This window comes from Ipomoea triloba, chromosome 9 (assembly GCF_003576645.1).
Source record: "Ipomoea triloba cultivar NCNSP0323 chromosome 9, ASM357664v1".
Lineage (NCBI taxonomy): Eukaryota > Viridiplantae > Streptophyta > Magnoliopsida > Solanales > Convolvulaceae > Ipomoea > Ipomoea triloba.
Window position 1 is genome coordinate 10,696,088 of NC_044924.1, and position 71,381 is coordinate 10,767,468.

Here is a 71,381-nt window from a genome sequence, read left to right on the forward strand (position 1 = left end):
ATATTGCATAGGTAAGTAAGCAGGGTTGAGTTCACTGATTCTTTTAAGTTTCCCTGTTTTTGACTCCACCAGAATATCGCGGAAACCCATGTCTGGATCTAGGTCACCAACTATCAATGCCGCAACCTCAGATACTGTAGGCAAATTATAGGTCCTAGCATCCTTGCTCCGCTTGCCTAGCAGTCTCATTTTGACCTCAGTTCTTGGGTTATTTTGAATCTCAGACCTAGCCATTCTAAATGACTTAACCAGCACATTGTTGTCATCCAGTGCTTTTTTTATGTCGTTTACCACGTCTAGGTGTAAAGAAGATGTACCGCTTTCATGCCTACATACAAAGAAAATGGAATTAAATGATCTGATTTGATACAATAACAAAATAAGATGATTAGCAAAGAATATGTGCGTACCTTATTGAATCAACCCGATTGTTAATCTCATTCTCGGTGTCGTGAATGTACAATTGGGCAAATTTAGGTTGAGCACCATCCATGGGAAGCAAACTACCGATCAAATGGAAGTTCTGGCCGTTTATATGGTAGACTGGTGGACCACCACCATTGTTCACTGTCCTGTCTACTTTCCCACCCATTGAAGTGAAACAGAACATATTGTTGTAAGACCTGATATTTTGCAAGAACTGGTTTCTCTTCGGACCATCCGTGAAAAATAGATCATATAATTCTTTCGGTGGTTTTGTGGGAGGTGGTAGTTTTATCTTTCCATGTCCACAACACAATGAATACTTAGTAATACCGTTAAGAACTGACTTGTTCAACCGTTCCTCGTACCAAAACAGTGCCCCACAATGTAAGCATGAATCACAAGCATCACCAAAGTCGGCATAATCAACTATAATAAAAATAAAAAAATTTAAGTTCTAACCCATAAAAAATAATATATTTGTAGCTACCATATATTATCAATGTAGCTACCATATATTAAAAAAAATGGGGTGAAAAATTACCAGGTTGAGCATCTGTGACAGTATCTTCCTGTTCGCTACATTCATTGAAGTCGTTGTGGAGGTTACGGAAATCAGAAGGAGACCGATTGTTTGCATTCATTAATCGACTACTTGGTTTTTTGATTAAGTTAGTGATACATTCAGTATAACCTGAACATAGTAACCACATGTTTAGGGAAACAATTTAAGTGTGGCAAAAAAATGTCTATACTAAAACTATATTTGACTAAGAAAAAAAAACTGTTAAGATTAATATATTATAAACCAATACCGGTATGTGTTGTAGAAGGACCAACTTCAGCGTCTATATGTGGTTCGTTATTAGCAACATTTTCTACAAAAATTGAATACAAAAATATTATAAACCATCGGCCAAGTAACCAACTTTTTGAAACTATGAAATGTATAAGTAAGTTTTTATAAAAACTACATACCATTAGTCAAGACACTATTTGGAGTACGGAGACTTGGTTGGAGTACACGTCGTACTCTTTGATGAGTGTGAGTACCAGTAAGGGATTCCATTGTTAAATCTGTAGACATAAGATCCCAACAGTTAAAAAAAGAAGTTTACTAACTATTAACAACATATTTATTAGTTTTAAGCAAAATTTGTAATTAATAATGTAATGAAACAATTCAAATAAAAACATTTTGTCAGTTTAATTAAAAATTAAATAAAGTTTAGGTTCTAATATAGTTCTAAATTAAAAGTTACCATTGATACATATTTTTTAAAAAAAAAATACGTACCATTAGTGAAGACAGTATTTGGAGTACGGAGACTTGGTTTGAGTGAACGTCCTACTGTTTGATGAGTGTGACCACCAGTAAGGGATTCCATTCTTAAATCTGTAGCCATAAGGTCATAACAATGAGAAGAAGAACTTTACGAAATATTAACAACATATTTATAAGTTTGACCAAAGATTTGTCATTAATAATTTAATGAAACAATTATAAGAAATATAATTTGTAACAGTATCTGAAAATCATAGAGAAGATTGTTATTTGATTGACTATACCTGTAGCCTGGTTTGCTGTTGGGGTGCTCGAGATTGCAGATAAGGGTGTGCGATTACTGACGTTACGAACACTAACTTCTTTTGAACATACTAATAATACATTACATAAGTGTTATTCTTTTTACAATGTAATAGTTATGTAAAAAGAAAATGAAGTGAGTACTAACCATTAGTTAATACGCTCAAAGGCGTAGATAAGGATGCTTGAAAAAATCCACAAAAAGGTCTAGAAGTCTTATAAGATGATAACTGGCTTTGTTGTGTTGGATTGCTATTGTCATGACCCAACGAATTTTCATTTTCTACAAACACAAAAAAGAAAAGAATAATGTTTTTCCATAATGATTGTTTAATGTTAGAGAGTACTAATAACAATAAATTTAAAATGTCTAGAACAATAACTATAATCTATAACAACTATTATCTCTATAATCTAAAATAATAATATCTATAATCTATAATCTATATTCTATAATAATAATAATAATAATAATAATAATAATAATAATGTAATAGTTCTGTAAAAAGAAAATGAAGTGAGTACTAACCATTAGTTAATACGCTCAAAGGCGTAGATAAGGATGCTTGAAAAACTCCACAAAAAGGTCTAGGAGTCTTATAAGATGACAACTGGCTTTGTAGTGTTGGATTGCTATTGTCATGACCCAACGAATTTTCATTTTCTACACACACAAAAAAGAAAAGAATAATGTTTTTCCATAATGATTGTATAATGTTAGAGAGTACTCATAACAATAACTATAATATATAACAACTAAAATCTCTATAATCTAAAATAATAATATCTATAATCTATAATCTATATTCTATAATAATAATAATAATAATAATAATAATAATAATAATAATAATAATAATAATAATAATAATAATAATAATAATAATAAAATATATAAGGAAAGGTTCTGTTCGTTGTTGGCCGAAGGGTTTCGCTGCAGTTTCCCCTTTCTGCGATTTCTATCTTCGAGCTCAGAAATAGGGAAACTCTACTACTCGATTTCTTCTTCTCTTTAGCTATGTTTGTGATCAAAGAGTGTAGTTGGGTTAGCCTGCAATTTCTATGAAACTGCAGCAATTCTAGGATTTACATGTTTGTTAACCTAGAAAGTGGGAATCAGAAGTTTCTGTGGACGCCGGTGATGGAATCCGGCGCGGTTGGTTTCCGACGTATGCTAATCGGAGATTGTTGGTATGTTTTTGTTATCTTAAATGTTTATTTGTTAATTTTACGATTAGATTACCGATTAGTACATTACATTTACGAAATCTGTTCTTTGCTAAACATTCTTAGAAAAGCTAGTTGTATTAGTAATCTTAAACCTAGATTTGGTCGAATTCCTGAGCAATCTCAAATAGCTTAGTAGTAAAGTAAACAGTAGGAGTCTTTGTTAGTAACTCTAGGGTTTATTTGGGATTGCATGGTGATGAAAACCTAAAAATGGTCTGGTTCTAGTCTATCTATGAATTTATAAACTGCAAGAACAGACCTACAATAGTTGTGTATCTAAACTGCAAGAACAGACCTACAGAATTTCTAAAATGAATTTCTAAACTGCTGTGTATGTATTTAACTGTATTTTTCTTCTACATCCTACAATGCTCTATTGATTTATATACTTGCTATAGTAATTTGTGCTACTCTGTACAGATATTCCACATAAGCTGCAATACTCTGACATGAAATTGCAGATAAGCTGCAATACAGTTCTTGTACTCTAGCATTCTTGGTTCATGTAATGAGTACGAAAAAAGATAAGTTTTTTTATTCCTAGTTTTGCATACTGTTCATCAGCTTAGTATTTATTTATTGGTACTAATTAGTAAGCCTTTTTACAGATATTACAGATTAGAGATTGCCAGAGTACAAAAGAATATGCAGAGTACAAAAGAATATGCAGCAAAGATAAGATAACAAACTTTAGTCCTACAGTCTAGCACATACATGTACATACTTAGTAAATTGAAAGTGAAAATACATACCTTTGTTGTCTGCTTGTTGCTTGCGTTTAGATCCTATGACTGTAGATTTTGTCAACCTCTTCATCCCTGAATTGTGTTTGTTTAGACAGTATGTTGTAATGTGATTGTGATTGTAACTTACATTGAGGTATTTATAAATTGAAATGAATCTGGGCATCCATTAATCATGTAACCATTAAATGATTTTGCCATGGGAAGGCCAATAGTTGAAATCATTATGACTAAATACTTGTGTGCTATTTAATGTCAGTTTTCTTAATAATTGGGACAGTTGTGTGTGCTGCAGTTTAAATATAACTTAAAAGTTTGTAATAATGAATCATGATTTCATAAAATAGAATTAAAATATGAGCACATGATATTTCAATGATACATTGGTGTTTTCACAGATACTATAGGTTGTATATACATTTGTTTAAAAAAATTGTTTTAAGTTCATTCTTGTAAACTTAATAGATTTTGATAAAGTTATATTTTACATTTGTACAGGTTCTCAAAAATGGAAATTGAGAAGAAGAAGACATACATGTAACAGCAGACAGGCAACGATGCGAATGACTTAAGGTAAGTTTTTTTGGTTTTTAAACTGTTAATATACACAGTGGAATGTGTACATGTGTTTAGCTGGTTGTTATAACTATTTATCTAGTGAGTTGTTGTAGATTACTTAGTTCTATAATTGCCCTTACTGAATATTAAAGCAAAAGAATGGTTTTTTTTTTATAAAAACATGAAATTACTGTATATTAAAGAAAAAGAACTTCCTTTTTTTTTTATAAAAAACATGAAATAATTAAGTACAGAAGCATGTTACATGTAAAAAACAAAAAAAAAAAAAACAAAAGATTAATGGGCTTTCTAACCCTGCAAATTGCACAGTATACTTTCTAAAAAGAGTAGAACACTATATTTAGGTCTGTTCTTGCAGTTTGTCTAGTTTGCACTTGGTTTTTCAACTACATAATTGCTTAATCCAAACTGCTTTGTCAAACTGCTTTGTCTGCTTGCATAATCCAAGTTGCTTCCAACTGCTTTGTCTGCTTGCTTAATCTAATTTGCTTCGAACTGATTTTTTTGCTTGTTGCTGCCATATTAGTAGTTGTAGGTGGTTCATTTCTGCTAAACTTAGACCTGCAAAAGTTTACAAACATCAATAACAAAATAGGAGCAGAATAACTTAATAATAGATTAGTAGATGTAAGTTAAAGAACTGACATGAAAAGTTACAACCCAATCAAACCAATGTCTACCATCACAACTTTAGAACAAAATGTCTGGAAATGTCACCACAAAACAAATTTAGAACCAATGTCTACCATCACAAGCTACAACCCATCACAGTTCAGATCTCAGTGTTCTGTGAGTTTTGGTCAATTGCTAATTCACTATCTTTTTCAACCTTGATAAGCACAGTGTGTGTCTTCTTCTTTGAAACCTGGGTGGATGAGAACTCGTCCAAAAGCCTCCTTTTAACTGCTTCACTATCATTGGCACCACCTTTAGACACTTGAGTTAATGAATTTGGAAGAGGATTTTCAGCCTCTTCATCAGAAAAAAAGCCCTAACACATAATAAATAGCAAGAGTTAGGACCTAAAAAACTATTACCAAAATGTGAACTTTCTGAAGTGAAGATTTGGAAAACTAATTACCTCATCAGAATCAAAGTCATCATCCAATTGCTCAACGGAATTAGTTGGCTTCTGATTAGTAACCTTCAACATTCCAGGACAATACTCGTTCACCACTACAATGTCGTCTTTGATTTGCATGACTGGAAAAGCAAGGTTGCGTTTCTCTAACCGATCCCTCTCAACATTTATCTTGAATAGCATTCCTCTACCAACCAATGATACAATCTCTTTAGGAATTTTGGTTGGAACCTGAATTTTAAGCCAAATTTAGTGTCTAAGTTGCTGAGTTAGGTTACAGATTACAAAGGAAATAATAAGATGGTTACCTTTGGCTGCATAGCCTTAAGCTCTTCAGCTGTGATGCCCCCCAATAGCTCAAGTGCCTCACGATCCCAAAGTAAGAATGGTGCACTACCTTTGGCATCATAGACTCTAAGTTTTATCTTATATCTTAACTTAGGTTTATCACAGTGAGTTCCACACTTACCACAGACATACATCCCACCCTTTAGATCAACCTTTTTATTATACCTACCAGAAATGCAAGAGAGATAATACCAGTCTATGAAATTACAATCTAGCTCCAGAATAATACATGGCACCCAATATTCCCCAGTCTGCAGATGAATGCAATTATTGTGTTAAAAAAGTTTTCAATTAAACTTTAAAAAAAAATAAAATAATATACCAATAGAGAGTGTAAAGTGTTGTACCTCACTTCTTTCATACAGTTCAGAAATGGTACTAAATACCATATTAGAACTGCTTTGATCACCCAAAGTGTAAGTTGAACCACTAAGGCTGGAATTTGAGGTGATGATCTTCAAAGGAGTTGGTTGATTACATAGTCTAAAGAAAAGCATGTTGACAATTAAAAAAAGAAACATTGGTGATTTTATAGACAGTAAAGCATTACAGTAAAAAAAAAATAGTGTAACTATTAAGATAGAAAATTACCTGTCTCTGAAATCAGTACACTCATCACATTCATGGTTAAACAACAGTTGGGTTGCATCATAGGAGCTACAAATTTTGACTTCTCCACCTGCAATTTAACTCAGTTTATATTTTCAGGTACTACAATTATTTGTGAAATGAAATGGCTACAGATTTGAATAAGCACACAGAAAAGTGAAAAGAAATGTATCAGAGAGAAGGTAATTCAATCTACTTACTATTTTCTGGCACTTTAACCCTACACATTTGAATAAGCACAATGACTGGTTCTTTTAAGTCATATTGGCAAAAGGGCATGGCCTTTTTCACATGCTGATCCCATACAGTACATTTCAGTTGAATGCCCCTGAAAATGCAAGTCATATAATATGAGTTGAGTGCAGTAGGTATAGTAAATGTTGTATTTTGTAACTGTAGACTTACTTTAAATCCTCGATTACAAAATCAATGAGTTTAGAAGGCCTCCCATTGATAATCTTATCCAATGGTGAGAAGATATGCATCACACGACCAATGACATCTGCCATTAAACAAACTCTAGTGAATAAGATGCATTAACCGTAGAGTAATCTGTCTATTTAAGTAGAAAAAAGTGTTGAAAAGAGTATAACATACCAATCAGAACCTTTGGATCAATTCCTTCTAGACTCTTGATTGAGTCAAAAGGCTGCAACCGAAACATTTTTCTAGGAAAATCTAAACCTTTGTATTGTTTGACCAGGGTTTTATGATAGTACTGCAACATGAACGCACTACTACAGGTCCTATAGGTATAGATAGGACTGATTACCAGGAAATTTTTTAGGCAATACACATGACCTTCTATGAATGAGTTAGCAGCAGAAACATTGTTCCCAGGAATATTCAGATGCACATAGGAACCCTATAACAGCAAAAAATAGTATTTTACAGTGATTAGAACTTACTGGTATTTACAGTGATTAGAACTTACTGCTAGTTAAGGAAGTTTAACAAAAAGTAATACAAACTGCTTTAGGTTCTAATATAGTTACCTCTTCATCATGGAATACACATTCCCTCGATCTCACTTTGTCACTGTATCTGCTCTGTACAATATCGTAGGTACGTATGAGGCGCAATCTCATGGCAGCAGTAGTCTTCCTATCATCAATATCACGCGCAAGGATGTACATTGGAGCCATATCTTGTGGTGACAAAGTTTTTCTCCCAGAAATGAGTGCGTTTGTTTGATGTATTCGAATGGTTCCATTCATTGTAGTCCTAGAAGATGTATATATATTTGTAGTAATGTCGATGAACCGGTATTATATCTCTGTCGATAGCTGCGAAAAGGTATTGTGAATCGAGGAGTCCAGTCGCATTCGAAATGCGAAACGACGTGTATATAATTATTGCAAAACCAATTAACCGGCCGTAATTAATTAACCTAATCTAAACGACACAGTTTGTAAACCTAAATATTGAAACGACGGCGTATTTACTGGGCGGAAAAACGAAATGTATTTTATTTTCCAGAAATGTGTGGCTTTTATATATATATAGATAATAATAATAATAATAATAATTATATAAAAAAGGACAATGTGAAGAACAACACAATTGTAGTGTAAAAATATTATTTATTTTTTTTATAACAATATTTTTTTTTGTGTTTTTATAAAAGAGTAAGCCATAAATCAATTTAATTTCATTTCAATTCTATTTTTTACTTTTTTCTATTTATCTTAATATGTTATAGGAATAACACAGTAGTAGAAATTAAATTTGTTAATTATTTCTCTTAAGAAAAAAGTATTATTTATGTACTTTTCAATTTTTTTGTTTATAAAATACAAATATTCAAATTTTGAATAGGAAAAAAAATGGCTCTACTAAGATTTTGATATATATATATATATATATAAATAATTTTTAAAAAATCATTACAAATATGAACAGAATCATTTATTTTATATTTACCAAATCATAAAATAATTATAAATTTGTTGAATTTATTATGGTGTATAAATTAAAATCAAATATTCATTGATAATCATTCTAAATATGAGCAAAATCAAAATATATATTATTCTTTTAACAAAAATATTACATCACAGAAGTATAAATACAAAATTGTTGTCTTTCAACTATGTTTTAAGCTATATTATTCCATACTCTTTTCAAACTACACATTTAGGCTATAATACTCATGAAGCAGTTGCTGGAACCAACCTCCATAAAACAGTCACGGCTAAGTCCCACAAATCGTACAGACGGTAATATATTCCTTTATTAAATTAATAATTAAGTTTTTTTTTGGTTAGCCAATGATTGGAAATTCAGATACTTATCACATTAGGAATTCTTTAATTTTTTTTAATAAACACAATGCATGGGAATTGATAAACTTTTAAGCTTATGAATTAGGAATACTATGTGAATTTTATTATTGACTATTGTAAATAGTGTAGGGATTTGTTTTGCCGTTTAGGTAGGGATTTGTGGTTTGGGAAATTTATCTTTTATATAATAATAATAATAATAATAATAATAATAATAATAATAATTATTATTATTATTATAATAAGATGTGGGAAGAGTCTGCGTGATTTTGCACAAATGCCACTTTCAGACATTGAGTGGGCATCCAGTTCAATAAATCGAATGGTGCAAGATGAGTTGAGATATGACATAATAGAAATGCATGAAGAGCATACAAAATTGATTTTCAATCTAACAACAGAACAACATGTTGTTTATAGCACAATAATCAGTGCTATAGACGCAAATTTAGGTGGCATTTTCTTCGTTTAAGGTTATGGAGGGACTGGAAAGACATTTGTCTGGAGAACATTGTCAGCAGCATTAAGGTCAAAAGGAGATATAGTACTGAACGTTGCTTCAAGTGGTATAGCTTCGTTACTACTACCTGGTGGCAGAACTGCTCATTCAAGGTTTGCAATACCACTAAATCCAAATGAGGATTCTACATGTAACATCAATCAAGGTAGCGAATTAGCTGAACTCATTGTTAAATGCAAACTTATAATTTGGGATGAAGCGCCAATGATGCACAAACATTGCTTTGAAGCTTTGGATAGAAGTTTGCGTGATATATTGCGTTTCAATAACCCACAAGGGCTAGACGTACCTTTTGGAGGAAAAACAGTTGTGTTTGGTGGAGACTTCAGACAAATTTTACCAGTTATACCAAAAGGAACTAGGCAAGATATTGTGCATGCAACAATAAATGCATCTTACGTATGGAGGTATTGTAAAGTCCTACGCTTGACAAAGAATATGAGACTCCAAAACTCATCCTCAAATAATGATTATGCACAACTGAAACATTTTTCTGAATGGATTGCAAAAATAGGAGATGGCAAAATTGAGGGGCAAACAGATGAATGTGAATACATAGAGATACCTGGACAAATACTCTTACAGTATTCTACAGATCCCATTAAAGCAATTGTGGAAAGCACGTATCCATCATTCTCAAGTATAATTGATGATCCATCTTACTTACAAAAAAAGGCTATATTGACACCAACACTTGACGTGGTACATTCTATAAATGAATATATAAGTTCTTTAAACACGTCTGATGGAATTACATATTTGAGTTGTGATAGTACTTGCAAATCTGATTCTAATGTTGATATGTTAGCTGATGTTCACACTCCAGAATTTTTAAATGGAATCAACTGTTCAGGTGTACCCAATCATGCATTGACATTGAAAGTTGGCACTCCAGTTATGCTATTAAGAAATATTGACCACTCAATTGGTTTATGTAATGGCACAAGAATGGTAATTACTAAACTTGGAAATCATGTTCTAGAAGCAAGGATATTGTCTGGAAGCAGTGCAGGTGAGAAAGTACTCATACCAAGTATGTCACTTACTCCATCAGACTTGAGGTTGCCGTTTAAATTTCAAAGAAGACAATTTCCATTAATTGTCTCATATGCAATGACAATTAATAAGAGTCAAGGACAATCGCTTTCTCATGTAGGCCTATTCTTGAAAAAACCTGTCTTTAGTCATGGACAATTATATGTTGCAGTTTCTAGGGTCACTACTCCAGAAGGGCTGAAAATATTGATTTGTGACAGTGAAAGCACCAGAAAAACTTCAACAGCAAACATTGTATACAAGGAAGTTTTTCAGAATTTGTAAATATTCGACTTCATTCTAAAATAATATTTTAACTTTATAATTGTTATTAAATTTATTATCTTCTTTACTTTCAAAACAAAATTTACTGCAGTAGTAATTAAAGTCATTATGTTTTAATTTCGAGATTTTTTTAATTCCAGACTATTGTATACTATTTTTTTTAAACTTTTCAAACATATTTATTATACAAAAAAAAAATATGGGATCAAAACTATTTTAAATCAAGTAATCTAAAAAAACATTAAAATACAGTTTGATTCCAAGAATCTTTAAACATCTTAATGATTTTTAAAATTATTTACACTTTTTCCCATATTTATTTAGATAGTAATGAAATTAAATATCGAGAAATATATTATTCATACTTTTACACTTATCTTATCATTGAACAAATATACACTAAAAATATGATAATTATTTATTGTTTATAATTTAACCTCTAATTTTATTATTTAAATATCTAATACAAAAATTTCATCCGTGCATCGCACGGGTAAAATACTAGTATTATTAAAACTCAAAGTGTTATATTTGTTCAAGTTCGTTGAAAATGATATATTTGAGTGCTCAAATATACTCGTTAGAATTTATTGTATCATGCGAAATTGACACTTTGAAGTTCCTAGTGCCATCAGGAGGATGAAGTGGATTGGGTTTGAGGAGAGTGCAAGTTTCACACGTCTTGAATTTCATGTTTTTATTATGGATTAGAGTGAGAATTTTTTTCATAAATAAAAATTCCCTTCTCCAAATTACAACGATTATATTATTTAATAGCATTAACAATTTAGAGAGGAAAATAAAACATAAGAAAGGTTAAACATAAATAAAAAAAAAAGCATAAAACAAAATTAATATTGCATTTGATTACAACAACAATTTTTTAAAATTTCTTTTAAAATATTATCGACATTTGAATTAGTACATCAAAACTAAATTGTTGATTTAGCTGCCAGCTAAACAATATTATCTTTAAACAGTCAGAGTAAAATTAGAATAATATATTGGAGTGACTGTGGTAATAGTTAGTCCCGACACATTAAAAAAGAGAAAACAAAAAAGAAGACAGAGAACAGATCAAAATTAAATTTAAGTAGAGGAGTGATAGGGTAATTTATATCATGGACCAAGGTTTACATAACATTATAAATCCTGTATCAAAATGATGAGGTATAAAATTTATACTTGTAAGATACAAAATTTTATAATACAAAGACAAAAAATATTACGACACAAGACACATACACGTTATATATTTACTTATTTTCCAAATATGATTTATGTACATAATTTGTGTTCATAGGCACATAATTTCACAATATAAGACACAAAAATACATAACATAAGACACAATTACTAATTTGTTTCAGATACAAAATTTATATTCTTAATATACAAAATTTCGTAACACAAGATACAAAAATTCATAACATAAGATACATACACATGCACAGAGTCATATGCAATGTGAACCCTGGTCTATGATACAAGGATGGGAGTGATAGAATATAAAGTAAAAGTGATTTTAATTAAAAAATTATGCACTATATGCTTACGATTTTTGCACACGCAATAGTTAGATTTTGCGTTTAAGTTTTCCATTCTAACATATAGAACGAATAATATAATACGAGTTTATAATGTTCTCACTAGTAAATTAATTGTAGTAGACCTTTTAATTTTAATTTCACTCAAATCTATTATGGTCCAATTTGTATGGACACAATCATATAAGGCTCATATCTATTTTCTAGTCAGCTCTGTCACATTCTCAATTCTAACATCCATATTGTTATTGGGTCTGCATGTATGATTCATTGATTATGTATGCTAAATAAAATAGAAAATAATAATCTTGCAATCTATGTTTGTAATAACTATTATTGTTTAGGAATTAGGAGGTTAATGTCCAACCTAATCCACTAAAATTGTGATATTCGATGAAATGAATGATTTGAATGTTAAATATATAGGAGATATAGGCACTTTTTGATAAATGACTGTTAGCTGATTGGGTTAGAAGGTATAATTAATTGATAATATTAGCTGATTGTAAAAAAATGTTTGGTAAATTAGTTATTAGCTGATAGCTGTTTGGTATAATTTCTTTTTTCAAAAGGTTAATTGGAAATGTTGCTTTGAGTAGTCTTTTGAAATTTAGTATTTTAGAGTTACAAAAAGCTTATTAATCAAACATTTATATTGATTTTTTAACCAAATCAAACAACTAAGGGTGCGTTTGGTTCGCACATGGGAATCGGAATCGGAATGGGTATCAAATACTTGGTAATGGTAATGGGTTTTGGTTAAAGTATTTAACATGTTTGGTAATTGGGTGGAATGGGAATGATTATTAATAGTGAGGAAGAAAGGAGGAAGGGAGATGAAACCCTTATGTAATAAGGGTATGGGTTTTGTCATTAATGGGGTATTCCAAACCCATAGTAGCATTCACAAAACCTATCAACCAAACACAAACAATCACTTTCATACCCATTCCTTATGCCTAAACCCACCAACCAAACACACCCTAATAAAATAGGCTAAAATTGGCTGATACGCTAATTATTTACCAAACATGACCATAGCAACTGAATAGGTAAAATTATAGCAATACTAAAGTATAATATTAATTCTACTACATTTTTATTTAAGAGTATACATGTATGTGACGTGATAAGCCATTAATTAATGGTAACGACAAAAGAAAAATGCATCATATTGGACCATGATTTTCACCTTATAAGAATCGAAAATAAGTTGCAGTATGTATAATGTATTATTTGCGCTATACATTTTCTTGGGCTGCACTATGAAGTTCCATTATGTAGATTATCTTAGCGTAGGCAAGTTAGAGAATAGAGGCCCAAAAATAAGCATAATCAGTCCAATAACAATTTCATACGTGTTTTTTTTTTTAAATAATATTCCTTAACCAAAATAGATGAAATTATTATTTTCCCTAACTATTAGAAGGAAGGCCCCCTGAGTCTTCTAGAGAGAAGAAGGCCCTCCGATCCCTTGTGCATGCGTGTAATGGCCTTTATATAGGCATAGTTTTTTCATCACTTGTAATTTAGTGGGTTTATAAATACCCCACCAACCAATTTTAAGTGGAATAATGATTAAATGACCTACTAAATAGGTAGGGCGGTATACCTAAGTTATACTCCCTCCGTCCCATTTTGGTTGTCTGGTTCGTTTAACGAGGCTTGACTGAAGTTATTTTTAATCCAATTTTTCATAATATTAAGTTTAGTATTAATATATAAAATTTATATATTTAGAAACTACATCAAAAGTACTATTAAACACAAAAAATTAAATTTAAAAGTAATAAAAAATTACTAAAGAAAATAAGCAATGAAGAAAGAGTTGGTTTGACCAATGAATAGTAAATAGGACATGTAAAATGGGACGGAGGGAGTATTCACTATCAATAATTTTACCTTATTTAGTTGATGAGAATTTTTTTTTTGAACACTACTAACTCTATTATAATGCAGTATCTGTTCAAGAGTCCAATCATACGTATTGAAGCACAAGAGTCAGTATTGACTCCACTGAGGCTCGAACCCACCACCTTCCGTATAAAGGGAAGGGTTTGATGACACACTGGACCACAAGGTCCTTGGCTAGTTGATGAGAATTTATTCCAATGCAAAGTGAATTTCTTAAATTTAAGGAAAATTAATTCTTAGGTCTCATAAGGTATTTTATTTTCAACACTTTTTGAAAAAAAGAAAAGAAAAAAGAAGGTAAAACATGAATTCCATATTATATATTTTCACATATCTTTATTATGTAGATGACATTTGAGTCTTTATATTATTAATTTATTCTCAATAACTTATTTATTTTTCATCAACCAAATAATTGAGTCAATATTCTAAATAAAAATAATTTCGTTTTAAAGCCTTGTAAGGAAAATCTCATTATTTGGCATTTTGGGGTATCACATATGTGAGAAAGAAAGAGAATTAGAGGTGTGAATTGAGTTAAAAACTTAAGTAGTGAATGCACAAAGGTTGAATGGATTAGGTATAAAGTGAAGAAGGGGAAAAGTTTGGGAGACAAAGTGCAGCAAGACATAATTAAACTATATGGTCACAAGGTGCAAAGAATGGGAATGGGGTAAAGAATGAGGTAACAAAAGAGAAGGGACATAACATCCGAGGTGGTAAAGTGCAAATGTGAGGAAAGTGAGATGGACAGGATAAACTTGGGGGATTGTTTGGAAAATAATGAAAAAATAGGAGAAAATGAATGAAGGATGTAGGGGCACCTTTTCTGGCCCATGTTTTCGCTGACGCCCCTAGCGTTCGGTTGTTTGACCACTATGATCTGTTTGACTTGGCTAAATAACCAATATGAGTGTGATTAATTAACTTTTTGTAACAATTTATTGCTTCAAAACGCTAAAATTCATAAAGCTGCTCAAAGCAGCATTTTTCGATAAGTTTTTGAGAAAGTCATTTTACATGTAATCAACTATCAGCTAATAACTAATTTACCAAACATCTTTCTACAATAAACTAATGCTATCAACTAGTCAAACTCACTAACTTAATCAGCTAACACCTATTTACCAAACACAGTAAGTTTTAATTAATATTATACAATAATTTCTCTGCATTTAGAGTGGTTCTAGTTTATTAAAAACCCATCAAATCAAATCTTGAATCATATATAGTTTGATGCAAGACACTAGATTCTTTGAAGCAAATGGTATCGGACAAGCAAAGTCACCCACCTTAGCTATCGTTATTGTTAGTGGTGACATGGACCAATTATGTGTGGGTTGGACAAGGAGAGTGACACTCCAAGAGGAAAATCATACAAAGGCATTGTGTATAAAAGTAATACTAATGTTTAGGTGTGAAATACACCAATAAACAAGGATATTAATTTTATTTTTTTTTTTAAAACGAACTCATTAACAACTTAAAGTGGCAAGACCTTGTGGTCCAGTGACATCAAACCCTTCCCTTTATACGGGAGGTGGTGGATTCGAGCCTCAGTGGAGTCAATACTGACTTTTGTGCTTCAATAGGTTGAGAAAGTAGTTATGAACAGATACTGCATTGTAATAGAGTTAGTAGTAGGCTTTTGAATTTTAGCATTTTGGAGTTACAGAAAGCTTATTAACCAAAACCAAAATTGGCTGATAGGCAGATTATTTACCAAACAGGTCCATTATGTTTCAATTTTTTAAATGACACACCATATTAAAGAGTAATTTCTTTTCTCAAAAAGCTAACTAAAAGGCTGTTTTGAGTAGCTTTTTGAATTTTAGCATTTTGGAGTTACAGAAAACTTATTAACCAAAGCCAAAATTGGCTGATAGGCTGATTATTTACCAAACAGGGACATTATGTTTCAATTTTTTAAATGACACACCATATTAAAGAGTTTTGGACTAATTTTTTTTTTCGAAATAAGACTGGATCCGAATTAGTTTCATAGTGGGATTATAGGATGTTACATGTATATCGTATATAAAATGATAAGTACGAATGCCATAATTTAATGATTGATATATATATATATATATATATATATATATATATATATATATATAGTTAATATCTTGTATGATCAATGATTAATGGTGATCAACCCATGACATAAACTCCGTTGAATTTTACAAGATCCAAACGAAGGATAGCAACATGATCCCAGTTTGGATCTCAATCAAACCAAGGATTCGATTGGTGATGAGAGAAGGCAAGCTGCCAAGCAGACAACATAAAAAAAGTCAAAGTTTTCGCTGCCTTTTACAATCGCATGCTTGCAACTTGTGAATAAATTGCATTGTTTTCCCACTCATTTGGCAGCTTCTAAAGAAGAGATGACAGGCAAAGATTTAAGGATAACGTTGGACTTTAATGTATTATGATAAGTGATGGAGGATTCGATAAACTCTTTATGGGTTGCTGCTGGATATGTTACACCGCCCTAATCCCGCAGCTGGTCCAGTTTCAGCAATTATTGTAACGGGACGTACTTTAATTGGTTGAAGTGTACTCTCGATTGAGACGATTTCAGATTTGATTTTAAGTAATATAGTTGAAAATTCAATATAATACCGCGTTATTTGTAATCTGATTTAGTTCGTTAACAAATTAATAATTAATTGAAAGAGCTTTACTACACAAACTTATAAGTCATAACAACATGACACATGAATTGATGTGCCATGTCGACCTAACCTAGTCCCACAACCACAAGGCCCTAACATTAATGTATGTTGTGTCGACATAGTCCATATTAATGGTTTACCCGATTTGATCCTAATTTATTAAATTTGTAAATTAATAATAAGAAAAATGCATATTTTGTTCTTTAATTTGTTCGTTGATGATTAAACTTTTAATGAAGAAAGCTATCATCAATTCAAGTAAAATTTTAATAGAATTTAATAATTTTGTTCTTCTCAAAATTAAAATTGCAACATTTTAAAAGAGTTATGGGTATATTATAACGATAAAATTAAAAGTTATGGACTAAAATAGCTAGCAAGAAATAATTGATGAGCTAAAATTGATCCCTTTCATTAATAATATTATAAAGTAAAATACTCCATATTATTTATTAAGTTATTAGTTATTATTTATGAATTATTAATGCATTTCTTATTAGTTTAATTTAGTTATTACGTAGTACTTATTATTTTATTAAGTTATTATTTATTAATTATTACTTATTAGATCATTAGAATATTAGTTAATACATTATAATATTAATAGTTTAAATGTTTAAGATTTATAATTAAAAAAAAAAAAAACGCCCAGCCGGCCGGCCACCTAGGCGGGCTAGGCGGCCGGCGACCTCGGCGGCCTAGGCATCGCCTAGTTGGCCGGCAAGCTAGGCGGCGCCTAGGCGCCCGGCCGCGGAGGAGGCCGATTTCGACTTTCCTCGACGCGGCCGGGCGCCGCCTAGCGCCTAAGCGCAATTTTTGCAACCATGCTCAAAAGATACTGCCTTACATTTGTTTTTATATTATCGAATGAAATTGTAGTTACGTTATATCTAACAGGAACTACAGTTGTGTTGAATTGATACTGAATAACAGTTTCACATTTTTGGGTGTATATTGTCCAATGAAACTGTAGTTATATTGAAATGATATTGTAGTTGTATTGGATTGAAATTGCAGTTTATTATAAAAGAAACTGTATTTGTGTTGAAAGAAAACTGAATAACAATTTCACATATTTGAGTGTATAATGTCGAATGCACCTGCAGTTATATCGAAAGGGAACTGCAGTTGCATGTGTTGAAAGGGAACTGCAGTTGCGCGGGACGGAGCCGTTTCAGTCGTTTGTTTTCATTATTTAAAACGACGTCGTTTTGATGCGCGGTCCACAGTAAAATTTGCGCTTTGTAAGAGGTTTTGGAATTAAAAATAATAATCTATCTATTATATTTTTAGTACAATTTTTCTTATATAGTACATCATCAAAATATATATAATACGCTTACATAATATATATATATATCATCAAACTTTTCATATATATCTGCGCACGTAGTTGTATGATGTATGTATGTATCCACCATTGAATTATTTCACATTTTTACTGGTTCTGATGAATTCCTACCTACCACATAATTCGTGTTTATGAAATGTCTCCATCTCCAGCATGCAATTCCATAAGTATTATATTATTCTCTCATCAATTCTACAATTCCTATCCTATCACTATAAATAGGGTTTTCGTCTCAGTGTTGAATGCACTTTCTTTTGAAAATTTAAACCTTTTTAATCACTTCAGAGGAAATTTAAACCTTTAGCCTTTCTTTGCAAATCAAATGCTAGTAGTAGTAGGAGTAGCAACAGTAGTAATTTGATCGCATTCAAACTAAAAAAATTTATAAATTTAATTATTTTTTAATTTAACATAGAAGCTAGACGACGACACTCAATATACATAAATTATAGACATGTTACTCCCATACCATCAATAACATACCATTAACAACTAAAAGCAGTCGTATTCTTTTTGGAGAATCCTCAAATGCCTACAAACTTAGCAAGAGATGTTGAACCACATAGATCCTTGTATCGTAGAAATTTAAAATTTGTGTTAACAACTTGCTATATTTTAGTAAGAAAATGTTATTTTCTCATATTGTCTAGTCATGAAGTAAATAGATTAGATTCGAACCACACAAATCCTTTTTTCAAATTTTTTTCTCCTTTCCACATTTTCTTTTGACTTCACCTTTTAGTGTGCAATTTTCACCATACAATTCTTGTAGGTGAGTAATCACATACATATTATATGGTTCGATCTATCCATCAGTACGTCATTGAGTCATTCCTTCATGTTGATGCTGAAGTTCACTTGTGAGATCACCATCAGTCCATTTCTTCTAATTGAATAAAAGATGACAAATAAAGTTTATGTATTAAAATGTTACAATAAAATTATAATAGAGTTTAATTAGACCGTTATTATATATAGTTTGAAATTAGATCTTTATGAGTTTTTTTTAATCCTTTGAATGGCGTTCACCTTGATCCTGGAATTACATGATCTTATTATTATGTATCAAATTCAACTAGATTTGAATCCATACCACAGGTCTCCAAGTCTGGGTTCTCAGATTGATATGATGATGGGGAAGCATTGACAGAAATAGTGTCACACCTACTTGTCCTTGGCATTATGCAATGGAGGGGTCCAAAAGAAAGAAAAAGACACGTTTTCAAATAATAATAATAATATAAGATTAAAAAAATTACTTTTCTGTAAATCATTTTCAAAAAAAGATAAAATTATAGAGACATTTGTTATTTGTTATTCCTATTATAAATTAAACATATCTTCGCGTGAACAAATATAATGATATATAATAAAGTTGTGAGAAATAACAAGAGATACATAGAAAATCATCAATCTTTTATTATTCATCATTTTTTTAACTATAAATCTATAAAGAATAAGAGGTATTATCATAATATAATTCCTCTAGTAATGTTCAATTTTTTATTTTTTTTTGAAATCATGTAAACATATAGTTATTCATCACAACAGTTCCCTTTTTTATTTTTTGGCACATTTTCAAAATTCTAAAAATAAATTCAGAAATTTCAAAAAACTTATTTTTTCCACTAATCTTTTTTTTTTTAAAGGTAAAAACGCATTTAAAAAAAAATTTAAATTTAAATTTTTTCTCCATTCATTTAAAACTTTTCTTTTTAATAAATGGTCCTGAGATTGATGAGGGGAGAATTGAACATGGCAGAAATGGTGTCATATGTAGTTGTCCTTCGCAATGCAAATAATGCAAAGGAGGACCCGAAACAAAGAAAAGGACACCATCAGATGTCGCCCTCGCCTCTTAGTATTAATCCTGCGATAACATGCATTTACTGTTTACACACGCCAACCTTCCCACAAATGACTAAACAACAATTTAATGGCTTTGAGTTTTAAATTCCTACTTGGAATTATATATCTGTCTGGGAAAAAAAAACTTATTTGTATGAGTCTTTTAATCTTATTATTTATTTATGACAATGTAATTCTTGTTACGCATATTTTGATGTATATATCAAGATTGACATTATTCTACCTATTAAACATATTCACGGTTGAAAGATATAAATGTTGGTTATATTATATTATGACTATGCATGTATTCTAGCTTGACACACTATAATTCATTCTTTCTCTCCCTATATTATTAGGAATATATATTATTGTTTACCATTTATATATGGCTTTTTGTATATATCCCTATAAATAGTCACTTCATGTATATTGTATAATTAAGAACTATTCAATAATAATATATGCTTCAGGTGGCGCTAGCTATCGTCGGCGTTAATTCTCAGGACTTGAGGTCCCTCCATCTCACCAAAAAAAATAATAATAATATATTCTTCCAAAATTATTATTCTTTCATCTCGTATTAAACTTACCTATTCCAGTTACTTATTCTAGCAGCTTGTTCTCATATGAATCTGAATTGGCTGATGAGGGAAATTCATAGTCACTATTTGAATTGTGTACGAGATAAATTCTACTTCTATGTATAGTTCATAAACTACAAATGAAAGATAAATGACACTAAAAAGATCTTCAGTGACGGACTTGATCGATGGTGTATTTCACAAGATGAATTATTGATGAGTGAAATGATGGTGAGCATCTTTGGAATGGTAAATTTCATTCGCAGGATGTCCTGTTTGTGCATGTGCTTCCCATTGCAATATCATCTAACCGGGGAATGCATGTGCAAGACTTTCCCACCATGAGCCTATTTGCCTTTTCTTTTTCTCCAGAAAGCTAAGGTTATCATTACAGGTCCATATGAACATAATTTTGTGATGCTAATTTATTTTTGACAGTTACGTTATGAAAAAAAAAAAAAAAAAAAAAAAAAAGAGAAAAGAAAATTATAAGTGGTAATCTTGAGTCAATTAAGTTGAAGTGGGTTTGGATTCTCTTTGTTGAGATGATAAATTTTGTATACTTATATACTCAAAATGAATAACGAGTTAATAAGAAATTGATTCATCAAAGTACGTATACCTATGAGTCATAAATTTGTCCTATATTGAAATGAAATGTGACTTTAATTGGACTAATAATATAAAGATATTTCAACTTTTTAAGGGGTTTGAAATGTATTGCTAGAAAGCTCTCTCTTGTGTACAAGTGCCTTGATGTTTGTGCATCATGTATTTTTTTATATATATAGTTTCTGTACATTTTAATTTTTAAAAGGTTTGAAATGTGTTGTTTAAAAGCTCTCTTTCTAGTGTACACGGGGTGGGGGTGGGGTGCAAATCATGGACCCAAAATGATGAGCTCTGCAAGCTAAGCTTAGCTTGAACTCGCGTGTAACTTTTGTTAAGAATAAGTAGAATTAGATTTTTTATGATACTAAAAAGATGTTCAGAATTGTTATTTGTAGTGAGCAATCTCTACCAGAAGAAGAAAAAGAAAAGGAGAAGACGAAAAGAAGAAGAAGAAATTTGGGAAGGTAAAGAATAAGTGTAAATAGAGAAGTGCTACAGTATTCATGCTAGGATTAATGTCCCTAGTTTCATTTTGGGGTGTTAGCGAACATAACTTTTACTAAACTATTTGTTTTAGTATTCAGTAAACGTTTATTTATGTTTGTTCATAAACTATTTCTTCTTCACGAACAAAATATGATAATGACATGTACATGTGTTTGTTTGTTTTGCGTTTGTAAACATGTTCGGCTGTTCGCTAAGAATCACGTACGTTCACGAACATTAATGAATGTTTAACAAACAAACATAAACATGAATACATGATATTTAAAAATCTTATCAAATGAATACAAACACAAATACAAATATTCTAAATATCTTAATAAACGATCACCAACATTCTTTACTCATTTGTGTTCAATCCGTTAACGGCCTAGTTTGATGTTCCGACAATGAGTTTTTTGCATTTTTAGTCCTACGAATATAATGATACTTGTAAGATTGGTCTACGACTTTCAAGCTTTGCAATTTTGGTCCATGACTATCGTTTTTGTTGCAAAAATGGTCCTTCCGGCGCCGGAAAATAAAAACCGTTGAATTTTCTAGCAATTTTTCGCCGGAAAAAAAATCGACATATTTTCCGTCAATTTCTTGCCGGAAAAAAAATTCTCCTTTCAAATAGTATTAAAATTGACATTTATTGACATTTCCGGCAGTAGGATTTTTGACATTTGGTACTCAACAAAAAATTGACATTTCTAAAAAATTAATTTAGTTTACTTTTTATTCAAAATTGACATTTCTAAAAAATTCCCCTTTGTGCTGGCAGATGTTACTACTAGGCAAAATTATTCAAATATTATTTTTACTTTTTAGTTTAAATTTAATCTTAATAATATTATTTTTTGTTGATCTTGAATTTGTATTAATAATTTTTGAATTTGTACTTAATTGGCTAAAAAGTAAATATAATTTAAATTTAAATGAAAAACTAAAAATAATTTTGAATTTGTATTTAATTTTACTAAGATTAACTTGGCTACGTATGCTTTTAAAATAATTAGTTTTAACTTTAATTAGTTTACCAAAATAAAAAATAATTAAATTGACTACATATATTTTTAGAAATGAATTTTTTTTTAACTTAAAGTAATTGTTTAGAAATGTCAATTTTAATCCTACTTGAAAGGAGAATTTTTTTTCGGTGAGAAATTGACGAAAAATATGTCGATTTTTTTTTCCCGGCGAAAAGTTGCCGGAAAATCTGCCGGTTTTTATTTTCCGGCGCCGGAAGGACCATTTTTGCAACAAAAACAATAGTCATGGACCAAAATTGCAAAGTTTGAAAGTCGTGGACCAATCCTACAAGTGCCACTATAGTCGTGAGACAAAAAATGCAAAAAACTCTTCCGACAATTGATAGAAAGGTCCCTTCGGGGACATATGATAAAATTGGGACAACTGATAGAAGGTGTATTATTTCTGGACATGATAGTAGTTCGATTTTCTTTTCCTTTCTTTTCTTTTCTTTTTGAAATAATAATAATAAATGCATATATCATACATGGAAAGAGCATCGACAATTTGTCAATTTATAGCAGGAAATTCACACTGCCAAACAGAAAAACAAAGTTATCGGTTTGGCCGACAGGATTAATATTATTAGTGTTTGGGTCGTGTGGGGTACCCGACATGAGGAGGATCTAGAGATTGGCATCTTAGGAATGAGCTATTTGTTACCACCTCCGATCCAGAAGGCCGCTAGTCCAATCAGGATCATCCACTTGCTGCAGCCTGCAGCTACCATGGATCTTAATTAGCTTGGTTGAAGAACGATCCCTAAGAAGGTTCCCAAAGTTATGACCATTTTTTTAATTGACGAGGAAATTTTAAATCATTATATATACATAGTAAATCTTATTTTGTGATTTTAATTAATGAAAAATCACAATAATATAAATTAATTTAAGTTGTTTGATGGATTTAAACTCAAAAAAAATTAATAAGTAATTTCAAATTGAAAATCAAATTAAATTTTACGACTACTAAATTAAATCTGTCTAAGTTAAATCTTGATTGGAGTTTTTTATAATTATGATTTCTTATCATCATGATCTGGGAACCCGAGGTGGGATCTGTCTGCTAGCTAGCATCTGCAGGATTGCAGACGATTTCCGTGGAGCTTCATCACTCACAGCTGTTCCCTGATTCTGAGAAGCCTCAGAATTGTTAGTATTAGGCTTTGGAGGCTCACCACTACCAAAAAGATACTGCAAACTCCTTTGCTTTATATCTCATTCTAATTTTAGATCCTTCGATTCCCCACCTCATATTAAAAATATAATTAATTAGATAACTCCAATCTAGTTAATTTTTGACATAAAAATTACAACGGTTACAATCAAATTCAACTTTTAGGAATCTATCTCTTATTAGCCTTAATAGTTTGAGCTGTCAGTTATAAATAATTCTTTATCATAAGCAATGAGGTTCACATGCCTTCAAATAGTAACTATAGTTTTCTTTGTCACTAGTAAACTAAACTGGTTAATAGCTAGAACCCAACTAATTGACGTGTTAATCATAATGTAATTGGGATTTACTACCTATAATCTTAATTAATATACCCGGAAATTAAACAATAACATCTTTTCCGACACCTATATTACTGGTCAGCACGCGCCGGTGGCTCCGTCGGCCGATTTGCAGCCGCAGTCTCCACCGCACCACCGCCTTGCTCTCTGAACTTCTTATATATGTCCCCTTTGTAGAACGTTCTCGTTCTAATCACCAAAATGGCAGAAACAATAACACTAACAAATGTAGCCCCGGTGATGATCAGAAACGCCAGTTTATAACACTCCACGCCTATACACGTCAGATCTTCCCCGTCGCTCCTCTTCAGACCCTTGGTTATAAGCTGCCTCGTCGCCTCTTTGTCGTACAAATGCCCGGCCACTCTCACGTTAAGCAAGTACGCGCCCACGGGGCTAGCCCCGCCCCCAAAATTGTAGAGCGTCGAGTAGTACTTGAGGCCGAAGATTTCGGAGATGATGGCGAAGATTAGCGGCCATTGGGCCCCGAAGCAGAACCCCATTAGCACGGAGGCGACGTAGAGCGAGTTGGGGACTCCGAAGGCGATGAGGAGGTGGCCGACGCAGGAGAGGAGGAGGACCATCGTGAGCATGAGGGGGCGCGGGAATTTGTACTTGGCTAAGAAGATCTCCGAGAAGAACCCCGAGGCGACCCGGCCTAGGTAGTTCCATATGCTTACGAGGGACACGAATGTTGTGATGCTCTCCGCTGGGTACCCCAACGCGCGGCCGATCTGGCCCAAGTTGTCGATCGCCGTCAGCGTCCCGCCGACCCCGAACGTCGTGGCGGTGAACAGAGCTATCATGTCGATGCTGAATAGCGCCTGCAGTATCGTGTAGTCCTCCCCTCTCGGCGGCGGGTTGAACACATTGCTAAAACACGAAGTTCCCACATCGCTGAGCTTAGCAGGATGGACCGCCTCTAAATTCGAAGCTAATTCTAAACTCTCAACTTTGACTTGAGGTGGCTCGTTCTCGTTCACCTCTCTTTGTTTGGCTCCCCAGACTGTCCACTCTTCTTTGAAGACAACGAAGAGTGGCGCGAAGAGTAAAACCACCACAACCGTCGCGCTTCCGGCGTATAACGGCCGAGTGAAGGTGATTCGATTTTGTACGATGATTATGATCATTAAAAACCCTGCTAAGCCTAAGGATATGAAGAGGAGCTTGTAGAAGATCTTGACCTCGTTTGTTTGGCGGGTCACCTTCATGACCCGGACGGTTCTTAGAAAAACGCAGGAAACCACGGCGGGTAACCATCCGATGAGCAAGATGAGAGATTTCCCATCTTTACCATAGAAAGCATGGAATAGTTGCGTGACAATTGCGCCGCTTAGACCCACAAATCCCTTCAAAAGCCCCAGAACAATCCCCCTGCTTTCTGGGAAATTCTTCACACAAGTAACCAAAGCTCCGGTGTTTGCAAATGTCTGGGAATTTGCTCCAATACATATGTACAAACACATCTGCCATAGCTTAGGCTTGGCTATGTGCCCTGTCACGGCCAGCCATATCATGAAGTAGCCGAAAAAGTTCATGATGGCTCCCATGAACAGAACCACCCAAGGCGGGGTAACCTCGTTAATCAGACCAGACACAATCCCGACGTTAGCCCCCAGATCCTTAAAGAAGCTGAGCAAGTTTAAGGTTGTCTGGTCATACCCCAGAGACTTTTTGACCTCTCCCGAGTAGAGCCCGAATATGTAGGTCGATCCGGCCATGGCCATAATAAGAAGAGACGCGAAAACCATGAACCATCGGCCCGTGATGACATGAAGGCCGAAGCTCCCCATGCCTCTCCAACCATTCACCATGATTTTAATTTCTTTCTTCAATTCAAGAAACTTTTAATTTTGGGGTTTGAATTGAAGTTGGATAACTTCTGAGACCACTGGGAAGTGTGTGTTTGTATGTATGGATGAATATTGTACAAGTGTTATGTATATATAGGACTGTGGGGTTTATTTTTGCAGGACGGAGTGGACTTGACAATTGAGTGATTATATTGACCTTACTTTTTAGCCGTTTACGTTGGAAGTGGAGGGTGGACGTACTTGTCGGCCTTCTAACTTCTTGATACTGGAAAATGGTGCCAGGTTATGAAGTTGAGTCCTCAATTATATGCCATTAATTATTTGGAAGGTATAATGAGCTAAATCTTCATATGTAAATTACAGGTTAAAATGTAAGATGAACCTAAACAAGTTAGGGTGCGCAATCAATGCAGAAGGTAGGGGAAAGTGGGTACTAAGTATCATCACTGGATGTAAAGAGAAATCTGCCTTCCACCGGCCAAGCTTGGACGTTGTCGTGCGATATTCTTTCTTAGAATATAATGTTAGGTACAGCAGAACCAAACAAATTAAGATAACAGATTGCCAGCGGGACTAGTTCAAGTGGTAAATCACTTGACCTAAAGTGATCATTTCGATAATACATCTATCTTAGGTTCCTTAGGCTAGAGTTTGGGCCCTTGAACTCCAATCTGAACTCTCTAAGTTGGCGAAAATGTGGAGATGGATCCCTAGGAGATTTACCTCTGACTCTTGGACAGAGGTAAAGTTCGGGCCTTTAGGCTCTAATTTGGGCTCCCAAGTTGGCAGAAGCGTGGAAATGGATCCTGTTGGTTTCACGGCTACTAGTTGCCAGTCGGTAGGCCAACACAATCGTAAAACAAGTTTAAAAGAGACTAAGATGGCAAAGTGACAGTATTATTGCGAGAGAATCAAGAGCTCAACCCCTTTCAATGTGCCCCAAGGGATATTTAATTTTATACAAGGTCTACATGCTTTGAGAAAGGAAAGGAAAGAGTTAACAAATTTGATCTTAAGAAAGTTTGTTTAGGCTATCAAATTTCTTTCTTAATGAAGAAAAGATAAATTTCGCCCAATATTTGGAGGAAATCTCCGAGACATCTCCTTTTACTGCCTCTGGGTTTGGCACCTGATCGTCCTTACTGGCCCCGAAGGCCTGCAGAAGGGTGGGCAACTAGGACTTGGACTAAAGGTCGTCTGTGCTTGTGTACGCGCCCGGATAGGCTACAAGTCCTGAGTGCCTGGGTACTCCATTTGAGTGTATCCATCAGATTCCTTAATACTTGAGCAACTTGCGATTTACCTTCTCCTCTACTCTTCGACAAAAGTATTGTTGTGTTGTGGCAATGCCGTGGAGAAATAGGATGTGGCCATGGCACTATGGCAGTGGCCTTTTTCCTATAATTAGTAATAAATGGTCTTTATCATATTAGATTCAGCAGTTAGTGCTAAAAACCTGCATTGGCCGGGCTGGGCAATCTTTGATTATGAATCTATGATCTTGTTTCATTAAGCCACAAACAAACAGATAGTATACAGGGGATCCAAAGTGCTAAATATACTAAAATGAGCAGAAACATCATTGCTTTAAGTCCATACATATTACATAGTATAATTGAATCTACAACTCATAAAACATCTGTATGACCCAGCAAAGAAACGCCATTTTCAATCTGCTCTTCTACCCGTGGTGGACTCGACTTCTACTACCTGTTCTGCTTGCTCTCTGAATTTCTTGTATATATCACTTCTGTAGAATTTTCTTGTTCTAGCTACCAGAATTAACGAAACGATGCATCCTGCGAAAGAGGAGACCGCGATTATTAGAAAAGCGAGCTTGAAACACTCCACCCCGGTGCACGATAAATCCTCCCCGGGCTGTCTGATTATTCCCTGATCTTCCATCTGCTTGTTGCCCACCTTATCATACAGAACACCAGCCACTCTGACATTGAAAATGTAAGCTCCAACCGGGCTCGCTGCTCCACCAAAGTTGAGCAATGTGGAGTAGTGCTTGAGGCCGAATAGCTCTGATATGATTGAAAATATCAGCGGCCACAGCGCTCCATAGCACAGCCCTATCAGCACCGAGGCTGCATAGAGAGAATTAGGAACCCCGAATGCAATTAGAAGGTGGCCACTGCAGGAGAGGAGGAGCACTAGTGTGAGCATTAGGGGTCTCGGGAACTTATACTTGGCCAAGAAAATCTCGGAGGCAAAACCCGAGGCCACTCTTCCGAGATAGCCCCATATGCTCACGAGTGACACGAATGTGGTGATGCTTTTGTCCGGATAGCCTAAGGACTTGCCAATCTGGCCTAGGTTGTCTATAGCTGTTAAGGTCCCTCCCGCTCCCGTGATCGTGACAGCGAACAAAATCAACATATCAACACTCAAAACCGCCTGCAAAATCGTGTAATCCTCGCCCCTCTCTGGCGGCCTAAACACGTCCTGATACCAGAACACTAGCTTCTTCGTCTTTGCCTCTATTGCCTCCTCGTTCTTTCGGGTATCCCCTACTTCTCCCGGCCCTCGTGCTTCGCCTCCTCTGATGCTCAATGTGAGAGGATCACCCAACATTTCCTTCTTCCTCTTCCATACCATCATCTCCTCTCTTATAACCAAAATTATAGGCGAAAACAGAAAAACAACAATAACCGAAACACAAATTGCATAGTCTAGCCTGTTAAATGTAACACTATTTTGCACAATAATGACAGCCATAAGAACCCCTGCCAGACCAAACGACACAAACAAAAGATTGTAAAACACCTTAAGCTCATTTTCCTGTCCAACATTAACCTTCATGACTCGAACAGTTCTCAGAAAAACACCCGAAACCACGGCCGGAAGCCACGCAATAAGCAAGATCAAAGATTTCCCATCGTCTCCATACAAAGCATGGTATATCTGTGAGATAATCGCCCCACTAAGCCCAACATAACCCTTCAAGAGACCAATTACAATGCCCCTAGATTCTGGGAAATTCTTGACACATGTGACTAAGGCTCCAGTGTTAGCAAAAGTCTGAGAATTTGCTCCCACACAAATGCACAAACACATCCACCAAACCTGGGGATTGGATATGTGGCCGGTAACGGCCAGCCATATAAAAAAGTAGCCGGAAAAATTCATGACCGCACCTAGGAGCAGGACGACCCATGGTGGGGTTACCTCGTTAATTAGCCCGGAAATTATTCCGATATTCGCTCCCAATTCCTTGAAGAAACTAATCAAGTTTAAGGTTGTCTGGTCGTAGCCTAAGGTTTTCTTAATGTCCTCGGAGTAAAGCCCAAATATGTAGGTTCCACCGGAGACCGACAGGATTAGTAGGCAACTAAACACCATAAACCACCGGCCGGCGATGATGCGCCGGCCAAATCTGCCCATGGCACTCCAACCACCTTCGTCTATACACATCGTACTATACGTATGTTCCCAATCTGTACAATCGAAAAAAAAAACAAAAATTATACTAAAAGAACAAATGGGTTTAAAGATTCAGTAATTATAGCAAAAAACACAAATGGGTTCCGAGATTCAGTAAACAGATTCCATGTCGTTTAAGATTTCTTGTAGAATGAAAAACAGACCTCTAGGCTCTAGCGGGAATCTGGGTGATGAGGCTTCACAGGATTTCTTGAGTTGAATGGTAGAGATCTAAAAAAGCTTAGAGTTGAAAAAGGGAACGATCACTTCTAACACGTGTCTTTGACTTATCTTAGGTAGATATATAATAAATTCATTAATTAAAAGCTTCAGTTATCAAATTGGATAAAGTATAAGTTGGTGTAGACGCTGAGTTTTAAAAACTAAAAAATAAAAAATGAAAAAAAAAATACAATTATTCCGTGTACTGAGTTCACCTTGCAAGGTTGATCCGAATTTAAAAATACATAATTTATATACTAAATGTTCACAATTTACATATTTTATATAGTGAATGCTCATAATTTACCTACAGAATGTTTACAATTTAAATTGTGAATATTTTTACTATATAAATTATGTATTTTGACACGAGCCCACCTTCTAGATCAATGACATAATTGTTCCTCGATTACGTATCTTACAAAATGGATAATTTTTTTTGGATCCGCATTTGGTATAATTTATAAAATTTTAATAGTAACATTTAATACATATATTAATTATATTGTTGGGGATGTACGACCAGAATTAATTGGGCTTATGTTGGAGAGCGAACTGAGGGTTGGACAACTTGGACCACATTGCATGCCTGAATAAAATGTGATAAGCTGTCAGAAGTATAGTGCGCCACAAAACCACTCTTTTGTTGTATTTTTAGTTTTAACTGATTAATTAGAAATGATCTAGTTTATCTTTTTAAGATTCTTTATTAGTTAAAGTCACAATACAAAATTTATTAAATTCACACTTTTGAGTAAGGGTAATAGATGCAAGTCCCCTTCCTCACTAAAAATAAAAAATAAAAAAAAATATACCCACACACACATTCAGATTTTCAGTCAAACATGTCACACATAATCCTTTTGTGTGGTTTATAAGTTGTTACAATGGAGCATGATTTATCGTGTACGTCCCCTCGAATAATAGTTATGAGTTTTCCTCGTCACCAAAAAAAAAAGATTGTAAAAAAATATTTAGTCATTTTTTTTTTATAAAACACAAATATTAGTATAATATGAAAAAAGAAAATGTAAAAGTACTTACAAAATTTTGAAAGCATTTGAATAATGGCTTATCAGTTATTAGGCAAAATTTGGCTTGTTTGACCAATAAAACTAGTAATTCACAAAACATTCATGAAGTTTGTGATGGCAGATAGGAAGGGGAAGATATGAGATCACGCAGTCGAAGTGATTTTCATACAAGAAGCTTGAGTTGACGTAACTGGTAACTACTTTCAGCGCATGTTTTGGGAGATTTTTTAATGTTAGTTGGAGAATGGCTTTCCATAGACGTTTAGATAATTTGGTCCCATATACAGCTAGAGTTTTATTTCTACAAGGAAACTCTAGTCTTAGATTTTAAATTACCATGGACCGCTCTATATAAATGTCACACAAACACTTGTGTGAGACCGTCTCACTGATCCTTATTCGTGAGTCGGGTCGGGTCGGGTCAAAACACCATACAAATATCATACTTATATGTGCAAATCTCATACTTATATGCTCAAATATAACACTAATCAAAAATACAATTTTTGTTACTTATAAGAGAAAAAGCAATACATTTTTCATAATAAGTAATGTTGACAAGTGTCTCTCACTTATAAGGGCAAATATAATACTTTTGAGGAAAAATGTAATACTTTTAAATCGAAATGTTAAAGTATTATTTTTTCCCTTAAAAAGTATTACATTTACCCTAATAAGTAACAAAAATTTTATTCCTAATTAGTATTACATTTGAGCATATAAGTATGACATTTGTGCATATAAGTGTTACATTTGCATTTTGGCCCGACCCGACCCGACCCGTATCATGGTGAGACGGTCTCACACAAGTTTTTGCCTAAATGAAATAGAGTACATTGTGTTGAGAGTAATATTACAATTATTATCACTTTTATTTTATATTGATGAGAAATATCTTAATTGATTTAGAAAATAAAATACATTAGGATGCATGAGTTTTGCACATGAATAATGGTCAAAGAACATTATGGGTTGTTTAGTAACTTGAAAAAATGGAGGATTTTCTCAAAAAAATTGAGAATTGGAGAAGTGGAAAAAGAAAAATGGGAGATGTTGTTTACTAAATCTATTCTTCCAAAGTGTAATTCCATCTCCTTTCTCCATCTTTCTTAAGGAATTGGCAAAAACTTGTGTGAGACCGTCTCACCATGAGACGGGTCGGGTCGAGTCAATATGCAAATGTAACACTTATATGCATAAATGTCATACTTATATGCTCAAATGCAATACTAATCAGGAATAAAATTTTTGTTACTTATAAGGGTAAATATAATACTTTTAAGGGAAAATACAATACTTTTACATTTCGATTTAAAAGTATTACATTTTTCCACAAAAGTATTATATTTGCCCTTATAAGTAAAGAGCACTTGCCAACATTATTTATTATGAAAAATGTATTACTTTTGCTATAATAAGTAACAAAAATTGTATTCTTGATTAGTGTTATATTTGAGCATATAAGTATGATATTTGCACATATAAGTATGACATTTGCATAGTGCTTTGACTCGACCCGTCTCACCGAATAAGGATCCATGAGACAGTCTTACACAAGTGTGACCATAAGGAATTTGGAGAAAGCCAAATTTGAGTTCTCCATTTCATGAGTCACACTTGTGTAAGACCGTCTCACGGATTCTTATTCGTGAGAAGGGTCGGGTTGCGTCGAAACAACATGCAAATGTCATACTTATATGTGCAAATGTCATACTTATATGCTCAAACATAATACTAATCAAGAATATAAGAAAAATAATATATTTTTCATAATAATCAAGAATATAAGAAAAATAATATATTTTTCATAATAAGTAATGTTGACAAGTACCCCTTACTTATAAGAGAAAATATAATACTTCTAAGAAAAAATGTAATACTTTTAAATCGAAATATAAAAGTATTGTATTTTCAGTATTACATTTGCTTTCCACAAATATTATAACGAACTAACTCGACCCTTTGCTTTCCAAAATAATAATAATAATAATAATAAAATCGACCCATTTACTTATTATTATGGGTCAATGAGTTGGACCAGAACACACATATTTACTTTGCTAATCGAATCAAGTCAACCTAACTTTACCCAACTCACTTGTTATGACAAATTATACACCACTGTGAATCTTGGTTCAAAATAACATTCAAACTTTGTGTTTGCAATAAACATATTACTCTAGACATATAATATGTTAACAGCATATTATGTATTTACAGTTAACATATTATTACGTGTCGATCTGTAGTTAACATATTATATGCCTCCAATTTATTTACAACACATAATTTGTTAATTACATGCACATAATAAATTAATTGTAGACACATAAATTTTAGGCCATGATCAACAAAGTAAGGTGGACCATGATCCATGTTATAACAATTGATTTGTTATCTCTATTTATGTATGTGAATATATAGTCTATACTTTATATATATATATATATATATATATAATTTTTTTATATTAATAATGACATATGTAATTTATAATGTGTTTTCTATTTGAATTATTTTATCAAATTAATTATATTTCATATTTTGTTACGAATATTTTTATAAAGTTTTTATATGTTTTATTTTTCGTCTATATCCAACAATATTTATCATTATATTAAGTGTTTCTTTTTTTTTTTAACCATCTCTTTTATTTTTATATTTCGCCCCCCACTGGAAGATATTTTTGACTTCGTCCTTGACCTTAAATTTTCTCGTAAATCAAAAGAAAAGCAAGGATCTAAGGTGCTTAAAAAATCATTTATTAAAACCATAGAATTTCCAAGGAAGTGTGTACACACGCATATGAATGCTTAATATTACAATAATCCAGCATTTAATTTGCCCTAAGTAGCTGCAGACTCATCATTAGCTTCCTCATCACCTTGCTCTTTGAATCTCTTGTATATATCACCTCTGTAAAACTCCCGAGTCCTCATCACCAAAACAAGCGAAACCAAGCACCCAACAAACGTGGCCGCCGTGATTATCAGAAACGCCGGTTTATAACACTCCACGCCCAAACACGTCAAGTCCTCTCCGGGCTTCCTAGCAAGCCCCTTATCCGCCATTTGCCTCAGCGCTTCCTTGTCATACAAATGCCCCGCCACTCTAACATTCAGAATATACAGCCCCACGGGGCTGGCCCCGGCGCCGAGGTTGTACAGTGTGGAGTAGTACTTGAGCCCGAACAGCTCGGAAATGATGGCCAATATGAGCGGCCATTGCGCGCCGAAGCAGAACCCCATTAGCATGGAGGAGAAGTAGAGGGAGTTGGGGACGCCGAAGGCGATGAGGACGTGGCCGAGGCACGAGAGGAGAAGGACGACGGCGAGCATGAGAGGGCGGGGACACCCGTGCCTGGCCAAGAAGATCTCGGAGGCGAAGCCGGATGAGACCCGGCCTAAATAGTTCCATATGCTGACTAGTGACACGAATGTGGCTATGCTCGAAGATGGATAGCCTAAGGCCTTCCCAATTTGCCCTAAGTTATCAATGGCGGTCAACGTTCCACCTACCCCAAACGTTGTGGCCGTGAAAAGAACCAACATGTCCACGCTAAAAAGCGCTTGTAGTATTGTATGGTCTTCCCCTCTCCCCGGCGGCCTAAACACATTTTTAAAGCAAGAATCTGAGTTTCCTTCTACAGAAACTTCACCACTGTGACCAGTTGAGCTGCCCTGTTGGGTTTTGGTTTCTGTCTCAATTGGCGGACCCTTTTCTTTGCTTCTCCTTCTCCATACTTTATACTCTCCTCTAACCACAAGAACAATCGGAGAAAACACCAAAAGTAGAACTATAGTAGCACTAGTAGCATACCCAAATTTACTAAAGCTGAGTTTCTGCTGGAGAATGATGATAACCATGAGAAACCCAGCAAGGCCAAGCGACAAAAAGAGGAGATTATGGAAGAATTTAAGGTTGTTTTTTTCTTGAGGAACCGGGCTCATGATCCTAATAGTCCGGAGAAAAACAGAGGTAACCGCCACGGGGAGCCACGCAATGAGGAGAATCAGAGACACTGCATCCTCCCCGTAGAAAGCGTGGTAGAGCTGAGTTATAACGGCTCCGCTGAGGCCAATCGCGCCTTTAAGATGCCCCAAGACGATTCCACGGCCCGCCGGGAAATTCTTGACGCAGGTCACCGTAGCGCCGGTGTTAGCAAACGACTGAGAATTGGCTCCGGCGCAGAGGTAGAAGCACATTTGCCAGAGCTTGGGCTTAGCTATGCGCCCCGACACGGCCAACCACATCATGAAGTAGCCGAAGAAGTTGAAGAGTATGCCGAGGGAGAGGACGAACCAGACGGGGGCGACCTCGTTGATTAGCCCTGAGATGATGGCTAGGTTGCCGCCTAAGTCCTTGAAGAAGCTTAGCAGGTTTAAGGTTGTCTGGTCGTAGCCTAGTGAGGATTTGATCTCCCCTGAGTATATACCGAATAGATAACTCGCGCCAGCCATGGATAGGATGAGGAGTGAAGCAAATGCCATGAATAGCCGAGAGCGGAGCACGTGGAGGCTAAAGCTTCCCATGGCGGCCATCTCAGCCACCACCATTTCTTCCGTTTACACTTTTTTTGTTCTTCTAGTATAGGTGAGGTGATGCGGCACAAGAACTGAAGCAATAATGGTTAAATACATGAATTCTAAGAGACATGCAGTTTGGTGGCTAATTTTATTTGAAACTTGGATTAACTTTAAATATTAATTTTCTTTATCATTATTTTACTTTTCCCATACATGCTTTTAATATTTGCAACTCTTCAATTTTCTTAATTACTTATTTAAACAGACTTTTGTATTCAGAAGTTCAAGTTAAATATTATTGAAAGTCTTTGAGTTATATTATTTGTGTTCTTTTGATTTCCCTTGTCCTACATCAATAGGCGTATAGGATAGCTTCATAAAGACAAACAATGGGACAAAGATATAATAAGGGATAAAAGACTAATTAAATTGTAATTGAAAGAATGATAAGAATTGTTAATTGCATTAGTATTAAACAATGTTGCTAGTTGTAGAAACGCGACATATAGGTATCTGAAGTCGGCAACAGTTTAATCATGAAATAGCAAATTCAGAAAGGAAAAATAGTACTTGTATTCTCAAATTTTACTATTAACTTTTACTCTCTATGATAAATCTTGAATGTAAACAATTTTTTTATGGACTCACAAAAAGAAAATGTCCTTATCAAGCTTGGCACATCATGGAGTATAATTGATGGAGTAGAATTTGAGAGTTCCCATAGTAAAACTCTTTCTGAAAGACTAAAATTGAGCCTTGGATCAGACCAACATGATCCAAATGAAAAAAAAAAAAAACACATATTTCTCTTAAACAAAGTCTGTAGTTGGAGCCTTGCGAATGGATTAATAAAAAGTTACTGCGGTTATGTTAGGATCAAACACTTATCACATTTTTCGAGACGTTAGGTGCTAGACTTCACCACCTTTTATCGGCTTCCACTCAACAATCTTCCAGTCAGTGGGTACTAGAATTGACCTTTACTGCCTCCGCCCAACACGTTACTTAGCTTAGATATCCCCCACCCAAAAAAATTATCACATTTTTCGAGACGCTAGGTGCTAGACTTCACCACCTTTGATCGGCTTCCACTCAACAATCTTCCAGCCAGTGGGTACTAGAATTGACCTTTACTGCCTCCGCCCAACACGTTACTTAGCTTAGATATCGCCCACCCAAAAAAAAAAAATGATTTTAGTACGAAACACCATAGTCACTATCGCAACACTACTTTATTTTGAAAATCATGGGTGCACTACTCATAATTGATCATATATATTCTCGTACAATCAATAATCCAACTTTTTCCAGAACATTATTTACTCGTCAGACTGCTAGTCATGGGTCCTTTGCTGGGGATAATGGTCTTCATTTGCAAAACATCAGTGCCTACGGAGGGAAACTGTATTTGTCTTGAAGAGGGATAAGCATGATCAAGGTAGAGACTAGAGAGTGAGGGTGTTAAGCATCCACGACATGGCCACTTCTGCTCATCTTAGTTTCAGCCACATTATGTTGGATCTCATCTTAGTTTCGGCCACATTATGTTGGATCTCAAAAAGCTGAGAGCTTAAATACCTATCCAGATAACTAAAGATATAAACTTGTAGCCACAGGGTCAAGAGATAAACTTGTAGCTACAAGGTCATGAGTTCGAAGAAGGATTTGTACAATGAGGAGGTTGTGAATGCTAAGACGCAAAAAGGGTATGTCACACATAAAGCCTATTCACTATAATCAAAGTGACAGTTCTATAATATAACTCAACTAGTTCAACTAGTTGACTAATTCAAAGAAAAATTAAGAACACTTTGCAGAATTGGCCTTCTTGTGAGCATATCTCACAATAAGACAGATGGATTCACTCGAAATTGGGGTACAATTCTTATTATAATCAAAGTTATCAGGTAGCTTCCTCGTATTTTTCAGATTAACAGAGTACACATCATGTTGCACAAATCTTACTTTGTCTTTTTACAGCTATTTTTCCCTTGTGTTCAATAGAAAATGAACATACAGAAGAAAATATATCAAATAATTTCACATAAAGTGTTAAAACTTTCATTCACGCTTGCCATCATCACCTCCAGCCAATATCTGCCTGTGAGGATCGTGGTCTACCGGAGAAGGTCCTTCTGGAACCTATAAAACACACAGGAGATCCTTGATTATTTACTGATCTAATTATATTAGCATGAAATGGATTTTTTTTTGTAGGACTTTTAGAGAAGACAAAGAACAAAGCCCTTCCAAAAATTCTCTAAGGCTTGGGGTAAACCAAAGCCATAGAGGGGGTTTGGAAATAGTTTTCAACCAGCAATAGACAAGCCTCAGTTAGAACCTCATTACTTGCATCATTGCCCCAAGAGCAAAGATACATGACATGGATTGATGGATATGTAGCCTTAAATTTGGTGTCTGTTCTTTCAGGTGATTTACTAGGAGAAGCAGAAAGAAGCAATAACGGCTTTTACCAATACACAGTAATAAGTGCAGATCACCAAGTTCAGGAAAAGTGTGAATGTATGAACAAAAACCAACTTAAGATTATTGTTCCTAGAAAGATTAAAGGATCTGTAACTGTGAGTTTGTGTGTTTGATTCTTCAGTATTAAAGAGCTGTCAGCTGTATATTATTTTCAACAAACAGGAACCTTGAATCATTCATACGCCAAACTGATTCCCTGTGCTTGCAGATTTAATCATTGTAACTGAGAATTTAAAGACTTAATTCTCTGAGAGATGGAACAGATAGGGGGCTGTTCGGCTGTTCAACAGTGGCAAGCTCAAGATTGCCCAAGGATATTCTTGCCTTATATGACTATATAGTGAAGTCAAGAGAAATTATTTAATTCTGCAAACATCTATAACAATTTACTACCAAAACTCCATCTTCGCATTTCGGTACACTATTAATTAACAGAGAAGTTTGCCCTTGGCAAACTTCACAAAAGGAAATAAGCAAAGCCAGTAAGCCACTGTTGATGTTTAGAGTAGAAATTATTTTGAAAAAGCTAACCATCTGTGTTCTAACAAGACAGCAATCACAATAGTGGTTCAACCAGAGTCCAGAGGTAACATGGGCTAGCATTTAGCAATCAACCCCAATCATTACTGCAGCTATTAGTGCAATTGTTGTTACCATCTTAACCTTGCAAAATGTTATTTTTATCAGCAGCCAACTTGTCATAGAATATTCAAATTTAAGCCAACTGGAGAGTTTGCAATAACTCATCTTTACACACTAACACACACATGAAAAAAAAAAATCAGCCTTGGAATAAACCCCAATAATCATGGGCAAGGATCCCTACTCTTAATTGAGGATCAGTTTGCGGGATTCTATAGCTGGAAAATAGAAAATCAATTGTTATCATGATGATGATCAGCACTAACATAGTCCCAGAAAAATTAATGATCATGGTCATCACACATAAAGTACATCAAAGTACCCAATTTACCAGTGAACTTCCTTTACCAGATATGTAGCATACTTCTAGTATTTTTCTGCATTCATGCATCATAAATCTAAGTAAACTAATTTGAATAACTTCACATAAAAAGTCTTAGTAAATTTGTTCAAAATAAACCTTTTTATTAAGGTCCAACAGCTAATTGAAGACATACATAAACATGATTGTGTATATTACTTACTGAATTATTGGGTTTGGTGGCCGATGGTTTATACGGACAAGCCGGAGGAACCCTTGCAGGTTTTTGATACTCCTTCCCAAATAATCTGTAAACCTTTGCCTGAAAAAAAAAATCACAAAACAAGTGGTATTGAAACAAAAACCCAGCAATTCCAAGCCTTGATGTTGAAAACCCCAACAATAAATTTTGAAAAAGAAGAGCAGCCATATGTAGAAAGATGCGTGTGGAGCTTTTACCATGATGAAATCGAAGAGAAGGGGCAAAAGGTTGACAATTGGAACAAGGAAGAGCGGTAACAGACATGCCAAGCAGACCTATTTTTCGAGAAATTGAGAATCAGAGTTGAATCAATAAGTTGAATTTGGAGATGAGAGATCGAAGTTGAAGAATTACCATTTTCGCTTCAGAAAGACTCCGGACCTTTTTCGCCTCTCTCCGTTGCTAGCCTGGGTGTCTGGGTCGACTTTCGCCAAATATGCCAAGATGACCGACTCAACTTTTGGACTTTGGACTTTGGAGCAAGTTTTACTTTCTTTTTCCTTTTCTTTTCTTTTCCTTTTTAAATATTTCTCCAATAAGCTAGTAGTTTTTTAACTTTTTTCCATTTTTATCCTTATTATTGTAAATAAATGACATCATTTACCCCTCTCAATTAAAACCTTTTTGACATTTTTTTCATTATGTTTGGTTGTAATTTCAGTTTTACATTTGTGTTTGAACATTAATTTTTGTATGAACTAATCTTATGAATTATAAACATTTTTTTTACTTTATATATTTTCAAATATATATTCTTACTTTATATTTTATTTAAATATATTTTTTATATTTTAATATATAAACAAACCTATTTAAATTTAAAATTATTTAAATTGTATGAAGATGTGCTTTTTAGTCTTTTTACATTTATCAGCTTATCAAAAAGTAAATTTTACCAAACACTTTTAAGCATAACAGCTAGCTTAACAGCTCTTCAGATTTCAGCTTCGAGCTTATAGCTTTCCAGTTTTCAACTACTTTTCAGCTTTCAGCTACCTTTTCAGCTAGGTTTGCCAAACATATGATGAATTCTCAATTTTCAAGCTCTTATTTTCATTTGCAATCAATATATATTGGAGCATGCTCAAAATATCAAAAAAGATTTTATATTATTTAAAAATCAAATACTATATTTTCTAAACATTTTTTTTTAAAATTTTGTCTATTTTACAAAAGTTTGCTATGAATAAATTCCCAACTACCTTGGTTCACCCTCAACCATATGAAGTTCATTTTTTACAAAACAAAATCTTTTCCTTTTTAACTTAAAAGTGAATGAGAAAAATCAGCTGAGGGAATTTTGTTTATGACATGAGTAGGATGCAAGATGAGATGAGGAGCTATCTGTTGTTTAAGTCTGTCTTTTTTGCAATTAGATTGAGGATTTAGTTCTCTGAATCCTTTCAGAACATGTTGCAGATGAGAAGTGATTTCCAGAAATCATTTTCTGGGCTTCCAAACACACCCTAAATTCTTTATCACCAAAGTGTGGCATTGAAAACAGAATTTTCACAAACAGGCACTTCAAATCTACTCAGTTCTCAGTAGCACAAATTATTAGGTGTCCCCTGGATGTTAAACATGGACATTATGATAAATGCCATTACTATTTACTTGCCCTTTTTGTTTTTCTTGTGGTAAACAGATCACAAAGCAGTCTGTAATCACTGCCATTTCCTCATGACTGAGATCCAGAAATAGGGTCTAAATTGGAACTTAGATAAACAGAACAACCAGTAAAAGCACCATATTGCCAGGGGTTAGCTTTGATTTGATTGTTGCCCGTGTTCACTGTTGTCCTTGCAGAAGACATCAGTGCAGCGGCAAACAGGTCGACCAGATGCTTCCCAGCCATTATAACCACGCTCCAAGACCATAATGTTTTTTATCCCTGCATCGTCTTGCATTTCATCAGAAAGATATTCTGCTAACCTTCTTGCGCACTTTGGCCCCCGGACCTACAAAGTTTTGAATAATGGATTAATTCTTAATCCAGATTTCAAACACGAGATTATTTTGGAAAAGGATAAGGATTCAAAGGAAGCACAAGACTGCAATGCCAAATACCAGCCATTGACGAAAAATAACTGAAGCAAGTGAATATAGAGCACACAGTCCACTCAATTTTGTGGAAATTTTTAAATTTTAAACTTCTGACCTACAGTATATATTCTTGAAACAAATATAAAGGCAAAAGATATATTGAAGTCAATACAGATGGAAATCCAATTTGGTGCATAGGTATCTGCCACCAGTGACCATAAATTCATACTCCTGATATCCTCTTTGTATTTCCCAATAACTTTAGGTAGCACCAACCAAACACTAGCAAAATCTTCACAAACACAAAGAATTGGTCATAGGATTGGAAAGCTAGTAACATATTCTCTATTTATTATTAGAGAAAATTTTACTTTTGGTCCTATGACTATTGGGATATTGTTAATTGGGATCCATGAGTTTAAAAACTGCCAATTTGACTCCACAACTATTCAATTTTTCTCAATTTCAACGGACCTCCCAAGAGATTTGATCAGTTTCACATGATTGTTCACTCGATCTGGCTCAGGAGATTGAATGTTCAAGTTCACGATAGATGAAATTTTGATTATTTCAATTCTCCTATTTTCCATTCTCAGTTTTCTACTTTCTTTGCCTAGATTTTCATTTCTTCAAAAACAAATTGGAGAAGTTCTAGGGTAAATGAAAATGCAATGTTTGTTCAAACCTTCAACACCGATGCAATCATAGGAAGTTTGGGAACAGCATTTCTCAAGAAAAGTGTACTTGAATTATTTAGGAAGTTTTATATTCCTAATAATTAATAAACAAACTACACTCGGCTAGATGTAAGCGTATGAAGTGAATAAATTAAGTATACCCATAGTCATAATTAAGAGCATTGGAATATTCTAAAGTTTTGGTTACACTATCTTAAGGGTACCATGTATTAGGATTTAGGAATTACACTTTGTGGGTTTCCTTGGACCTAGCTGAGTAAGAGGCTAAGAAATTGAGAAATTTACTGACAAGTGATGCTTTTGTGGGGGCATACAACTCCTTCTACTTTTCTACATTGATACACACTATAAACTATAAAGTACGAAAGATCTAAGAAGATCTTAGCTAATACGTTAACAAAGGGAGTAAGGGACTAAGTAAAAGATTAGTTATTGACTTGGCAAGGCTGCAAGGGGGATGAGCATAAAGCCCAGTAGGTGGAAAATTCACGGTGGATATAGCTTTGCTATAGCTTATCAGATTTTGATCAAATGCAAAAAATAACGCCTATCCCTATATCTTTGCTATAGCTTATCAGATTTTGATCTCAAAAGTACGCCCAATCAGTCAATCACCTTGAATACAAGTGCACATCAATAACACAGAAAGCATATTTAAATAAACCAGCATAAAGTTGAAGGATCAATATTAAATATTGCCAAAAAAGAAAAAGAAAAAAAAAAGTCAATGCTGAAAAATCAGAAGTAGGGTATTAAAAATTAGTAATCCTCACCTGGCTAAGAGCACAGTGGAACACAAGGGTATCTTTGCCTTTGACAGACTGAACAAGACTTGGCAATTTGTCAAGAAACGTGTCGCTAGCAAAGTGCAGCGACCCAGCTATGTGACCATCGCAACTCCTTTCATCATCCCTGCAAATGAATCGCACGGCAGATGCTAAACTCATAGCTAAATTGGTAGAAAAAAGACAGGATATTTACAGAGATTTAGACAAATATAGAAGCGATATTGCGTACCGGACATCGACGATGGCAATATTTGGGCGACGTTTGAGAGAGAGGAGCTGAGAAGCTGTGATGTAGGTGATGCTCCGAGTCATCTCCGATTTCTTTCGCACTTCTCTGTCTGTAAGAGAATTGAATTGTAAAATCCATTTATACCAAAGCCGAATGTCTGTAGAATCTTAGTAATGTAAACAATAGCCCAATATACCCATTGAGCCCAACTTTGGGCTCGTGTGAAGTCCCATATGTACTTTTTTTTTTTTTTTTTTTTTTTTTTTTTAAATTCCCATATGTACTTGTTTAAAGTGTTTCAGCTATTTTTCAGAAAAAAAAAAAAAAAAGTCTTTCAGCTAGAGGTGAGCGCGAAGCGGATTGGAGTAGATTTTAAGATGATTTTGTATCTAATTCATTAAATAGGGATTTTAAAAACTACATAGTCATCGGCATCCTCATTAGCTAGGAGTGCGTATTCAGTCCAATCCAATCATATCTACTAATGATGAATTTGACGGATTGTGTGTGGATGAAATGATGGATTTTAAGTTTGATTTGAAGTAGTGCTTATTAAGTTTGTGATTGTGATGTTGTGAATAACAAATACGGAGTATGACTTGAAGAGAGAATTAAGAAAGTTAAAAATCCAAAAACAACATTTGAGATAAAGAGAGATCTAAAACATTGGTCTAAGTGTTAAAAGAAATTATAATTATAATTTTAGATTTAGACCGCACATGCATTAAGACACTAAATAGTGAGTTACTAAGCTTACAGTTAACAAGGTAAAGAGGATACTCAAGGATGGGGGGCTAACTGCACCCTAAGCATTTCGCATCAATGACAAAAAAAACCATGTCTTCATACAACCTAGAGTTTATTTACTAAATTTTCTTCCTCTTGTTCATGTTAACAAGTTTCCTTCCTCTTGTTCTTGGTAACAAGTTTTCTTTCTTCTTTATGATTGTTATTTCCTCCGGCCCTACTGTGGTTGGTTCCTGTGTGCTGAAAATTCTGAGTGTGTTCAGTTGTAAGTGGAGTATTTATGGTAGAAATAAGGTTGGTGTCTGCATTTATGGTTATTCTACACAATGAGCATTTATGCTAGGGAGGTTGTTGGGAAGTATTAACACTGAGAGTTTGACCACCTTAAGGCTATAGACATTCTCTCTATCCGGACAATATACCACTGTTTTTCTATACAACCTCTATTCAACAGTTTTCCAACCATCCATGGCTTCAAGTAGCAAAGGCAAAGAAACACTGGAGGACTACTACAACTCTCTTAACATCCATGATGACGACGAGGTGGATGTTGACCTGCCCTATGGGGAAGAAGATACGGCGGAGGAAGATTCATTCATGCTGGTTAGCACTGTTTTGACGGACAAGAATGTGAACTTTACGTACCTAAAAGAAACCCTTGCCTCGGCGTGGAGACCTGGTAAGGGAATGGTGGCAAAGGAGATATCTACAAACCTCTTTATCTTCTATTTCGTGCATGAGAAGGACAGGCGGAGAGTGCTTGAGGATGGCCCTTGGTCTTTTGAACAAAACCTTCTGGTCTTACAAAAGCTTGAACATGGTGAATCTCCCTACAGCGTTGATCTATCGAAGGTGGAATTCTGGGTGCAGGTGCATAAACTTCTCCAGAAATGTGCTTCTTTAAAGATGGTCGAAGCCATTGGTGCTAGCTTTGGGCAGTTTATAAAAGCCGACCTCTCACACTATGACGGCACATTGAATAACTTTGTCAGAATAAGAGTTTGTTTAGACATCACCAAGCCCTTGAGGAGGAAGGTCAAAATAACACCACCGGGGAGTCAGAGTCTTTCTCTGGAGTGCAGATATGAAAGACTTCCAACGTTCTGCTTTGTGTGTGGGATGATAGGACACGCAGAGAGGTTCTGTCCGAAGTAGTTTGAAACACAAAGCTACGAAATGACGAGGGCCTATGGTCCAGAACTGAGAGCGGTTGGCCGTAGAGTTAAAGGCGGTGCAAACAAATGGTTGCTCGACCATCTCCCGTCCAAGACGAGGCAGGTGGCCGGAGAAAATTCAGATAGCCGGAATCAAGCGACGGAGACGGGGAGGGTCTCGAGGTACGAGGATCCGTTGGGACAAAGTGAATTTGGTAAAAGTTTTGTTACAATGGGTAATACCCAGACTGAGGATGTGCAGACTCACAGTGGAGCAGACATTAATTACAATCCCAGAAACATTAATGAAAATGCCGTAGGGGTTGACCTCGAGACTCAAAATCAAGTTTCGGTTTTGGGCTTGCTTCTTGGGGAACAAAAGAAAAGAAAATGTGCAGATGGGCCGAATGGGCCTGAGGAAATGCCAAACAGCGGTGAGCAAAATGATGGGCTTTTAGAGCCAATGTGTGTTGAAGATCATTTTATTGATGCTGATCCAAAAAACGTGTTGGAGGCGGGTACTGGTTTCCAAGCCCGCCTAGATCAATGATAATCTTGACCTGGAACTGTCGTGGGTTGGGCAGCCCCACGTCAGTCCAAGTTCTTGTGGACCTCATCCACACCAAAAAGCCCGACATAGTGTTTATTATTGAGACAATGGTTAGCTCGAGCAGGTTAGAGCCTATTAAAATCAGATTGGGTTTTGAACGAATGTTTGCTATTGATAGTAGGGGTCAAAGCGGTGGGCTAGTTTGTTTCTGGAAGAAAAGCCCAATGGTCACAATACAATCATACTCAAATAGACATATTGACATGCATATCGCTGGGGAGAACGGTTGCGTTGAATGGAGACTTACGGGATTTTACGGGGTTCCGGACAGAAGTCAAAGACACATTGGTTGGAACTTGCTCAAAGCTTTGGCCGGTCATTCGACTCTCCCATGGGCGGTGATAGGCGATTTCAACGATATTCTTCAACCTACAGAGAAAAAAGGTGGTAATCCTCAACCAAGATGGCTGATGGATGGGTTTCGCGATGCGATTCAGCAGAGTGTCCTCTCTAATTTTGCATTCGAGGGGCACCAATACACTTGGGAAAGATCTCGGGGAAGGCCAGGTTGGGTACAAGCAAAACTGGACAGGATCTTGGTTTCGGATGAATGGCGAGAGAAATTTGGGGGAGCTAGGGCATAATCTTTTGTATCAAGCATGAGTGATCATCTTCCAATCATGTTAGACGTTATTCGGAATCTTACAAGCAGACATCCGCAGCGTTTCAAATTCGAAAACCTTTGGTTAAAGGAGGCAAGCTGCCGGGAGACCGTCATTGCAAGCTGGAGTTCGTCTATAGGTATGGATTTGTCCGATCGCATAGGGCTCTGCACCGCTGCAGTCTGGAAGTGGGGGAAAATATTCACCAAAAACTTCAGGAGAAGAATTAATTACTGGGAAAGACGTATGGAGTTCTTGAAGAGGAGATCAGATAGACAGGGGTGCGCTCTGTTTAAAGAAGCACAATTTCAACATCAGAGAGCGATTGAACATCAGAACAGCTACTGGAAACAGAGGGCCAAAGAATTCTGGTTGAAAGATGGGGATCAAAACACAACCTTCTTCCACAATGCTTGCCGAAAAAGACGCATCATAAACCAAATTGATAGACTAAAAAACGAGGAGGGTCAGTGGGAAGAAAAGGGGACTGCTTTGAACAACCTCATGATCAGGTACTTCCAAAATCTGTTTACTGGTCAAGAAGGGGATCCACAGATGGTGGTTAACTATGTAGAGGCCTTGGTCAGTCATTCCCAAAATGATAGACTACTCAGGAATTTTTCTAATGAGGAATTGAGAGTTGCTCTATATGATATGAAGCCTGATAAATCCCCGGGTCCAGACGGACTCCCACCTGGATTTTTTCAGCAATATTGGGACATAGTTGGGGAAGATGTAGTGGATTTCTGTGAGAGGATTAGATTATCTCGAACCTTACCTGCTGGTAGCAATGCTACTAATTTAGTTTTGATCCCCAAAATATCCAAGCCAACTTCAATGGGAGACTTGAGACCCATAGCATTATGTAATGTGCTCTACAAAATTTTTGCCAAAGCCCTTGCAAATAGAATTAAACCCCTCCTAAATGACCTTATCTCTGAAACACAATGTGCCTTTGTCCCAGGAAGATTGATAACAGATAACCTGCTCTTGGCCTATGAAACTCAACATTTTCTTAATAGAAAAACTCAAGGGAAGGTGGGGTATGTGGGGATGAAATTGGATATGAGTAAGGCATACGATAGAGTTAATTGGAATTTGGTGGAAGGGGTGATGTTGAAATTGGGTTTTGATGAGAACTTTGTGGCCTTGATCTCTACTTGCATTCGATCTGTTGAATTTTGTATCCTCCAGGATGGGCAAATGTTGGGCCCGATTGTTCCTCAGAGAAGATTGAGGCAAGGGGACCCCTTGTCTCCCTATCTCTTTATCTTGATTATGGAGGGGTTGAGTGCGCTGATTAATAATGGATCAAGGACGAGGGATATTCATGGAGTAGCAGTGGCCAGAAATGCTCCTGAACTAACCCATCTGTTCTTTGCAGATGACTGTTTTGTTTTTTGCAGAGCAAATTCCTTAGAAGTTGGGTTCTTGAAGGAAACCTTGGCTGATTTCTCGGCTGCGTCGGGACAACTAATCAACTTCAACAAATCATCCACATTCTTCAGCAGAAATGTGGACAATCTTACCAAGGAGGTGGTCTCGGAAATTATGGGAATTCCTGAAGGAACAGTTACCGGAAAGTACTTGGGCCTACCCTCACTCGTAGGTAGAAAGAAGAATGAAATATTGGGTTTCATCAAGAACAAAGTGGTGGGCAGAATCAATAGTTGGAACAACAAATTTCTTTCAAGGGCCAGAAGAGAAGTTCTCATAAAGAATGTGTTGCAGGCCATACCATCCTACGCAATGAGTGTTTTTTTGCTCCCTCTAGATCTTTGCAACAATATTGAGGTTGCGCTGAATGGATTTTGGTGGAGAGGGTCCAAAAACGAAGGGAAAGGGATTAGATGGAAAAGGTGGGCTGATCTGTGTGTGCCTAAGGCTGTGTAGGGGGTATGGGATTCCGCAAAATAAGGGAATTTAATCTTGCACTTCTTGGAAAACAAGCCTGGAGATTCATTAGATTCCCAAACTCCTTAGCTTCTAGAGTGTATAAGGCTAGGTATTTTAAGAACACATCCTTCCTGGAAGCAAAATTGGGAAGCAATCCATCATTCGTTTGGCGGAGCATCATGGAAACACAAGCTATATTACATGCAAACTGCAGATGGAGGGTGGGAAATGGGCAAAAAATTGATGTTTGGAAGGACCCTTGGATTCCTAGACATTCTTCTCCTTTCATACAGACACAGGAACCAGTGCAACTCCAAGGTACAAAAGTGGTTTCTCTAATGAACATGCAAAAGACTGACTGGGATCATGAGATTCTTAAAGACCTGTTTAATGAGTCAGACAGAGATCACATTTGTAATATCCCTATATCAAACAGTACCCAAGATGATAAATTGATATGGAGTGGTGATGATAAAGGCTCTTATACGGTCAAGAGTTGTTACAAACTGCTGAGTGGCGAGATTGAGTCAAATAGCAACCTCCAGTGGACCATTATTTGGAAGAAGCACATTCCACCCAAGATCAAGAACTTCATATGGCAAGCTTGTTCAGGGCTGCTGCCTACAGCAGATAATCTCCGTATCAAAAGAGTTGAATGTTCTCCGGTGTGTATACTTTGTCATAATCATCAGGAAACAATTTACCACCTTTTCATCAACTGTGAATTTGCAAAAGGCTGCTACAATAACATCACAAACATGGCTACTGGAGGCAATATGGGGTTCGCTGAGTGGATCGCATGGCATATGAAGGCCCTGGATGATTTTTCTGCCTGTCTTCTGCTAATTATATGTTGGAAGATTTGGGAGTCTCGGAACCAGAAATTATGGAGAAACCTCAGTTCTGATCCCCACACCACATCTGAGGAGGCAAGATATTTTTTGCAAGCTTGGAGATGCATTCACCCAGATTTAAGTTCCTCAGCGCAGATTACAACTACTGCCAAGTGGTATAAACCTCCGCATGGATGGCTCAAAGTGAATACGGATGCGGCGATTGATAAAAATGGGAAGACTACAGGGCTGGGTTTTATTTTGCGAGACTCTGATGGCTCCTTTGTGGCAGCAGTGGCAAAGAGATGGACAGGCTACTACCATTCAAAAATTGCTGAAGCTATTTCTGTCCGTGAAGCTCTCAAATGGATAAAGGAGAAGGGCTTTGATAGAATACAAGTTGAGTCTGATGCTCTTCTTGTTATTAAAGGACTAAGCAATACTTCAATGGATTCCTATTTTGACTTAGTTCTAGAAGATATTCGTGTAATAGCTAATGAATTCCATAACATTAGCTTTTCTTTTGTTAAACGGTCTGCGAATATGGCTGCCCACTTAATGGCTAGGGAAGCTGTATCCACTGCTGACTGTAGTGCTTGGGTTGCTATGGCCCCGGGTTTTCTTTCGGACGTACTTGTTTCGGATTTGAATTAATGAATCTATGTTGGTTTGTTTTCAGAAAAAAAAAAAAAAAAAAAAAAAAAAACTTACAGTTTATACTATAACTTATTTTGTGTGATATATATAACTGCGTCTTTTTGGTATTAGATTAGCATAACATATTTTTAGAAGACACATTTGCATTCAATCCACTAATGGTGGATTTTCACCAAGCGGATTCACATCCCATCCACTTTAAGTATATATAAATTGGATGTGGACAGGTTTGGAAAATTTGACCAAATTAAGTGAATTTGGCATATCATTGCTCACCCCTAGCCTCCATTTGTGATTTTGTGTTTGTTTTTATACACACATAGATGCAGAGAAAAATATAACATGAGAATTTGTTCATAGGATAAAACTAAGAACTAATCTCCATCTAGACAGATCTAACGATTTTATAGCAAAGATGGTAAAAGATATCAATGTTATTCTGATAATTTTTCCAACTTTAAAATTACACTTTTTCGACACTATATGTTGCACTTTACAACATTATGTTGTGATTTTTTGCAATTTGAAAATACAGTGCACATAGGAAACGTTTTAGAGTTTATCGCTAAGTTTTTTTTTTCTTTTTTTTTTTAAGTGTTTCGCTTTTTAGTTTGACTTATTGGTTCACTTTTTACTACTTAAGATTTAATATTTATAGTTTATGTTTAGGATTTAGTTTTTTTTTAAGGTTATATAATTTTTCCTGAAATGTACTCTATACTATTAAAAATTTCACTTTTGAAATTGGATAAAGATTATCAAAATATCATTGCATTTTTTTCTCAAATTACATCAAATCGATGAAAGTTTTATAGATAAACGGATGATATTCATTTTTATTTTTCTTCTGCGAATATGTTCACATGTACATGTATATAGTCTTTCTTAATGAAAATGTAATGTTTGTTAACGAATAAAAAAGATACATCTTTTGTTAAAAAGCATCATTTATATCACACAAGACCAACGGTACAAAATAACACCGTTAAAAATGAAAGGACAGAATTGTAGAATAAAAAGCATCCGACCTGCCGGATTCGAACCAGCGACCTAAGGATGTCTCTGGAAAGCTACCCACTACAGTCCTCCGCTCTACCAACTGAGCTAAGGTCGGGTTGAGGCCTGCAGCGAATAAAATATTTATATTGATTAGTTTTGTGGTAAGCATTTGGAATTTGCAGACTTTACTGCTTATGTGGATCGCAGATGCAAATTTACCCGTACCCTATTTATCATTTCTTTTATTTAGCATTGAACGTAACATGAAAGTGTAATTAAATCATTGAACAAAAAAATGTGTAATTAGACCACTGAACACTCTAAATGTATGCAATTTCACTTGATAGCATGTTACCTGCCATTTCATCATGTTGTCTTCTTACATGGATGGTAAATTGACATTTTAAAATAATTTTTTAATAATAAATATAAAAATTAAAAATTTAAAAAATATTAATTTTTAAACTTTTTAATATTAATTTTTAAATGTTTTAATATAAATATATAAATATTTTAATATTTTAATGGACATTTACATTGTTGATCGTTGTTGACCTGTTATTTTGCTAACCAAAGTGCGAAAAACTCAAAAAAAAAAAAAAAAAAAAAAAACAAACAAACAAACAAAAAACTCAATTGAGGGAGGAACCCCAATATGCTCTCATCTCATAAAAAAAATTGAGAACAATAAGAAAACATCGATTGCCATCTTCAACACGCTATTCATTGTCGAAAAAAAAAGTAAGAAAAAATTAATTCATTTCTAAAAAGCATGCAATCGCGTCAGCCTAGACTCCAAAATTATTTTGATTTTGGTAAACTAATTAAAGTGCCCTCTTCAAATTCAACAATTACTTTTTTAAAAGAATTTTTTCATTCTGAAAAGTTTTGAAAAATGATTATATCAAATATTTAAACTTTAAATTTAAACTAAAAAATACAAATAATTTTGAATTTTTACTTAATTTTACTAAGATTAAATTGGCTACATATATTTTTTAAAAATGAATTGGTTTTAACTTTAATTAGTTTACCAAAATCAAAATAATTTTGGAGTCTAGGCTGACGCAATTGCATGCTTTTTAGAAATTAATTAGTTTTTTCTTCTTTTTTTCGGCAATGGATGGCATGTTGAAGATGTCAATCAATATTTTCCTCTTATTCGCAATTGTTTTGATGAGAGCATATTAGGGTTCCTCTCGCAATTGAGTTTTTTTTTTTTTGAGAGTTTTTCGCACTTTGGACAGTGGAATAACAGGTCAACAATGTAAATGTCCATTTTAACCCTACTTAAAAGTTGAATATTTTCTCGGCAAGAAATTGACAGAAAATCCGTCGATTTTTTTCCCGACGGGAAATTGACGAAAAATCTGTCAGAATGACCACTTTTGCAACAAAAAATAATAGTTGTGGACCAAAATTGCAAAGTTTAAAGGTCGTGGATCAATTCTGATAGTACTACTATATTCGTGGGACTAAAGGTGCAAAAAGGTCATGAAGTTTAACACACGCGTGAATTGTTATAGGTATATATGAATGATTTATTCATTTAAACTTCTACTAATTTAGATAAATGTCAGTTCTCTTTTATCCTTAAGTTTAAATCTCCATTCCTTCATTTTTTTTTTTTCAGGAATAAGGGTCAAATAGGCCACCGAACTACACACGAAATTACAATTAGGCCATTGAACTAAAAAACAATGCAATTGGGTCCATGAACTACACAAATTCATGCAAATTAATCCAAAGTGACTTGTTTGACTTGATCTTCCGGTTACCAACTTTAAAAATAATATTTTAAATTAATTAATTAATTAATTAAATTTAAATTTAAAATTTAAAATTTTAAAAAAAGGACCCAATTGACTTGTTCCTATATTTTTAAAATTTCAATTTTAATTTTAATTAGTTAGTTAATTTAAAATTATTTTAAAATATTATTTTTAAAGTTGGTAACCGGAAGATCAAGTCAACAAGTTACTTTGGGTTAATTTGCATTAATTTGTGTAGTTCAGGGACCCAATTGCATTGTTTTTAAGTCCGATAGCCTAATTGCAGTTTCGTGTGTAGTTCGGTGGCCTATTTGACCCTTATTCCTTTTTTTTTTTCAATAATTTTACATTCAAACAATGAACAAAGCAAGTACAAATAGACCGAGAAAAGAAGAAAATTATGCTCTCATGTCTCAGTTTCGTTTGTGTTTCTAATTTAGTTAGCACGATTTTATTTAACTTATTTATAATTCAAATTTTTATAATATTTAGTTTAATAATAGTATATAAAATTTATATATTTAAAAATTATATTAAAATATTTCTCTCTTAATAGTCTTGATTAACAATAATGTTTAATTTAAATTATTTATAATTTAATTTTTTTATTAGTATAGTAGATTTAGTGTTAATATATAAAATTTATATATTTAAAACTATATAAAGTTGGGTCACACTTATGTGAGACCGTCTCACGGGTCTCATCAGTGAGACGGGTCGTATCAACATAATTTGAGAAAAAAAAATCAATCAAAGACCAACTCATAACATTATTAACTATGACCCAAATTATGTTGATCCGATCTGTCTCACAAATTATGACATGTGAGACGGTCTCACACAAGTTTTTTTCATAAAAATATGATACATTGATACTCCATAAATGAAATGATATAGAGTGAAAATGGATTAAATAGGATAGAGGAGTGACGGTAAGAATGTTACCGGATAATATTGATAAGTGAGTATTACAGTTTCAGTACAATAGTTTGCGTGTAAGAAAACAGAGAGCCCTCATTCTACAATAGGCCTATTACTTATACTACGGGTGCAATGATGACTCTTCTTCTATGAATGTAACGGACTTCATGATGGCGAGCGTAATGGAGCCGTTGGTAATAATTCCTCTCATCAAGTGTAACGGGGCTGTTTAACTTCCTGAGTCCACTTGTCTGTTTGTAATTCGGGTTAATGCTGCTTGTGGTTCTGAGTTGGGTGCTTTCCCAATTATCCTGTCAGGGAGTATTGTCTGCAGGTCATATCATGACATTTATTTGAGGTAAAGGGTGCGAGACATGTATTGAGCAGGGCATTGGATTTAGAGATGATATGAATGGCATCATCATCATCAAACGTAGTCATGCAATGGCCCCCACCATTTCAATTGCATAGTCCATCCTTCCATTATTACTTGTTCAACCTCATATATGGCGTCTCAGAGACTCAGAGTAGCTATCTAACCAATAAATATGGTTGGAGACTTAGGATATATATATATATATATATATATATATATATATATATATATATATATATATATATATATATATATAATGGATCAGATGTGAAGGAGTCTCAAGTAAAAAAATAAGGTTAAATTTCAGCCACGGTTCAGAATGAAAGAAAACTTTAAAAAGATACGGTGACAATTTGATAATTTTTGTACATAACTACACATTTTTGGTCTTTGGGTGCATTGATTTTTGCCTTCGAATGCATATATTATACCTTATAGTGCATATTATTATACCTTATAGTGCATATTATTGTATCTTTCAGTGCACATTTTTAACAACTGATTCAACAGACTCGTTGATTAAAATAGTAAAGTATTTTAACTATAATTTATCTAATTAATGCTTTGAAGAGTTTTTGAAAAAGTGAACCACTCCAATCGCGATCTCAAATGCAATGAAATTATTTGTAGATGTTTGATAACGTAAATTAAGTTGAGTGATGGAGCTCAAATTAAAGTTACACCATGAGGATAGAGATTAAGAAATGATAATGTGTTTATTGCTTTTAAAAATGGCAGTCGGTTGGTTCAAAACGTACATATAAGTGAATAGAAAATGACCTTTTGGTTGAATAACTACAAGGTGATTGGCTATTTGAAGGTAAGTCGAAACAATCCACCCAATCAGTGTGAAGTACAACTCTTTAATATTGTGAGTAATATTGAATGGAAGATGGTTGTGAAGAAGAGAAAAAATGTCACTTTTAATTCTATGATTGTTGAAATATTTGTAATTTCAATCCACAAGTTTAAAGGTTGTTAATTTCGGTTCATAACTATTTAATATTTGCCAATTTCAATCAATTCGGCCAAATTGTTGGTGAGAAGTCGCGGAAAAGTTTTATTTGGGTCATTAGTGTTGAATTATAAGGGCAAATTTGTCTTCCCAAATTAATGCAGCGTAAAATCATAAGGGAAAAGTGACATTTTTTCTAAAGTGGGGGAATCAAAAGTCTTGAGGTGCGCTAAGCTGGATTCGGACGGGAAAATCGCTCCCATTCACCTATAGTTTAATGGGTTGTCAGAGCAGTTGATCGGGAGCCAGAAGGCGTCAGAGGCTGCTTCTAGGTTGCTGCGACGCAAATCAGATGAGCGGCTCCAGAATTAAATGTTCCCTACTTATATATCACTTCATTATACTTTATCTCAATAAAATTAATTAATCTCTAAAATAATATGGTAATAGAACTTGTTAGCAATTCATTGTTTCTATTAGCAAATCATGTTTTATTTGTCTTTCTTCAGTAGTTAAGGGGTCAGTTTTCTTATTTATTTACTTTTTTAGATTCTGATCTTTAAATTCAATTAATTATTAAAGCTCCAAGCAGTACGTATACTCACTATAATATATATACCAACATAAACATAGCCATTTGTATATGTTGATTTAACTTGGTGTGTATTTAGAATACAAATACATTGACAATAAGTGGCATAACACCCAAAAAAAAAAAAAAAGCTACTTTATTCTTGCGAAAGTATATAATGATTGGAATAAAGTAATAATGCAGATTCTAAATCAATAATAATATAATTCTAATAAAACCAACATGATAAGAGCAAAAACAAATGGGAGGCCCATTCAAAATAAAGTTTTGATGGCTATGGTGTTGAAATTCTCTCTTTAGAAAGACAACAAATATAATCAATCAAAATAGGAGGATAGAAGTGTAAATTCAAGTGACTTGTCACCCAATATATATATTAACAAATGATTGATTGACAATATTTTATATTAACAAATGAAATGAAGGGTGGTGTCAAATTTACAATCACTATCCCCACAAAACATGACAAAAGAAGAAAAGGCTGAGAGGTAAAATCAAAAGACACTGATTTGTTTGTATCTCTTTTGGGAAAATGATCACATATTTTAATTTTGAAGGAAAAAAAATTGTGACTACTTTTTGTTGTGATCAATTGGTATATATCACATCAGAAAAAAATAATAGTGGAGCAAAAAGTTGATTACATACAAATTGAAGTATATATTATTACTCATATCTTTATGTGTTTGTAAACATCCTTTTTCAATTATTTTTACAATAACAAAAAGTTGTTAAATATTTATGGGATTTAAATTTACAGAGCTTACACTTATGAGTGTATGTTAGTCCATTTAAAATGAATATTTTTTTTCTTTTTTACTTTAAACGCTCTTAAAATAATAAATATTACTCCGTATATAAGAGTTTCTCTATGGGTGTAAGGTAATTTAGGCCAATTAAGTTTGCAAACAATCATTATAGTCTACGCAGCTGTGTAGATCATACTATCAAATAATCTACATTTAGTATACAAATAATGTACTTTTAGATTTTTAGTATATTAAAACTGTCTATTATATTCAGAGAAAGTATATTATTATTTGAATACTGAAAGTACATTGTTTTGTATAATATACATTTAGTACAAAAATAATGTAATTTTAGTATATTAAAAATATACTTTTTTGTTATGGTCCACACAATAATTTGCCGTCTGCAAAGCTTTGGCCATGGACTTATGATTTTTTTTTTTTTTGAAATAAATTGTATATCTAAAAAGGAACGAGACTTGAATCTAAAAAATTTTATGCAAAAATTAGAAGTTTACGTTAATCAGTTATAAAAATTTGACAAAAGGGTCAAATAGGCCCATGTACTATCATTGATTGTTCAGCACCATGAACTAAATATTTAAACATCTTTTCATGACCTCTTCATAGCTAACAACAAGTCACAACAAAATAATTCTTGGCATGAAAAGATGCTCCAACCAACGTTTAATCTCCAACTATTTTAGGTAACGGATTGTATACTTACTTTTATATCTACAACACCAAAGTTGTTTTAAATTGCGCGAAAAAAAAAAAAAGAAAAAAAAAAGGTGCCACTATACTAGGAACCACTTCTAATTTAAAAGCGGAGTATTAAAAAACGTAATTTTGGATCATGTCTATGGCATAACAATTAGGCGAGAATACTCATCCAGGAGAGAAATAAGAATCATTCACAGCCGTTTGCGTGTCCAAATCAACGAATCAGATGTAATTTTAAAGAAATGATGCGATGATATTTTTGTAAATAACTCAAACTTTGGTGCAATTAATCTACATCTACAACCTTAATAAGAGCCAATAAAATTAGGGCTCTAACGGGAAGAAAAAAATATTTGTAGTATTTTTACTTAAACGAATGGTTCATATTATTTTGATTTTAGTAATATTTTATGATTTTCCTTATTTACCCCTGTTATATTATTTTCTTCCCTTAAATAACCCAGCATTTCGTTAGTATAAACTTTAATAACGAAATATTTCATTAACTTTTAACTTACCCATTAATTTCTATAAGAAAGGTCTTAGGTTTGAACTACATCCTAATCAAAGTTGACATTTTTTTTAATTGTTAAATATATCATTATTGAAAAGTAAGTACCACACTCTATTACTCTTATTAAATTACTAGTTTTATACGTGCATTGCGCGAATGGGTTAATGCCCAATGTTTATATTTAAATAAATATTTGAAAGTATATCAATGCAAAATTATATAGGAGAAGTTTATACATGGGTAATTGAATGTCGATTTTTTATTATTTAAATATCTAACTCAAAGTATATGAATCCAAGATAATATAGAAAATTCATTATAATTATTACTAAAATAAATGTTTGCAACCTTATAAAATCGATAGTCTAAATATTTGGTCTAAAAATGATAGTCTAAATAAATACTACTTTTAATTTGAATTTTTCTAAGTGTTCTTAATTCTCTTTTGAGTAATATTGTCATTGTCTTCATCTTTACTATTTGTTCTCTTCCTTTTTGTTGGTAGTGTGTTATTTGCAATTCGGATATTGTTGGTAGCATAGATGACAACGTCATGCAATGAGATTATGATATAGGAGCTATGGACTTTTCTTTAGGTGTTCTACTTGGGGTTCATTTGGTTCAACCATTATTGTTGAATGAGTGATTGTGCATAAAGAAATCCCTAGTCGTTTAAGAAAAAAAGATTAAATTAATTAATAAAAACTTGAAATTTTAAAATATTATGTATTCCAAAGATATTAAAAGGTAGTTTCTCGCTTCAATTTGCTGGGTAATGGGTTATTTGAGTACTTTCATTGTCAACAAATCCCCCAAGTAGTTAATAGATTTGTTTCAAACTATTCTTTTTTATTTTTTCATGGTATTAAAGAAATACATATGTATCATTTTTTGGTGTAAATACTAATTTATTTAATTCAATAAAAGTAAAATAGAGTGATTCTGCTTCAATTTGTTGGGTTATTATTTGAGTACTCTCTTTGTCAACCAATCCCCAAGTGGTTAATATAATTAGCTTCAAATTATTTTAAAATTTTTTTTTCATAGTATTAATAAAATACTTGGTAAATAAATATATAACATTATTTTATACTATAACTTTGATATTTAATTACAAGATATTGTAAAAATAAGATAATGGACAATGTAATGAATATCAATTGATAAATTTGAATGTAAAGAATCTTTGCATGAGAGAAAATAAAGACAATATAACTAATGAAATTATTTCTCTTATTTAATTTAATTTTTTGATAATGAATAATTTTTTCAAATAAAGGTATTGTAGACACATAATTCTAAATTAAAGAAATACATATGTATCATTTTTTGTTGTAGCTACTAATTTATTTAATTTAATAAGAGTAAAATAGAGTGAGAAACTTAATTATGTCAAATTTGATTGAGATGAGGTTCGAACCTAAGATCTTTTCTTATAGAAATTAATGGGTAAGTTAAAAGTTAACGGAATATTAACGGAGAAGAGAATATTTAACGGAAAACTTAACGAATAATCATAAAAGTAAGGTTAAATTAGGTAATCTCTATTAATAATATTAATCTGAATTATCTTAACCATCTATTTGATTAAATAATTCATCTGAACCATCCATTTGATTAAATAATTTGACCGCCATTTTTTCTACCCATTTTAGGCCTAACTCTCTTTGGCTCTTATTAGTATAGTAGATTAAATAAATTAGTATCTACAAAAAAAAATGCATATGCATTTCTTTAATTTAGAATTTGATGTTTATAGTGCCTTTATTAAAAAAAGCAATTATTCATTATCAAAAGAATAAAAAAGAGATATAATTTCATTAGTTATATTGTCTTTATTTTCTACATTAAAAATTATTCATTATCAAAAAATTAAAAAAGAGATATAATTTCATTAGTTATGTTGTCTTTATTTTCAACAATGCAAAGATACTTTACCTTCAAATTTATTAATTAATTATATTCACTTCATTATTCATTGTCTTCTTTTTACACTATGTTGTAATTAAATATTCCGTATCAAAGTTATAATACAAAATAATGTACGTTATGTATTTATTTACAAAGTATTCTATTAATAACATACAAAAAAATTAAAAAAATAATTTGAAGCCAATCATATTGACTACTTGGGGAGGATTTGTTGACAAACAAGACATTCAAATAGCTCAATAAATTGAAGCGGAAAACTATCCCATAATATTTTTTGGACAACATCACAATTGTTCACTTTAAAGGTAAATCGTATTTCTTTATTAAAATGATTTAAAATGTATAAATTTTTATTACCAAAAGTAGTATTTATTTATACTATCATTTTTAGACTAAGTATTTAGATTAATGTTTTTACAAAATTGCAAAGATTTATTTTAGTGACAATTATAATCAACCTCTCATATATTATTTTGCATTTATATACTTTGAATTACCGATTTAGAGCAAATTGTCATTTTGGTCTACTGACTATAGGGGTTCTGTTAATTGCAGTCCACGACTTTCAAAACTGTTAATTGCATACCATGACTATTCAATTTTTATTAATTTTGGTCATTCCGGCCAAATTGCCGGCCAAATGTCACGGAAAATTTTAAAAGTTAAAATAATGAGGGTATTTTAGTCACAACACTCAATCAAATTTATTTTTTTAATAAAAATATTATTTTCGTAGTAATATTTCATAATAATGGTAAAATGACAATTTTTTTGATAGTGAACAGTATTGAGCCAAATATTCCTATTTTTTATCTACACTATTTTTTAAAAAATAATAATTTATATACCTATTTTGCACCTGTTATTTTTTGTTAATTTTGTTTTAATCTTTTATATTGTTTTTATGTATTTATATATTTTTGTTAAATATTTATACATATATTTTATATTATTAAACATAAATAATATCATCACGATTAAAACAAGATTAATATTTAATATAGATTAATTAAATATTATACAAATAATCAAGTGTTGGTATAATTTTTTAAATTTTATACCAAAAAATAAATAACCCTTTCCAAATAATTCACAATATACACATTTAAATAAATAAATATAAGAATGAAATGTAATCTAAGTACATGTTTAACTCAGGAATCTAAAATCTCATTTGGTTCATTCATAATACTAACATTTGTTGATTATTTCCAGCCAAATGATGATCTTCTTGAATTTTCCGGTGGAAATACGCCCATGAGTGATTGCGTTCTTAGCGTTCTTGCTACACTAGAAGTGAGTGTCCACTTTGCATCCTTTTGGCTGCTTCGAATGGCATATAGAGGCATAGAGCTTGTATTCTCCTTAGGATAATCTCATCACATTTTATAGTAATATTAGGACTATTGAATATCTGATCATTTGTTGCTACTCCTTGAAATAAGGAGATACACACATCTTAAACCAACTTCCTGAAGAATTCATAATCTCTTCTTCTAAATATTATTAAATGTTCTTTAAATTTTTTTTATTTATGTGAATATTTTATTTCATAATTTATAGATAATTTTATTAATATTGTAATTGCTATAGAATAATATTATATAAAAATTAGTAGTAGTAGTAGTAGTATTTATGTCTTTTAAATATATATTCCATTTCTATTTCTTTAACCAACCAAACGTTGGAATACAATTCCTAAAGTTTATTCTTTCAGCGAACCAAACAATAGAATACAATTCATGTTCTATTTCTTGCTTATTCCATTCCTTATGGAATAGCATTCCTATTCACTCTAAATCCATTCCGTGAACCAAACATGCTGTAAGTGTTAAAAGGATACACTTTAAACATTGAAAAGACGCACCTTAAGCTTTAGAATGACGCACCTTAAGTTTTCAAGTATATAACTGACGCACCTTAAGTATTAACATGACACACCTTAAGCACAAAAAAACATGCACATTAAGTTTGAACAATATGCAAAATAACCAAATTACCACCGCATTTTTTAATTACACTCATAGATGTGCCCAGTATAGATATGACATGCATTTTCAAAAAAATATTATGTCAACTTTCATTTTCTACACCTAACTTTTACACTCACACTCAAAATTTTGATATTAACATTTTTACTGAGACCTACATGAAAAAAATACATTATTTGTACATATTGAAAGTTCATTATTTAGTAATATACAAATACTAACAAATAATGAGCCTTCAATACACAAATAATGTACATTCAATATATTAAAAATAAATATTTATTCATAAAACATGGACCATGTTCCACAATATAATTTTCCCTCAACATTATGTATTGTGATGAAGGCCCTGTTTGATATATAATCAGCCTATCAGCCAATTTTAGCTTATTTGACAATTATTAGTTGTTTGACTTGGTTAAAAAATCAATATAAATGTTTGGTTAATAAACTTTTGTAACTCCAAAATACTAAAATTCAAAAGGCCACTCAAAGCAACATTTTCAATTAGCTTTTTGAGAAAAGAAATTATACCAAACAGCTATCAGCTAACAACTAATTTACCAAACACATTTCTACAATCAGCTAATATTATCAACTAATCATACCTTCTAACTTAATCAGCTAACAGTTTCAACTAACAGCCATTTACCAAACAATGCCGAAATGAAAATCTACACCAATAATATAATTCAATGATTAAAATGGATGTACATATTTAATTGTTGATTAATGATTATCATCATCAAAGCTTTTGCGGATTAGGTTCATGCAAAATGTGGTTAGGAATGATATGATTAGCTTAGGACTAAAAATAGCTTAATAATTCAATGAATAAAGTATAGTAGATTTGATAGGGTCACGTGATATTACAACCGATATGCACCGGCGATTGTGCTTTCCATAATGGCAACACAAGTAAAAAGCCGAAGACGACAGCGTTTTCTTTGACACTGTCATCATCCAACCAAATTCGATCGCTCCAATGTTGCACAGAAAACTTTCACAACGTAATATGAAGATTTTTTTTTAATTAAAAAAAAAAAACCCACCCTTATGTCTTCTTCTTGATCAAAATATCTTCATCTTTTTTTTTTTTTTGTTTTATAAAGAGGCATGTATCATAAAATATTCATGATATAAATTGTATATGGTCCGGTATGGTAAATGGCGGTTGGATGGTAGTTGTTAGCTGATTGGGTTAGAGAGTATGACTAGTTGATAACATTAGCTGATTGAAGAAATGTGTTTGGTAAATTAGTTGTTAGCTTATAGTTGTTTGGTATAATTTCTTTTCTCAAAAAGCTAATTAAAAAAGTTGTTTTGAACAACTTTTTAAATTTTAGCATTTCAAATTTACAAAAAACTAATTAACCAAACACTTATATTAATTTTTTAACCTAATCAAACAGTTAATACTGGTCAAATAAATCAAAATTGGCTGATAAACTAACTATTTTACTACGTTATTAATAATAATCAAATAAAAATTTGCACCAATGAATCAATCATTGAAATGAACTGGAAGAATTTATATAACTGGTCATTATCAATGTTTTTGCAGATAACATTAATGGCATTTAATTTATCAATAACTCTGGGTGAAATGGTATAAATTTGTGACTTTAAAATAAGAAGTTATAAGTTTGATTCTCAATTCCGTTAAATATACTGAAATAGAAATGACATTTTAATTTATCACCAATGTGGTCAAAGGTTCGAACCCATCTATATACAATAATGTCCTAGGGAGATCTCACTCTATGAAGCGTAGATACCACTGTGAAAAATATATAATTAAAAAAAAAAAGGAATAAAACAAATTTGATTTGCTTTTTAAAGACAAACTTGATATGATTTATTAATAAATGACAAGCACACTCAAGTTATGGCTTTGATCACCTCATCACCTTTGGTCTACCACCAACCACCACCACCACCACAACCACCTCAATTCACATACACAAATATATAATATCTAACCACTTTTCATATTTTTGCTTTCCCCTCATTCTCACATGGTGATTAATCCAATTCCACTAATGTACACAAAAATACATAACAAAAAGCTAGGGAGTACCATTTTACCTTCTTTTTTTTTTATTTATTTTTTTTACTTTGATTTTCTTTTGGTCTTTGACTCTCAACAATCATTGATAAGTGGGTCCCACCTGGATGGCCACCCCACTCTTCACAAAGGAAACATAGATTGAGTGACAATTGGGAAGCAATATTGATCATATATCCATTTTAGTGCATCCAGCATTCTGGGGTTCTGGAATGGTCTCTCTTGGAGTCACTACAATAGTTGTACACCAAGTAGTGACTCTCAATCCATTTCAATGCCCTATTCTGCTGCCTGCTCAGGCCGCCGGAGCGGTACGGCGAGGCGGACAACGGGCGGCACCACCGCGGCGCGTAGGCGGAGCATCCGCTCGCCTTGAAATTCGTGAGCTTTCCGACGAACGGCTCGTACCGGTAATCCGCCTTGTATTTCCCATCCTCAGTTGCCCAGGAGGATGCATCCCAGATGGATCCATATATCCACATTGGCCTTAGTGGAAATGTCTCAATGCTTTTCCTAGGGTACCTCCTTATTGGCACATCATCCACAAGAAATCTGTCCCCAATTCAATAAACAACAATTTTTTTAATTATTTTTTCACTTTCACATGACATAAACTGGTAAAAGCTTGCAGTTATCACTGCACAAATAGAAACAAAACAGAAAAAAAAAATTTGTAAAATCTGACATGGACCTCTCTAGCTACCTATACTCTTTCACAGGCCAAAAAGAAACAGGAAACAAAATTGACAATTTCCTTTACACTCATTGGAGGACAAAAATGCTCTGTGATCAAGCAATGGGCATATCATGGCATAGACCCAAGTAAGAATATGAAAATATCATAGTGACGATTTTGTATTCGTGTCAAAAATAATGATGTGACAAGTTAAACGGTTTTAAATGTAATCAACACTTATAGAAGTGATCACTATTCTCGATAGTGACCATTCAAGGCAAGGCATACATAATTCTTGTAAAAGGTTTCCGATTCAATAATTCTTGTTTTCATGATTATTTGATGTATCAAATTAAAGAAAAGGGTTTTTTTTTTTTTTTTTGTTGGGTAATAAAATGAATAAATCTAGCTAGGGAGGGAGGTATTAAGTGGTTAGCTTACATGATCTCTCTAGGACTCCAAAAGATGGCATAGTGATGAAAACCTTGTGTAGGGTCAAACCACAAATGGTACTTCATTTCCCTACCCACAATGTTACCATCTCCACTCCCTCTCACATACACATTGGTCTGCAATGTGTATGGCTTCCCAAATGTGGTCCCAAGAAACTCAATGTCCACTTCATCATGGAACCCTGGGTGTTCTTCAACATTTGAAAGCTGCAGATCAGGTTTCAACAATATTATTGCCATCAATATTTCGAGTATAAACTTCAATTCACATAAATACTAGGGCAGACCAACTACTATGTAGTATGACAAAACCTCTGTTACCATTCCAGATAGATGGTCATTGGATCGAGACCCGTGGTGGGGCATTGATTCTTTGGGCTAAAATAGATTAAGAAAGTATACAACAGGTAGTTAGGGCGGGCCAACTACTATATAGTATGACGACACCTCTGTTACCATTCCAGATGGATCATAGGATCAAAACCTGTGATGGGGCATTGATTCTTTCGGCAAAATAAAAGATTAAGAAAGTATAAAACAAGTAGTTAGGGCGGACCAACTACTATATAGTAAGATGACACCTTTGTTACCTTTTCAGATGGATCATTGGATCGAAACCCGTGGTGGGGCATTGATTCTTTGGACCAAAAAAGATTAAGAAAGTATAAAACAGATACTACCTACTTGCAGAACTGATCAGTTACATCTGACAGAACCTTAAAAACATCATTAAAAGAAGCTAATTAAAGAAAATTCATGAATTCTCACATAGAAAGCAGTGATCACTCCTGCAGTGTACCCAGGTTGAAGCTTGATGGAAGCTCCAAAGTACCCAGAACGGAATGGTTTAACGGATTTGAACCCACTACCTGGAATCAAAATAAAGTTGCAGGTCAGAACTCAGAAACTAACACACTACTTTTAGTACATAGTACAACAACATAACAAAAGTTGAGGTTTGGGAAAAGAAACCTGACCTGATGTCCTGTCAAGCCACATGGTTAAGCCATTGTTATCCACACTTTGGTGGCTAGAGCCCCAAAGGTTTCTGTACCCATCATAGAAGTTCATGGACCTGAACTTTGAACTGGGGTAGTAGCCAGGGGAGGGTGGCCAAGAACCAGCATTGCTTGGGGTTGGAGGGATCACAGTGAGGAAGAGGAAGAAGAGGAAGAGGGAAGCCATGGGAGACAGAGATTGAAATCTGTGCAAGAAATTAAATGGAGAAACTCTCTGTACATAAATGCAAGTCAATTGAGACAAGAGAGCTGATGAATGCAATGTGTGTCTATGGAGGGGGGGAAGAGCATGGTAGTAAAGATGGCATAAATAAGAAGATTGGTGGGGCCCATCTTGAATTGGGGAATCATGGTGGTAGGAGTTCTTGATTTAATTTATATTATACTCTATACTCCAAAAATGTAATACAATCATAGAAATTAATTTTGTCCAACCATTTTAATTGAATTATTTCTATTTTTGTTCCCTCCTCCTACTATTTGGTGCATGATTTTTACTTTTATTTTTTTTTTCATATTTAATGCTTCTGACCAAATTTCTTATAAAAATTAGTTATCATATTTTCAACTCAAAATCATACACGTTTGAGAAGAATATATATGACTCTAAATTAGAAACGTGATGAATTTTAACTATTTCTTGTGAAGATTATTTGTTTAAAAAGACATAATGTGACAAAAGTCCGTACTAAAAATTGTGTATTAAATGTAACAAAAGTAATTTAATATCCACGGGCAAAAAATGAATATAATTCATTTTAATTGGTACACAAGGTTAAAATAGTCTCTGATTTTATTAGGAGTTTCATTACATTTCTTGATAATGAGCTAATAAGTGCAAATGGTTCAAGTGTTCAACTCATTACAATGATTGATTTTTCTATTTAAGTTTCTTTTTTTTAAAAAAAAAAAAAAGAAAAGAAAGAAAAAGAAATTGGAGTAATACTTTTTTAAATGGCGCATCTTAAGTACACAAACCACGCATCTTAAGCACATAAAAAAAAAGTACCGTAAGAACACAAACACCACATCTATCTTTATTTCCTCTGCAACACTGCACACAGGCAATACGGCACACCTATAAGATATTAGGGATTTAGCCGTTCAACTCATTACAATGATAGATTTTTCTATTTAAGTTTCTTTTTTTTTTAAAAAAAAAAAGGAAGAAAAAGAAATTGGAGTAGTACTTTTTTTTCATTATTCTATAATATGATATTTATATTAATTAGTACTATAGATGACAACTGTATGAATTGTATTGAATGAGATTATTGAAAGATATCGATTACAGGAATATATATAATGAGAGAATCCCAGGGAGACTAGAATATGGGAATCACAGGAAGGGGAGTCCTAATACTCCGCCTCAAGCACATGGTAAGCTAGTAACCTGTAGATTGTCTCTAAGAAAAGAAAATCTAGGACCAGACTGAGCTTTAGTAAAGATATCAAGAAGTTGATCATTGGTTGAAATAAAGTTGACTTGAATATCACCTAATGCAACTCTATCTCTAATAAAGTGATAATCAATCTCAACATGTTTGGTACGTGCATGAAAAATCGGATTTGCAGACATGTATGTAGCACCAAGATTGTCACACCATAACTTGGGAACAGAAATATTGGGGACATTGATCTCACGTAGTAAAGACATAATCCAAATTACTTCAACACAAATTAAACATCTGCTAGTGCTTTGTACTCAGTCTCAGTAAAAGATTTAACAACAGTTCTTTGTTTCTTATAGACCTAAGACACAAGATTGGACCCAAGAAACACAACATAACCACTAGTTGACTTTCAGTCTTCAGGACAACCAGCCTAATCAGAATCAGAAAAAGCATGCAAATCTCTAGATACTGATTTTCTTATTTGCAAACCATAAGTGATAGTTTCCTTAACATACCTCAATACTCGTTTCAGTTGTTCCCAATGTGAAATTGTAGGAGCATGCATATGTTGACATAATTGGTTGACTACAAAAGATAGATCTGGGCGTGTGACAGCCACATATTGTAGTGTCCCTACCAAACTCCTATATTGGGTAGGATCCTCATACAAGTCTGCATTGCTGCAAAGGATAGATTCGGGCGCGTGACAGTCACACGCGTGACAGTCACATATTGTAGTGCCCCTACCAAACTCCTATATTGGGTAAGATCCTCATACAAGTCTGCATTGAAAGGAATAGATTTCGAACTAGAAATTAGAGTAGATAATGTTTTGCATTTTGCCATTCCAACAAGTTTCAAATATCAGTCATATATCGGATAAGCACGTAGAAATTGTTTGTCATGATTATTTTGTATTTGAAAATGTTGAAAACTTTCTAATCGTTTTTCAAAAAACTAACTCTATTAGATTGTAGTATCTATGCTCAAACATACGTACTCAACCTATTGAGGAGCACAAAGAGTCGGTACTGCCTCCACTAATGCTTGAACTCATGACCTCCCATATGTGAGAGTCACTACTCTACCATCTGAGTACAAGGTGCTTGGCAACATGTGTTATTTAATTGTGAGCTTTATAATGAGTTACTAGTTTTACACGCGCATTGCGCGAATGGGTTAATGCTCAGTATTTATATTTAAATAAATATTTGAAAGTATATTAATGCAAGATTATATGAGAAGTTTATACATAGGTAATTGAATGTCAAATTTTTTTTATTTAAATATGTAACTCAAAGTATATGAATCTAAGATAATATAGGAAATTCATTACAATTGTCACTAAAATAAATGTTTGGAACTTTGTAAAACCGATAGTCTAAATACTTTATCTAAAACCGATAGTCTAAATAAATAATACTTTTGGTTTGAATTTTTCTAAATATTCTTAATTCTCTTTTGAGTAACATTGTCATTGTCTTCATGCTTACTATTTGTCCTCTTCCTTTTTGTTGGTAGTGTGTTATTTGCAATTGGGTTACTGTTGGTAGCATAGATGACAACGTCATGCAATGAGATTATGATGTAGGAAGCTATGAACTTTCCTTTAGGTGTTCTGCTCGGGGTGTATTTGGTTCAACTATTATTGTTGAATGAGTTATTGTGGATAAAGAAATTCTTTTTTTTTTTAAAGGCAGTGATATTATTGATGGATAAACCGAAGAGAAGCGAAGCCCCGAATATCGTACATACAAGCAAGTTTGACCTTTAAAGGTAACGAGTTCAAAGAGCAAAAAATAGAGGGTGAGTCTTTTCCAAGACCCTCGAAAGCAAGAGCATCGGCAACTTGATTAGCTTCTCGATAGATATGCACTAATGCAACGTTCCATGACATGAGGCATGCTCGAATGAAGAGAACAGCTTCTTTAATTCTCCACGGGATCTCTTTCGACAACGAGGAAACAAAATGAGCAAGTGATTGCGAATCGACTTCCACTAGATAAGGCTTCTTCATCGTTAAAGTACACCAATGCAGTGCATAGCGCAAGGAAAAGGCCTCCGCCTCCAGGGCAGATGAAGCATCTAAGGGGAAGCTAAGGCCGACAACAATAGAACCACGAGAGTCTCTAAGACAAGCACCTCCTGCCGCTCCGTTGACCGTAAGTGTAGCATCAGTATTAAGCTTCAAGCGACCTGATGGAGGTTCAAGCCATTTAACCCAGATTGCTGTCTTGCGTGGAACTTCATAAAAACGGGCGACCAAACCTCCAGAAAGAAGAAACGAATCAGAAGCATTATGACTCTTAAAAGGCTGAGAGAGAGAAAATAGTATGGATTCCCTCTTAATTCTTTTAATTGTTCCCATGGCAGAGAAAGAGGATCTACCATATACAAGTTCATTGTAAGCAACCCACAAGTACCAAAGTACTAGGCAGGGAATCAAACGTGTAAAACATCCAGTAGCAGAACTAGGAGATGACAACAACCACCAAGAATGACATGCTACCCGAATAGTGCCAATATGAATTAATGAAAACCAAAAAAGTCCACTGAAGTGTTTCCATACTTCTTGCACCCGACCACAAAGCCATAAGCAATGTTCAAGACTTGCATTTGCAGCGAGGCAGAAAGGGCAAATCGAAGGCATGCAAATCCCAAAGCCCTCTATCACGTCCGGGAATGGTAGAAGTCTTCGCAAGAGCTTCCACATGAAAATAGATATCTTAGACGGTATTCCCCCGCCCCATATACAATCTGACGATAAAGTTAGTCCTGCTCTTGGCCTTAGACATTCATAGGTCGTGGAGAGGGAGAAATTACCAGAAGAGGAAGGCATCCAAACCAGGTCACCAGCAACTTGAAGTGTGTTTTCCTCTACAAAATCTTCAACCTCATGCATACGTCGCCAAGTAAGAGAGTCAGAAGGTCTGGACGTACCCTCGGTATATCGAGCCCGCATGAACGTACTCCATAAAGATCCCCCTAGCTTGAAATTAAAACAAATCTTTGCAGAGAAAGCAAGCTGAACCGTTTTCAAGCAGCGAACTCCTAAACCGCCTTCTTCAGTGGGCATACAAATTTTGTTCCAAGAAGCCCAGTGCCGTTTTTGCTTTCCATCACTCGTACCCCAAAAAAATTTTGCCAGTTTGGACTCGAGAGTCTTCACAACTTGACGTGGCAGCATAAAAGAAACCATAGTATAAAGGGGAATCGTCGAGAGAACATGTTTAATTAGTGTAAGACGTCCCCCGGGGGATAGCAATTTGCGTTGCCAGCTTAGGAGCCTTTCGTCAACATTTTCCAGCAATCGGTGGTAGTGAGAAATCTTATTCCTACCACAGAATAGGTTTACCCCCAAATAACGAAAAGGCAAAGTAGAGCGCTGCATTCCCAGGATACGCGACATAGAAGTTGCTCTTTGGGCAGTGCAGTGTTTGGAAGTAACAAAGAAACTTTTGTTGAAGTTGATGCGTTGTCCTGAGCCAGCTTGATACTGCCTTAAGGTTTCCTTTAATGCTTTGAGTGAACTCGATGAGCCATTAGTGAATATAATAATATCATCAGCAAATGCCAAGTGTGTTATGACTGGACAGTGCAATCCAGACGAGTAAGGTGATAGCATACCCATGCCCATTTTAAGAATGAGAGAGCGGGATAATGCTTCAGAAACCAGAATGAACAGTAGTGGTGACAAAGGATCGCCTTGTTTGATCCCTCTAGATGGTTTGAAGAAACCACAGCTGATTCCATTGATCAAAATAGATAGTCTTGTCGCATTAAGATTGTTCATGACAAGATTGACAAAAGCTGCCGGGAAACCAAATTTGAATAGCACTGCTTTTAGAAAGCTCCAAGATATTCTATCAAAAGCCTTTATCATGTCCAGTTTAATCACTACATTAGAGCCTCGACATCTTTTATTTATATATTGCACTAATTCGTAGGCAAGCAACACATTGTCTTGAATGCTCCTACCTTTCATGAATCCTGCTTGTTCAAGAGAAATTAGCTTGGGGAGAATATGGCTGAGGCGAGTAGCAAGAATTCTAGTGAATACCTTATTGATAAAGGTGCATAGACAAATAGGTCTGAAGTCTGCAAAGGAGTCAGGATTATTTATCTTTGGAATCAGAACTATTTGGGCGCTAGCCATTGCGCGAGGAATCGGAACACCAACAAAAAAATCCAATGTGGATAAAGAAATTCATAGTTTAAGGAATAAGATTAGATAAATTAGTAAAAATTTGAACATTTTAAATATGATGTAGTCCAAAGATATTACAAGGTAGTTTCCCGCTTCAATTTGTTGGGTAATCGGTTATTTGATTACTCTCATTGTCAACCCCCCCCCCCCTCCCCAAGTAGTTAATATGATTGGCTTCAAACTTTTTTTTTTATTATTTTTTTTCATGGTATTAATTGATATTCATTACATTGTCCATTATGTTTTTTTTTTTTTAAGATTGTAGCCATGAATTATAGTATACTGTCCTCGCATATCACCCTTCTAGTACCACTCGTCTGAAAACTCTGGAGAGATGGGGGTTCTCATTATCCTCTTTATATCATGAATATCAAACAAATCCCGTAATAGATCAACATCCCATTCACTTGCATCGTTCATAAGATTGCAGACCCGAGTATCCTTTAATTGCTCGTAACAAACAGTGTGAACATATGAAATGCATAATTAAAAAAATGGATATGTATCATTTTTTGTTGTAACTACTAATTTTATTTAATTCAATAAGAGTAAAATAGAGTGATCACGCTTCAATTTGTTGGGTTATTTGAGTACTCTCTTTGTCAACCAATCCCCAAGTAGTTAATATAATTAGCTTCAAATTATTTTAAAATTTTTTTTCAGTTAATATAATTAGCTTCAAATTATTTTAAAATTTTTTTTCATTTAATATAATTAGCTTCAAATTATTTTAAAATTTTTTTTCATGGTATTAATAAAATACTTGGTA

At 33.9% G+C, this 71,381-nt stretch overlaps 8 protein-coding genes, 1 non-coding gene and 2 pseudogenes across 9 annotated transcripts in view; 1 reads left to right on the forward strand and 10 right to left on the reverse strand.

Moving 5' to 3' along the window:
- LOC116029540 overlaps nt 1–4,057 on the reverse strand; it is a 6,463-nt gene extending 2,406 nt beyond the window's left edge. Inside the window, exons 1-10 of the mRNA XM_031271589.1 lie at nt 3,994–4,057; nt 2,541–2,675; nt 2,160–2,294; nt 1,993–2,082; nt 1,721–1,819; nt 1,402–1,500; nt 1,239–1,301; nt 968–1,117; nt 411–852; nt 1–328 (exon numbers count right to left, since the gene is read on the reverse strand). The exon at nt 1–328 is cut by the window's left edge and continues 598 nt beyond it. Of these exons, the coding sequence (XP_031127449.1) occupies nt 1–328; nt 411–852; nt 968–1,117; nt 1,239–1,301; nt 1,402–1,500; nt 1,721–1,819; nt 1,993–2,082; nt 2,160–2,294; nt 2,541–2,675; nt 3,994–4,057 (1,605 nt within the window). The remainder of the gene's footprint in view (nt 329–410; nt 853–967; nt 1,118–1,238; nt 1,302–1,401; nt 1,501–1,720; nt 1,820–1,992; nt 2,083–2,159; nt 2,295–2,540; nt 2,676–3,993) is intronic.
- Nucleotides 4,058–5,335: 1,278 nt separating this feature from the next.
- On the reverse strand, nt 5,336–7,746 carry LOC116029541 (replication factor A protein 1-like). Its single transcript, XM_031271590.1, has 10 exons — nt 7,597–7,746; nt 7,374–7,466; nt 7,199–7,250; nt 7,007–7,103; nt 6,802–6,929; nt 6,584–6,671; nt 6,340–6,475; nt 5,953–6,243; nt 5,645–5,875; nt 5,336–5,554 (listed from the first exon to the last, which is right to left on the reverse strand). Exons 1-10 carry the CDS (start codon nt 7,744–7,746, stop codon nt 5,336–5,338), a joined length of 1,485 nt encoding a protein of 494 aa, XP_031127450.1.
- Nucleotides 7,747–9,163: 1,417 nt separating this feature from the next.
- On the forward strand, nt 9,164–10,726 carry LOC116029542 (annotated as a pseudogene).
- A 13,390-nt stretch (nt 10,727–24,116) lies between these two features.
- Nucleotides 24,117–26,354, reverse strand: LOC116030930 (protein NUCLEAR FUSION DEFECTIVE 4-like). The gene has a single exon (XM_031273300.1). It carries the CDS (start codon nt 26,110–26,112, stop codon nt 24,370–24,372), a length of 1,743 nt encoding a protein of 580 aa, XP_031129160.1. The 5' UTR covers nt 26,113–26,354; the 3' UTR covers nt 24,117–24,369.
- Nucleotides 26,355–27,592: 1,238 nt separating this feature from the next.
- LOC116030929 lies at nt 27,593–29,810 on the reverse strand. The gene is made up of 2 exons (XM_031273299.1): nt 29,706–29,810; nt 27,593–29,555 (listed from the first exon to the last, which is right to left on the reverse strand). The coding sequence occupies exon 2, from the start codon at nt 29,530–29,532 to the stop codon at nt 27,781–27,783; it is 1,752 nt and encodes a 583-aa protein (XP_031129159.1). The 5' UTR covers nt 29,533–29,555; nt 29,706–29,810; the 3' UTR covers nt 27,593–27,780.
- Nucleotides 29,811–33,538: 3,728 nt separating this feature from the next.
- On the reverse strand, nt 33,539–35,377 carry LOC116030867. The gene has a single exon (XM_031273218.1). It carries the CDS (start codon nt 35,351–35,353, stop codon nt 33,644–33,646), a length of 1,710 nt encoding a protein of 569 aa, XP_031129078.1. The 5' UTR covers nt 35,354–35,377; the 3' UTR covers nt 33,539–33,643.
- A 1,765-nt stretch (nt 35,378–37,142) lies between these two features.
- Nucleotides 37,143–39,503, reverse strand: LOC116028603. Its single transcript, XM_031270364.1, has 4 exons — nt 39,370–39,503; nt 39,213–39,290; nt 38,977–39,075; nt 37,143–37,465 (listed from the first exon to the last, which is right to left on the reverse strand). Exons 1-4 carry the CDS (start codon nt 39,370–39,372, stop codon nt 37,385–37,387), a joined length of 261 nt encoding a protein of 86 aa, XP_031126224.1. The 5' UTR covers nt 39,373–39,503; the 3' UTR covers nt 37,143–37,384.
- LOC116031109 lies at nt 37,541–37,699 on the reverse strand (annotated as a pseudogene).
- Nucleotides 39,504–40,455: 952 nt separating the features above from the next.
- Nucleotides 40,456–42,908, reverse strand: LOC116028660 (dual specificity phosphatase Cdc25). The gene is made up of 3 exons (XM_031270438.1): nt 42,774–42,908; nt 42,530–42,668; nt 40,456–40,973 (listed from the first exon to the last, which is right to left on the reverse strand). The coding sequence occupies exons 1-3, from the start codon at nt 42,854–42,856 to the stop codon at nt 40,776–40,778; spliced, it is 420 nt and encodes a 139-aa protein (XP_031126298.1). The 5' UTR covers nt 42,857–42,908; the 3' UTR covers nt 40,456–40,775.
- A 7,386-nt stretch (nt 42,909–50,294) lies between these two features.
- Nucleotides 50,295–50,386, reverse strand: TRNAY-GUA. The gene is given in 2 exon segments: nt 50,295–50,330; nt 50,350–50,386. It is a non-coding gene; the product is annotated as a tRNA-Tyr (tRNA).
- A 12,238-nt stretch (nt 50,387–62,624) lies between these two features.
- Nucleotides 62,625–65,284, reverse strand: LOC116028613 (probable xyloglucan endotransglucosylase/hydrolase protein 32). Its single transcript, XM_031270380.1, has 4 exons — nt 64,970–65,284; nt 64,761–64,861; nt 63,982–64,199; nt 62,625–63,416 (listed from the first exon to the last, which is right to left on the reverse strand). Exons 1-4 carry the CDS (start codon nt 65,175–65,177, stop codon nt 63,047–63,049), a joined length of 897 nt encoding a protein of 298 aa, XP_031126240.1. The 5' UTR covers nt 65,178–65,284; the 3' UTR covers nt 62,625–63,046.
- Nucleotides 65,285–71,381: the final 6,097 nt, after the last annotated feature.

What these genes read in the sequence shown, in the direction of transcription:
- LOC116028613 (XM_031270380.1), bottom strand. Translation starts at nt 65,177, where the DNA reads ATGGCTTCCCTCTTCCTCTTCTTCCTCTTCCTCACTGTGATCCCTCCA. An exon ending in GTGGCTTGACAGGACATCAG is followed by an intron (nt 64,862 to 64,969) that starts GTCAGGTTTCTT and finishes TTTTGATTCCAG; the next exon opens with GTAGTGGGTTCAAATCCGTT. An exon ending in TGGAGTCCTAGAGAGATCAT is followed by an intron (nt 63,417 to 63,981) that starts GTAAGCTAACCA and finishes AATTGGGGACAG; the next exon opens with ATTTCTTGTGGATGATGTGC.
- LOC116029541 (XM_031271590.1), bottom strand. Translation starts at nt 7,746, where the DNA reads ATGGCTCCAATGTACATCCTTGCGCGTGATATTGATGATAGGAAGACT. An exon ending in GTGTATTCCATGATGAAGAG is followed by an intron (nt 7,467 to 7,596) that starts GTAACTATATTA and finishes TTGCTGTTATAG; the next exon opens with GGTTCCTATGTGCATCTGAA. An exon ending in ATGACTTTGATTCTGATGAG is followed by an intron (nt 5,555 to 5,644) that starts GTAATTAGTTTT and finishes ATTATGTGTTAG; the next exon opens with GGCTTTTTTTCTGATGAAGA.
- LOC116030867 (XM_031273218.1), bottom strand. Translation starts at nt 35,353, where the DNA reads ATGGTGGTGGCTGAGATGGCCGCCATGGGAAGCTTTAGCCTCCACGTG.
- LOC116030929 (XM_031273299.1), bottom strand. Translation starts at nt 29,532, where the DNA reads ATGTGTATAGACGAAGGTGGTTGGAGTGCCATGGGCAGATTTGGCCGG.
- LOC116028660 (XM_031270438.1), bottom strand. Translation starts at nt 42,856, where the DNA reads ATGACTCGGAGCATCACCTACATCACAGCTTCTCAGCTCCTCTCTCTC. An exon ending in ATTGCCATCGTCGATGTCCG is followed by an intron (nt 42,669 to 42,773) that starts GTACGCAATATC and finishes ATTCATTTGCAG; the next exon opens with GGATGATGAAAGGAGTTGCG. An exon ending in TCCACTGTGCTCTTAGCCAG is followed by an intron (nt 40,974 to 42,529) that starts GTGAGGATTACT and finishes AAAACTTTGTAG; the next exon opens with GTCCGGGGGCCAAAGTGCGC.
- LOC116030930 (XM_031273300.1), bottom strand. Translation starts at nt 26,112, where the DNA reads ATGGTGAATGGTTGGAGAGGCATGGGGAGCTTCGGCCTTCATGTCATC.
- LOC116028603 (XM_031270364.1), bottom strand. An exon ending in TTCTCTTCGATTTCATCATG is followed by an intron (nt 39,076 to 39,212) that starts GTAAAAGCTCCA and finishes TTTTTTTTTCAG; the next exon opens with GCAAAGGTTTACAGATTATT. An exon ending in CCACCAAACCCAATAATTCA is followed by an intron (nt 37,466 to 38,976) that starts GTAAGTAATATA and finishes TGTGTTTTATAG; the next exon opens with GTTCCAGAAGGACCTTCTCC.